General features: G+C 32.5%; 2 protein-coding genes and 1 long non-coding RNA gene across 3 annotated transcripts; 1 reads left to right on the plus strand and 2 right to left on the minus strand.

Moving 5' to 3' along the window:
• Positions 1–10136: 10136 nt before the first annotated feature.
• LOC139512249 (uncharacterized) lies at positions 10137–16069 on the minus strand. The gene is made up of 7 exons (XM_071299738.1): positions 15958–16069; positions 14787–14829; positions 14029–14197; positions 13245–13398; positions 12287–12495; positions 10948–11093; positions 10137–10306 (listed from the first exon to the last, which is right to left on the minus strand). The coding sequence occupies exons 1-7, from the start codon at positions 15998–16000 to the stop codon at positions 10159–10161; spliced, it is 912 nt and encodes a 303-aa protein (XP_071155839.1). The 5' UTR covers positions 16001–16069; the 3' UTR covers positions 10137–10158.
• Positions 16070–16369: 300 nt separating this feature from the next.
• LOC139510865 (craniofacial development protein 2-like) lies at positions 16370–16822 on the minus strand. The gene has a single exon (XM_071297407.1). The coding sequence runs from the start codon at positions 16820–16822 to the stop codon at positions 16370–16372; it is 453 nt and encodes a 150-aa protein (XP_071153508.1).
• A 5116-nt stretch (positions 16823–21938) lies between these two features.
• On the plus strand, positions 21939–37446 carry LOC139512250 (uncharacterized). Its single transcript, XR_011662233.1, has 2 exons — positions 21939–22230; positions 36161–37446. It is a non-coding gene; the product is annotated as an uncharacterized lncRNA (long non-coding RNA).
• Positions 37447–72089: the final 34643 nt, after the last annotated feature.

The following is a 72089-nucleotide window of genomic DNA, read 5'->3' on the forward strand; positions in this document are numbered from 1 at the left end:
AAGCAAGTTCAAACATACATTTTCTCGAGGTAGACATTGAATGTGAAACAATCGAGAAGACTGCAAATACTTGTGAAGAAATGCAGACGACCTTTTCTAAAAATTGTACAAAATAATAAAAATCGTTTAATGGATAACCTACTTTGTAAAAATTAATTTTTTTGATTTTGAATTCGCATTGAAACAACTTTTTAATCGTAATGTTTCATAAAAAGACAATACTTTTATTTTGATAGTTCACGTGACAAGAGCAAACTGGCGCACTCGGAAAATTATGTGAAATATAGGTATTCCTGGGGAAATTGTAAGATGCTAAGAACTATGTCATAAAATCCGAAGATTTGTGTCCAGAGAGATCTTTAGATTCAGACTTTTCAACATGCAGCAAACATTTAAAATCCCAGTTTCACACGCATCTGATGCAATAATCTCGACAATAACTGAGCCCCCAAACAAATTGTGTAATTTGCATTTATATTTCAAATAACGAAGCTGAACAAATAATTTCTTAAGAACGATTGTTCATTTATACAGATGGCAAACAGTACGGGGCGCCGAATGGGACTCTTGTGGTTTTGTACAAAATTCAATTCTGTCATAACAAAATCATTTTTGTCTTACAAAACTATGTGCTACAGACTTGTTTTGTGAGAACTTCAATTTTGTGATGACAAAATTCATTTGTGTAGACAAAATTAATTTTTGTCATGACAAAATTCATTTTTGTAGACAAAATTCATATTTGTCATGACAAAAGTCAATTTTGTCTAAAAGGTATGCAAATATAAACATATTTGCATACAAAATTGACTTTTGTTACCTGATATGGAAATTAAATCACAAAAGTCAATTATGTGAGGTAAGATTCAATTTTGTGAGACAAAATTGACTTTTGTGAGACAAAATTAACTTTTGTGAGACAAAATTGACTTTTGTGAGACAAAATTGATTTTTGTGAGACAAAATTCATTTTTGTGAGACAAAATTCAATTTTGTAAGACTAAATTCAATTTTGTCAATTTTGTTGAGACAAAAGTCAATTTTGCTAATTTTGTTGAGACAAAAGTCAATTTTGTTAATTTTGTTGAGACAAAAGTCAATTTTTGTCAATTTTGTTGAGACAAAAGTCAATTTTGTGACGACAAAATTCATTTTTGTGACGACAAAATTCAATTTTGTAACAACAAAATTGACTTTTATGAGACAAAATTGACTTTCGTGAGACAAAAATCAATTTTGTTGAGACAAAATTCAATTTTGTCAATTTTGTTGAGACAAAAGTCAATTTTGTCAATTTTGTTGAGACAAAAGTCAATTTTGTCAATTTTGTTGAGACAAAAGTCAATTTTGTCTCACAAAAGTCAATTTTGTCAATTTTGTTGAGACAAAAGTCAATATTGCTAATTTTGTTGAGACAAAAGTCAATTTTGTCAATTTTGTTGAGACAAAAGTCAATTTTGTGACGACAAAATTCATTTTTGTGACGACAAAATTCAATTTTGTAACAACAAAATTGACTTTTATGAGACAAAATTGACTTTCGTGAGACAAAAATCAATTTTGTTGAGACAAAAGTCAATTTTGTCTCACAAAAGTCAATTTTGTCAATTTTGTTGAGACAAAAGTCAATTTTGTCAATTTTGTTGAGACAAAAGTCAATTTTGTCTCACAAAAGTCAATTTTGTCAATTTTGTTGAGACAAAAGTCAATTTTGTCAATTTTGTTGAGACAAAAGTCAATTTTGTCTCACAAAAGTCAATTTTGTCAATTTTGTTGAGACAAAAGTCAATTTTGTCAATTTTGTTGAGACAGAATTCAATTTTGTCAATTTTGTTGAGACAAAAGTCAATTTTGTCAATTTTGTTGAGACAAAATTCATTTTTGTCAATTTTGTGTAACAAAAGTCGATTTTGTATGCAAATTAGTTCACAGAAACCAAACTAAACTAATTTGAATACAAAATTGACTTTTGTCGCCCAATTTTCAAATTAGGTAACAAAATTCAAGTCTGTGTAACAAAAATGAATTTTGTCATGACAAAAGTGACTTTTGTCCGCTGATAGATAATTTTGTATGACAAAATTTTAAATTTGTAGTATGATACAAATTTTGTCAAACTGAACTTATTTTTGTTGAACAAAAGTCACTTTTGTCCGTACAAAATTGAATTTTGAGTACAAAACCACAAGAGTCCCATTCGGCGCCCCGTACACAGCACCAGCCGTGTGCAACTTCAAAATGGGGTTTGGGGACCAGTCGTCAGAGGAAATGTTTTCATATTTGATTTTAGTACTTTCATGAACAATGAAGATTCTTTACCAATTTGAAAATTCAGACAAGAAATTTTGAAACCTAATCTATTGTTTTGTTTGTTTGTTTAAACCATCTTTGACATAAAAGACAAAAATCAATCATGCATGCAAGTAATTTTAAAAATTTGATTAAACATATGAAAATGGGTTTCCTATGGATTAAGATAAGATAATAAAGTATGGTGATTATGCATTTATATAATATTGTTAAAATAATATGTCTACTCTTAATTATTATATCACGGTAATGAATTACTTAGATCATCATGGGCGCTTTTTTATTGAAATAAAAATAACTTATCTTGACTGTCCCTCTGGAATCTTTTGCCCCTCTTTTATCACACCTCGAATGAACTATGACGTTATAAGTCGTTTAAAACTGTAACGTGGTGATCCCCTATTGATCCGTATGGGATCAATTTATTTCATATGAGGTCCATGACATAACATTTACTATTAATGGTGACTTCAGCGATTAGTTTTATCATATTTCATTGCTTATTTTCATACATAACTAACCAGAAAAAGTTCCGCATGCGATAAACAAAGGCAACAGTAGTATACTGATGTTCAAAAGTTATAAATCGATTTACAGAAAACAAAACCGGGTTACAAACTATAAACATCAATTTAAGGAGGAAACCAATATAACAACAGAAACACTAAAGTGCAACAGATCCTATTTACCTAGAAACAAACTGTTTGATATCAAACAACTGCCATATTCCAGACTTGGCTCAGAACATTTTAAGAAAAATAATAAACTCGTAAAACAGATCACTACTGACCACGTACGGATCCATAGGGGAGTACAACGCCTTCGGTCTCACCCATATGGATTTAACTAAACCTCTATGGATACGAAGCTGATCTGTAACAATAACATCTTCATGCCTTATATATCATGTACTGCAGTACGCCGCTAGATTAAAACTGACGTGGAAAGGTAACACACGGCCAGCGAAAGCTCTTTTTTTGAGAGCCCAGGTGGTCGTGTGGTCTAGCGGGACGGCTGCAGTGCAGGCGATTTGGTGTCACGATATCATAGTAGCATGGGTTCGAATCCCGGCGAGGGAAGAACCAAAAATTTGCGAAAGCAAATTTACAGATCTAACATTGTTGGGTTGATGTTTAGACGAGTTGTATATACATTATGTACACAGCCATGTATCACCATCATTGATGGCGATCCGATGGATACATCTGTTGTAGGGTTGTCACTGACTCAGACGTACTTATAAATATAATTATTTTCTGTGACTGTATCTTACATTCATTTGTAGGATCCTTTACTATAGATAATTCAGCTGATCTGTAACAATAACATCTTCATGCCTTATATATCATGTACTGCAGTACGCCGCTAGATTAAAACTGACGTGGAAAGGTAACACACGGCCAGCGAAAGCTCTTTTTTGAGAGCCCAGGTGGTCGTGTGGTCTAGCGGGACGGCTGCAGTGCAGGCGATTTGGTGTCACGATATCACAGTAGCATGGGTTCGAATCCCGGCGAGGGAAGAACCAAAAATTTGCGAAAGCAAATTTACAGATCTAACATTGTTGGGTTGATGTTTAGACGAGTTGTATATAAGACCCAAAAATTTGCGAAAGCCGGGATTCGAACCCATGCTACATTATATTAAAATAGTTACATTTTGTTCTCAGAAAGATGTTTTACAACACTGAATCGTTGACAACTTTTGATGAGAAAGTGACTTAGAGACTTTTCATTCAGAATCCACTTGGTAAAAAACCAACATGGCCAATTTCGTCCGGTTTTTTTTATCTAAAAGATTACAGTCCCGTCCCCTTTTCCCGAATTCGACCTTCCAAATTAGACTATGTTCATTTGTACATGAGCAACACGACGGGTGCCACATCTGTAGCAGGATCTGATGACTCTTCCGAAACACATGAGATAACCCCAAGTTCTGGTGGGGTTCGTGTTGCTCAGTCTGTAGTTTTATGTTGTGTTTTGTGTACTGTTTGTCAGTTTGTGTTGTTTTGTTCTAGCTATGACGGTGTCAGTTTATTTTGGACGTCTCAGATTGAATGTCCCTTTGGTATCTTTCGTCTTTCTTACATTATCGCCAATAAACACACATAAGGATTTGTGTCACCTTACATTCAGGGTCAATTTGGTAATAATTATTTACAATATGTGCGTAAAATCTGGCCACACACTACTTCTAGTTATGTGCTTTTCTAGTGTTGTATCTGTTGTTAAAAGAAAGAAATTCGTGTTTCTCGTGACTAACAAGTTTTAAGATTTCGGACACAATCAATATCATCTTGACTGTAGTTGACGGGTGATCGATTAAACCAGGATCTGCGAACCCTTCCGGAGCACCTCAGATCTTCCCCAGTTTTTGGTGGGCTTCGTGTTGCTTAGTCTTTCGTTTCCAATGTTGTTTTTTGTTTACTTTTGTTTGTCTGTTGTCTTGTTTTCTTTTTTGCCAAGGTTTTGTCAGCTTATTTTCAACGTTTGAGTTTTAATGTCACTTTAGTAACTTTCGTTCCTCTTTTAAAGTCAAGAAGGATTTCTTCGATAAAGCAATTATGATGTGTTTATCTTTATCGTTACGTTGCAATTTCAAGCTATATCTTCCATAACCTTGAGCGGCATACTTTCATATAAAAAAATATTATTCACCTTTTTATAAAAATAAAACCTGACTTCATGAATTGTTTTTTGCTAAATCAAACAGAAGTTATCTGAAAAATTTAGGCCAATAGTATTTTACCCCTAATCTAAATCATAACATATACACGTAAATAAAGATATAAAAATTAAACACAGACGCGTGTATAACTAAACACGGGTATATAAAAAAGGTATTCGACGATAAAGTTTACATTTATATTTGAAATTGTGAACATGGCGTTGGTTTATAATAAAAGCTCCGTTGATTTAAAGTCAACAGGGAATTCTGTTACAATTCCGAACCACCCTAAAGCCAGACTTATGTATTATCTAAACTGTATGTGTAGTGTATTAAGCCTCGATCAAACAGAACAAAATATTGGAAGGCTAACGGATTATCAGAATTATGATTCACTCAATATGGAGGAGACAGCAAAATTGATATTACTATGTATTCATCTGGACCCTTTTACACTTACCAACGTTTGCATTTGATGAGAGTGCATGTGGGACAAGTGGAAATGAATTCTATGAAATCATCGCACGCCGAACCACATTAGCTTCAACGCAGTCAGTTATGGTTGGAAACGTTCGAGTAACTGTTAGGAAGGTCATGTGCTACAAACTGTCATGGCTTAAAACGTATTACCTTAATCCGATAAAAGGTTTTGTTGATCAATTGGAGAACAGAAACAGACGATCTCGACAGCAACACATAACCGACAGGAGTTACTTGCTTGCAGGTCACAATGATTCAGCTGAGTGCTCATGCTGTTGCAATATTCTATAGACTTTTTTTAAACGAATTATAGTAATTTAGACAATATCATGTTGATATATTTGAGAAGGTGATTTGATGTTAAAAATGAGATATAAGTGTTATAACATTTTAGTATTAGTATCATAATTAAAATTAATTTTGTGACGATGAATTAATATGCGACAAAACATAGACCACAAATCCATGTGATTTTTAGAGGAGAAAAAGATTTCCGATATAAAACGAATGATAAAAAACTCTTTCGCTTTTTAATATTACTTTAGATTAAAGATTGTTATTATCTTAAAGACAATGTAATCTTTCTGAGTGTTTCCAGTCTTTAACCAGAGTGACTCTAAAGTAATGTTTCATAATATATGCATGGTGGTTTTATATTATAGTAATCGGGGATAGTTTTAACAACACGTTTAGCTTGACACAATACATAAGTCATAATTATTTCTGATTGATTTACATACGCAAAACAATTGTAAAGTAAAACTGCAAAAAATACAATTTTCGCAACGAATCATCATAAAAAATAGATAAGATATGATGACTTAACCTTTGACCTTAACATTATTGCATTATGGTAGTTCATAATTAAGATAAGTCAAAGTTTTACCATATGTCAACATTACAATATAAATGGTTTGTTCAATTAAGTATTGAAATTCACTTGGAAACTCAACATATACCCATACGACACTTACTTTCTGGATAATCATAGGTCTGTTCTGTGTTCCTTTGGACTTTCAAACAAAGACGAAGAACTGGATCTTCCGTCACTGTATTGGATACCTAAACTACATAAGTGTCCTTACAAACAATGGGTCTTCCAAGTGCTCAACAAAACCTCTTTCTAAACTATTAACATCTATTTTAACAGCAATCAAAGACGGCTTCAAAGTTATTGTGAAACTGCCTACTAGTATTCTAGAGGTGGCGTGAATCAGATGTGGATACTTAAAAATCTTAAAAAAAGATCTTTTAGAGTACATACAATCTAACTCTCTTTCATCTTGTAACAGTATTAAAACATTTGATTTTTCTACTATTTACACTAGTATTCAACATTCCAAACTAAGAGAAAAATTGAAAGAGTTGGTATTGCTTTGTTTCATAAAAAAGAATGGTCAACGTAGATACAAGTGTCTTGTCTTAGGAGGGATAAATCCTACTTTATAAAGGACCACTCTGATTCAAACAAACAATTCTCTGAAACTGATATTATCAAGATGCTTGATTTCTTGATTGACAACATATTTGTTACGTTCGAAGGACGTGTTTTTCAACAGACTGTCGGCATTCCAATGGGAACAAACTGTGCCCCTCTACTTGCCGACTTGTTTCTTTATTATTACGAGGCTGACTTCATGCAGGAACGCCTTATGAAGAAAGATAAGAAGTTAACAATATCCTTTAACTCTACTTTCCGCTATATAGATGATGTTCTTTCACTAAATAATTCAAAATTTGGTGACTATGTGGAACGCATCTATCCCATCGAGCTAGAGATAAAAGATACTACAGATACAGTTAAGTCGGCCTCATATCTTTACTTACACATCTAGAAATTGACAATGAGGATCGGTTGAAAACAAAACTTTACGACAAAAGAGTTGACTTCAGCTTTCCAATTGTGAACTTTCCATTTCTAAGTAGCAATATTCCAGTAGCACCTGCATACGGGGTATATATCTCCCAATTGATACGATATTCCCGTGCTTGCATTTCCTATCACGATTTTCTTGATAGAGGGTTGCTGCTCACTAGGAAGCTATTAAACCAAGAGTTCCAAATGGTGAAGTTGAAATCATCCCTTCGTAAATTTTACGGACGCCATCACGAGTTGGTTGACCGTTATGGAATAACCGTTTCACAAATGATATCGGATGTGTTCCTTACGTCGTAACTGCAATCCTCTTCCCTTTCATGAATGTGACCTACCGAATTAGACTATTTACCAGATTTGTTATCACATAAGCAACACAACAGGTGCCACATGTGGAGCAGGATTTGCTTACCCTTCCGGAGCACCTGTGATCACCCTTAGTTTTTTGGTGGGGTTCGTGTTGTTTATTCTTTAGTTTTCTATGTTGTGTCTTGTGTGCTGTTGTTTGTTTGTCTTTTTCATTTTGAGCAATGGCGTTGTCAGTTTGTTTTAGATTTATGAGTTTGACTGTCCCTTTGGTATCTTTCGTCCCTCTTTTGATTATCTAGAACAAAAAAGTAAAAAACAAATATATTGAACTCCAGGGAAATCGGAAAGAACCTTAATGGCTGACTATACGGTATGGGCTTTACTCATTGTTAAAGGCCGTATGGTGACCAATAGCTGTTAATTTCTGTGTCATTTAGTCTATTGTGGAGAGTTGTCTCATTGGTAATCATTCCCCATTTTCTTTTTTTATAATTATCCAATGACAAAATCAAAACCTTAAACGCATCTTATGAATGGAAACCATCTGTCCTCGCTGTTTTTGTATATTTATATAGAAAAGGGTTGGGCACAAATGCAAAATTTCACTCCTGGTATCTATGATGAGTTTATTTAAACCTCGTTTTAAAGCTAGCTAACCCATTAGTTATACATAATTCCATTATATTGACAAAAATATTTTTTTATCAACAAATACCTCTTAATTTTCTTTCTAAATTAAAATGATGGTCATCATCAACAATATTGCTGCTCCACATATAAAAGTACATATTTTTTATCTATATTGTAATATTTATCCGACTGTATATTGCAACTGTGTGCAGTGATACAATATTAACATCTACAAGGTTAATATATCTAAATTTTGACTATTAGGTCTATAAAGGCAATTACATAAACGGTACCAATTTGTCTGCATGAGATGCGCATTTCGAGAACAATGTTTCGTCCATAATGCTCCAGGCCAAAGTCACAAGATGAGATGTTTTTCTATTTGTAACCATATGATGAGTTAATATAAAAAAAAAATAAGATGTGGTATGATTGCCAATGGGACAACTCTCCTCAAGACACCAAAATGACACAGATATTAACGACTGTAGAAGCATTTTTACCTACTTTGTATTGTTCGTTCTTATGGTGTACTGTTACACGTCCAGGTTATGGGGAGGGTTGGGATAATGCTGATATGTTTAACCCTACCAAATTCTGTATATATATGCCTGTCCCAAATCCGGAGCCTGTAATTCAGTGATTGTCGTTTGTCGATATATAACATATTTGTTTTTCGTTCATTTGTGTTGCATAAATTAGAACGTTGGTTTTCTCGTTTGAATTGTTTTACATTTGTATTTTCGGGGTCTTTTATAGCTGGCTATGCGGTATGGACTTTGCTCATTGTTGTAGGCTTTACGGTAACCTATCGTTATTAATTTCTGTGTCATTAGGTCTCTTGTGGAGAGTTGTCTCATTGACAACAATACCTCATCTTTTTTTATATAGTAGAATTAAAAGGTTCAATGAAAAGGAATAAGACTGAGGAGGACTATTGGTGGAAGAGAGAAGATGACATTTAAATTTATTCATATTTACAATTTGTTTAATGGTTCTCATGGTTTAACAATTTAAATAATAAGATATGGTTTGAGTGCCAATGAGACTACTTTCAATCTAGGTCACAATGTATAAAAAGTATACGAACGGAATGCATGGCTCCCATCGAACAGCAAGCGATAAAGGACCACAAAATGACGAAGGGATAACATGTAATTCCAAAACTATAATCTAGACAATCTATAACTATTCTTATTACATTCCTCAATTTCAAGGATTCACATAGATCTTTCATTTCAAAGTTCAAATAAAAAAAAACGGTCGATTAAACCAACTCTTATCGTTGCTAAGGTTGAAACACATTAAAGGTAAAGGCAGACAATTATTGTGTAATTTCACCATGTCATAAAATGACGTGTTTATCAACATTAAAAATTAATTTTTTCTTGCTAGCTTAGATATACACAGTTTGGAAAAGTAAAGTACACTAGGCAAATAAGGTGACCAGTAAACAAAACAAACTTTTTTGTTTTGTGAAGAAGTTATCTGCCTCAAGAGCAATTAACATACATGTGTATACGGGTTATACGACTGCTCCACATAATGATAATACTTTAAATTCAGAAATTATGCGTGCATTTATTATTTTGTTTTTATTTTTGCGATATTGAGAAAAATCCTGTTTAATTCATAATATAATAAATTCAAATGCGAGTTTAAATTATTGCGACTATAACTCTTTCGCATTTTTCGCAATGTTAAAAACATCGCAATAATTTCCGAATTTACAATATCCAGTACTGTTTTATTGTTGTAATTTATCGAAGTTCTTAAATAAGAACTACCAAAAAACATAACTTGCTGATATAAAAGTAACCACTCTGTGCATATACTTGGCTTATTTCTAATAATGATGAATACCACGATGGTTTAATTGTTTTTATTTTTTACATGCACGTTTTGAGACCACTAGGTGTTGATGGGTGGCCGTTGGTATATACTTTTTGTAAAATATCATACAATTCTGGATCCTGATGTTTCAAATGATCACGAGCGACCATTTCATTAACACATACAGATGTCATGTGGTTACATCTGAAATGTCCAAGACAAACATGACACAAGATTAAATGATATTTAATAACTTTTTGAAATATCATTTTTAAAGTGACAATTTTGAAATAAGAATTTTGAATGAGATGAATAACGTATTCATACTTGTAAGGATAAACAATGTTAACAGGATTTATTCTACTAAAGACACTTAACTACACAGAAAGAAAAGAATTGCATTACCGAAGAGACATGTATTGTCGAAATGCGCATATGGTGCAAGAAAATTGGTACCGTTAATTTTATTTTTATTGCAACAAAAACATCATACATTACCAACAAACATATTTACCAATGATAAAAGATTTCAATTGATCAAGTTGTAATCAACACAGGAAGTCATTTAACAAAATTATCACAAGCATGAAATATTCTTGATCCGTTTAAAAGTTTAATAAATAACTCACACCCACGGAAATTTAAGAAGAAAGTGTATTGTTACTTTTTTTTAAATTGTGTTAATTTATTTTAATTTGTTGTTGATTTAATTTCCTTTTTAATTTAATTTCAACGCATTGATAATTCCTTAAAACATGCTGCTGTCTCATTGATATTTATCCAACATGTCTTGTCCTTGTATTTGCATTTACATAAAAAATTATAGGAAACAAAAATAATCTTACAGATCCATTCCCCCAGCATTTTTGGTGCTTGCAGTCGTCATGAAGAATGACGTAGTGCCCTCGGCAAAGTACTCATTTACTGTGGCTGTAGCATATGATGTTGTCCAAGTATGATGCTGTTTGGCATTATTGTAGGCGTATAATATCTGCAGAAACAAGTGAGAGAAATGGTTTTCATTATCAGTTGCTTTATGTGTTTGTTATTAATCGTTTGCCTCTATTTTTGAAATATCTGCCTATTATGTCTGTGAGCTATGTCTACACATCGTTGTCAATATAATAGAATTTTATGCAACTGTCATACAAGTTCGCGATTCAACTAACTATAAAACCAGGTTTAATCCACCATTTTCCACATAAGGAAATGTCTGTAACAAGTCACGAATATGACAGTTTTTATCCATTTATTTGATGTGTTTAAGCTTTTGTTTTAACCACTTACGAATGGACTTTCACTGAAGAATTTCCCTCGGAGTTTGGTATTTTTGTTATTTTACCTTTTACACGAAAATAATTATAAAATAATTAAGCTTCTTCTTATTTTGATGTTTAAGGGTTTAAACAACCCTCTGGTCTTATTTCAATGCAAAAATTAAATTTACAATGAAGATTATAACTCCAATATACAAAGGTGATTTTAAGTCGCTCTTCTTTCAAATGGTTTAACTGGGTAGAACATTAGCAATCTGCATGTCATTAATATATATATTTTTCATGATAGCTTCAAATTGTGTGTGAGATATCCTATTGCCTTTCTCGTAGATGAGGAACTTTCATGATTATACAACAATTGTAACATATCAACATTTCATGGTAAATCCCAATTAACGAACTGTTAAATTTTTGTTCTATACTCTTCGCCAGCTGCACTTAATAGGGTGTCATGGTGTTATACGAGTATTCAATATACGAGTCAACTGACAGTATTATCTTTTGATGACGACATAATATCCAATCTTCCATGCAGATTTATCGGTCCTTGCTCTTTCACAGCAAGGATCGATAACTCTGAATGGGAGCTGGTATAATATCGTATATGATATGAACAATCAAATTTTAGTAAATGATGACATAAGAATATGCTTTTGTTTATTGAGCTCACATCAAGCTTTAGTAATCCATATGCGTGCATGTAGGGAAGACTACTAGTAATTCGAAATAAAAAACAAGTCAGAAGATATTTTACGTCATTGGAAAACTAAGTGGATAGTACACTAATTATTTAAATATATTCCTGTAGTAGATACTTGGTTTCATTTTGTTTCGGTAAAAGATATGTTTACTTGATACGTTTATTTACAAATCCAGTCAGTTGCTAGTGAAAATAGTATAAGCTTACCCTATTTCTGTAGGAGCTGGGCATATATCTGTGTAACAGGTGAGCGAACTCGTGAGAAACAACATTAAGCTTGTGTCTGTAGGGATCATGAGAATTGCATAAAACAGTATCATCCAGTGCTACAGACCTACTGTTGGTTACTCCAGCGATTTCCTGGTATTTACGACCATCGAACGTGCATGTGTGTTTACAAGAACCATCACATTTATCTGATCAAAAAAGTAGAAAACTAGTTTAGTTTATAATTGATTTGGGTGATAGGGAATAATAGCTTAAATCAGTCCTGTCAGAATAGATCGAGAAAATACGTTGGTTCAAAGTAATAAAAAAAAAAACCCGAATTGAATATAAAAAATATACCTTCGAGTACTAAAAGTCACCAAGCAGATGTATCTACCCTAAAATTTCATAATCAATAACATTAACAGTACCAATTGTCGTTCTGCACAAGATACAGATTTTGACTATGAAGTTCTCTTTAGTGATTCATGAGGCCAAAATCTTTGAACATCCAAAACATTGAAAAATATGAGAGGCTTATAAACAAAAGGTAAGTCTAAACCGGACAAGAATCAGAGCCTACTTGAGGGAGATATATTCCTTAATTTAAAATATGTTCTCAAAGTTTGTAATAGGAAATTTAAATAGCGTACTATTCTTATTTTTATGCCAGTAAGGATGTATTGACTTCATAATTAATAGTTCATGAGCAGAAGTATCGATCCAGTGTTCTTAACATTATTATCCGCAAAATTATGTTTTACACCTGAAGTGCAGGTCGACCATAGATGTCTCTTTAGGATGCTTGAAACGATAACATCTTTAAATTAAAATCTTATTAAAAAAGAAGCGCTTATAAACATATAAGTACAAAAAGTCTAATCAAAGCCCGACCAGAAATCAGAACGGGCTCTCTTTCTGATAAAATGGTAATAAATTAATAGTATATTTGACATACTGTGACACGCTGCTGTATCAGCTAGACGATGGTTTTCTGGAAAAACAGTAAGAGATTCTTGCTTAGTAAATATACCAACTCCATGACTGCGTGTTACTCCCATGAACACATCTAACGGTGTATGTCGAACCATATGGGCAACGGTTTGAGCTGCCTGTAGTAACGAAACAAGATGAAAAACGCTGTTGAGATATACGTGTTTTGTCAAATTCCGAATTTAGATAAAGCTATTATTTTATCATTTTATCATTTATAACCAAAGTTATAATACTTTGATGATAATTCGTCGACAATCCAATAATTAATTAAACATAACTGGAAAACCACACCATTCGTTGCTGTAGGATTTTGATTTCTTTTGATTTTTTCAGTGATTAAACCCCACTTTTAAGCACCGCTTTTGGGCTATTTCGATGCGGCGAGTTTTTTGAAAGAGGATGCCGGAGTGCCTGTAGAAAACCACCGTATTTCGATAGGAAAACTTAAAATCCTAGTCAATCAAGATTCGAGTCGAGTGAACCCGGACAATCGGGGTTCAAACTCACAACCTCAGTTTTGACTGGCTAGTGATTATAGTAGAAACAACTCGGCCCCCTCCCCCCCCCCTCCCCGCCGTTCTTGTATGCACAGAGCGAATGCTTATAATGTCATTTATTTGTATGGTATTTCTTGACTAACTCATCTTTTATTTTATTTTAGAACATCACTTGGCTCATGTTGTTTAATTTTATATTCATCAGTTGATTGGAAAAAAATGTATATAAACCAAAGTACACAAAATTACCTTCATCAAAGCTAAATCAGATACATGTGTAGTAGCCTGAACAGTGACTGTCGGACTCGATGGCTTTCTTGTATAAATGTGACCCCTATGATCGACATAACGGCTTTTGAAACTAACTCTATGATGGATGGTCAACGGGAGTTGTATTTTATCATCCTCGTGCAAATAGCTGAAATAATCGAACATCAATGCATTAAACCTTTTGATAAAACATTTATAATTTTGATACTGTATCGAACAACCTAGTAGCTGAAAAAAATCCTTGCCATTACACCGAAAACGCACTAAGTGTTGCAAACATTATATAGTTATTATGTAGACTGCTGTTGTAAATCAAACGCAATTTAAACTTAACACAATACTTATATGCCCTTGTCGCCGTTGTCACATCCAGGATTCCCTTTGAAGAAATCAAAATCACACAAAAAAGGACAAATTGTTTAGTTAGTTCTTTACGTCTGATATAAACAGAAAACAATCCTTACTTTTTTTCAGAAAAATATTTTTTTAAATTATTGTATGATCTCCGTCGTGCATATTTCTGATTCATTGTCAATGCATGGTTGTCTTTGCGTAAGAATAAACTATGACAAAGGCCATTATAATAGCATGCACAGTTAGCAATGCGTGGTTTCCAATGATCTTTTAATTGCTTTTAAATTAATTTATAAACCTAATGGTAATGTCCTCTTACACTGTGGAAAGAATTATATAAAAATACCAAATCAAATTTGCGTAAAATATTATAAAAAACAAACCTCTTTTCTTCATCTGTTAAGGGAGGTGCCAAGCAGGTGATATCTGAATTGTAATTTTAATGTTCTTGTTTAGGTTTGAAAAAATTGCTCAAACCTTTATTCGTTAATAATAATACTTTATTACATAGATCACCCTGACAGGTACAACATGAGGTCAAAATTACACGACGTCAAGTTAATAACTGTATAATATTTATAAAGATACTAGCAATCAGCCGATTTGTACTTCATTCTCGCAAATTTTTAGATTGCTTCATATAGCCCACATTATGAGACAAATTATCATGATTTAGAACTAAAACAGTTTTATGTTTTGAGTTTGAACCAAGCTGGTTTAAAATCATGATGATGGTTTTCAATATCTTATTGCAAAAACAAAAGACTTAAGATTCAATGTTTTTATTCGAGTCGAAGCCGGAGCTTGTATGATACTATTACATCTTTGTTTTGGTTCATTTTAATCAAGTGCTATACTGTGAATACAACAGACTATCCATTACTTTTTTGCCAGTTCTAAAATCTAAAATTCCTCCCAATAGATAAACGTTGGTTACAATAAAACAGTTCAAGTAGTTAGGGCAATAAATCTAACATTAGATGCCATTAAGTAAACATATAATTGTCAAGCATTTGTGGTTACAAGAGCGCAATTATTTGTTTACATTTTACCGGCAAGTTGGTTCTCAGAATAGAATCATGTACGGCTTCTGATTGGATGATACAGATTGGAATTACATTTAATCGAAAGCTTATCCAATTGAGTTTAAAAATTGCAGCACATTTTACGAAGTATAGAAAATATCTTCCATTTCTGCACGTCGGAGCCATTAAAAATATGCCTTAATCATAAGCGAAAAAAAAGACGATCTTTTTCAACTGCATTTTAAGTCAATTTTTGCCGCATGACCCTATATATTTTATTGGGTGTAATGCAACACTGGCATTTCTTGTAACAGGAACTGCTACCCGTTTTCCCCTCGCTTGTGTAGTCTTTGAGAGAGAAAATACTGAACACCAGTGGTACCCCATAGAAATGCATTACGAATAATTGCGCTCTTGTAACCATGTGGATATCGTGTTGTACGGTAACGATTTTGATTTTAATAAAAAGAAAAATGTACTTTTTTAAAACTGTATGATATGTTTATGTCTACAAATCAGTACAACTTACCATTGACGAAAACTACCAAGCCCAGAATTAGTGACACGAACATGTCGTGATGTCTCCTTTACAGATAGTCTTATCATAAAAATTATCAAATAGTCCTGTATAGGTAGCAACATGTTCCAATAGAAATGTAGTCATTCTATTGACATTTCTGTGTATTTGACTATATTCCGAATTGATTTTCCTCTGAGTTCAGTATTTTTGTGATTTTACTTTTCATTCCTTAAGACGTTGTAATTTTGCCTCGTTCAATTTCTTCTTTGTATTTCACCGAATAATAATAATGTCCCATGTTCTAGGTGTGATCCAATCTTAATGTTTCTGTTTTTGTTTAAATTAAATAGAGTCTTCTGCATTTTTAGTACATATTTTAGAACTTTCCCCCCATTTATCATGAATTGTTTCTGTGTCTTGTTCATAATTTATGTTTATCTAAAGGTCTGTATTTATTTCTCATCAAGGTTGTATATTCTTTTCTTACGTTGTTTTCTTTTAACTTTTCAATGTCAAACTGCTTCCAAGATCTTGTGTTCTTTCCATTAGCCATGTGTTTGGATTTAATGTCAGCTGTTATCAAATGCTGATCACTTCCAACATCAGCTCCTGTCTTAACTTTAACATCCAACAGGGATCGTTTCCACATTCTATGTATCATGATGTGATCTATTTGGTTCTTGTCTCGTTGGTTAGGAATGCACCATGTCAATTTGTGAATGTTTCGATGAGGAAAAATTGTCCCTCCTATTACATAGTTGTTAGTGGAACTTAGTTCTGTTAGTCCTTCTCCATTTTCATTCATAGTACCATATCCATGGTTTTCCATTGCTCTTTCAAAGGGGATGTTACTTGATCCAACTTTGGCATTCATATCTCCTATGATGATTTTGATGTCATGTTTTGGAGTTTTGTCTATTGCCTGTTGAAGTTGTTCATAAAATAGGTCAAGAGCCTCTGGCCTTTGTTAGTTTTGTATGATTTTTAATTTTAGTTTCTTGTGTATAATTCGAAGTTTAGTATGACGTCCATTATCACTTAACTAGTATATATATTTGTTTAGGGGCCAACTGAAGGACTGCTCCGGGTGCGGGAGTTTCTCGCTGCATTTAAGACCCATTGGTGGTCTTCGGCTGTTGTCTGCTCTATGGTCGGGTTGTTGTCTCTTTGACACATTCCCCATTTCCATTCTCAATTTCATTTGTTCTCCTCGCTGAAATCATTTGTTAAAGCGTAATATTGCAGTAGAGTCATGTTAACTTGTTTCCCTTTTAGCCTTGCCATAATCAGCCTACTATTTATTGGTTTCCATTCCATTAGACATTTCGACATTCCTTTCTTCAAAAAAATTGCTACCCCTTCAAGATATTGCCCATCAACTCTTCCAGAGTAGAGTGTAGTTTCTTCAGTTCTTGTTGTTATTCTCCAAGAGTCTGTCTGTCCATCTGCTTTCACTTATGCCTAAAATATGTAGTTTGTAACGTCGCATTTCAGATGTAATTTCTGCAAGTTTCCCAGCAGAGTACATTGTACGAAAATTCCAGAACCCAATTATAGTTTTAGTTTTGCCCGTGTTTAGGGCCTCTGGATTCTTGTTGGTAGTTTCCTCTCGACTTTCACTGCCAACAGTCATACTTGCTCCACTGTTGCTTTAAAAATAGATACGAGGATTACATTTTGTATTTACGCCAGACGCGCGTTTCGTCTACAAGAGACTCATCTGTGACGCTTGAATCCAACAAAGTTAAAAAGGCCAAATAAAGTACGAAGTTGAAGAGCATTTGGACCAAAATTCCTGAAGGTTTTGCCAAATCAGCTAAGTTAATCTATTCCTGAGGTAGAAAACCTTATAGTACTGCAACCAGAGTTCATTTTTTTAAACTTAAAAGGTCCGGAAGAACACACACCTAAATTATATATCGATGGAAAGAGGACAACGTGTACAATAAGAAAAGTTGGGTCGTAAAAATCCAGAGTGGTCACAATTTTGTGAAATTGAGGTCAAAGGTCAGACCTAAAGATATCAATATTTCAAACACAAGAACAAAAAGGAGAAATATTCTGATATTTATTCAATAGAATGCTACAAAAACGATTCAATCATAAGCATATGCTACAAACGATGTTAAAACGACAAATTTGACTAATTATATGAAGAGCTGCCATTACAAAATGGCGTTGATTTGGAACCTTCTGATATTTTTCCATTTAAGACATAGCAAAAGAAGAAGTGGCCTTGACCTTTTCACATCCATAAACTTTCATATTGTGTATAGTATTTCACTATAGTATATTACAGAATTATTTTCTAAAGTATAAAACACCAGTTTATCAAATTATTTCAATATTTTTTCTATCTTTGAAAAAAACAAAATTCAAGCGCTGAACCCACTGGCTGAAACAGTGTTTTTAATTTTGCATCTTAAAGGTTGTGTATTTTGTGAAAATTAGTATCTAGTTATAGATAAATACATATTGTGTATTTGCAAAGTGTGGACAGAGCAGTTATTACACAAAATATACTATAGTCACCCGAGGCGAATGCGAGGTTTAAAAAAAAATGGAGTGTAAAACAAAGTCAGTTTGGTGCATGAACATTTTTTTAGTAGGATAATCCTGGTAAAAAAGTTAACTCATTGATTTTTTAAGGGAAGGATGAAAAATTATACAATGCAATGCCAATTTTCTAATGCTGTAATTCAAATTCAGTCATGATCCTTATATAACTTTTAAAAGCGACACACAATAGCTCAAGTATTTATAAAATAGGGATGTGCGGATTCAGTACGCGTATTAGCATTACAAGACACTTCCCTTTTTTATAAGAACAAGTTCGGCGCAGGACAGAGTTTGTTCAAAGCAAACACAGTTTTTTTAGTACAAATGCTATCTGGAGCGTAAATACCGTCATGATTTGGTCAAACTCGTCAGATATAGTCTTCCCTTTGCATAGGAAACACAAAAGAAATGTGAGTACAAAGTTTCGATCAATGTTCGTGACCCATATTCCCATATGCATATGAATGATGTATCTGCACTGCCAGTCCCAAATTTAAAGGGGCGAATGTTGCTACAGAAACGATTGATTTTGTAATAGCCATACATTTACGAATTTTTGTTATCTTTAGGGACAATATACGGTTCAGAAGCGCCTTTGTGTTATTTTTCATCGATTAACTATCAAATGAACTTTTGAGCCTAGGCTCTGTGTTGAAGACCGGACCGTGACCTATAATGGTTTACTTTTATAAATAGTGACTTGGATAGTGTGTTGTATCATTGGCACTCATACCACATCTTCCTATATCTATTAACAAGCTATGCGGGCATCATTTCCATAGAAATACCAAAACGAGGACATAGCTCATAAGACCACTGGTGGCATGATGAAGTTATTGTTCTTCTTTTAATGTATCCTTGATATTTTCAGACACACCTTGAATTCTGAAAATCTTAATATAGACTTCAATTTTCCTGCAGCAGATATGGCATCCCCTAAATTGAGTTCAGAGCTAAACTCTATAATTCATATCCCTTGGCCCCACTGTGCCTGAATTGTAAGGTGTCACAATATCTAGTTAGTTCTGGAGTTTGGCAGTTTGGTAAGCATCAGAGACAATCTTGGGTAAAATTGATCGGTATATATAGAGGATGTGCTACATGAGAAAGGCTTTTTCTTATGGAAAAACAAATCACATCACTAACAATCGTTATTAATGAACTGACAGCAAGTTCAAATTCTATTTTTTCAGTGACTGTTTTACTTAATTGCACAGGTGTTGACTTCAATAAGTACTTGGTTATGCATGGATAAATGATTACTCACATTAATAAGCACAACTTAAAAGACTGTTAACACGTTTAGAGGACTCAGTTTTGCGTAGTTTTCTGTTTTTTTTTTAAAGGTTTTTCTTTTACACAAAAACCCTGTTTTCATATCCAAACTACAAGGAAGAAACTGAGCGCGAGATCGTATAAAAGTGTCAGGTTGTGAAGTTACATGTCGATCAGTTTGATCACATGTATGGATTTCTGTTGTTTCTAATTAAAAGTTCCCCAAGGGTGACTGGGGAAACGAACTATGGTCACTTGGTCTTCCCCCGACCGGCAGTAAAACGAAGTTGGGCGTCCGTTTGGCTGTGCGGGATGTATCAAGTTCGCAGTCACGTCCGGTCAGAATGGGGACGTTAAATCCGCTGCCTCGTGTAAAGGGAGTGTCACGTTACGTTAAAAATCTTTGCATCAACTCTTTAAGGGGTCCGTAGGTGGCATGTTGCAATGGAAAATGTCTGTCCCAATCCAATATCCCATCATTTTCCAGTGGCAGTCTAAATTTTCCCGATCATCATCCCGAATGGCCTCTATTATGACAAAACCTACCTATTGTTTTTATTGTTAGCTTGTTCTCGTCCTGAACATGCATGAAATATTTGCCACTGGACTTTAAGCAACAAACAATCAATCAATCAATTTAATTTAAAGACGCACCAATTTTGCCTTCTGGTGCAAGTCTCATAACATCACTGATGATTCTCCCACGGAAAGCAGAATATCAAGAGAAGTTGGTTTTAGCATTACCTTGTCACACACCAAATCTCTGCGAAAATTCAATAGTACTTTTCCCCCCGACCACTTGCATGCATATTAATTGCTCTGAGGTTAAACATTGACATACAATGTATTTTCACACAATGTCAACTATAATCATTATCCGGAAAAATCTCTTATCCGAAGGATTTGGTTAACTTTTATATAAAGTCAAAATTTTATTAACAAAAATATAACTTATTTACATAAAATACACGAAAGAACTACTATATATATTCAAATCACTCAAAAATAAATTAACTTCTCCTACAAAATCTACATTATCACATCGAAACTATCAAATTGATTGTGAATGAAAAAATAAATGGTGGAGCTGATTGACGGATAGGAAATTTGCGTAATTAAAAAAGGTACAAATGATGTTTTTATCTTTGAGTTTTTGACAAAATTGTTTGGAATTTGCCCAACAAAATTTGCATGCAGTATCGCAATAATATGTTGTGTCCTCTCAAATGTCAAATACTGTTTTTGAATCATATGTTTTCTCGTTTTCAAAGAAAAACGCGTTAAATTTCTATCTAATAAACAGCCAACTTTAAGTTTGAAAGTTTTACTTGGAGATGGTATAATATTAATGTCTTCATCATTCCGATGATCCTTTATGATATGTGCATAGAAAATATTTACGAAAATAGCGGAAAATTTAACCAAAAAATATATTTTTGGATTTTAAGGTAACTACCCAAAACCGTAAATTGAGGGGGTACCCCCATTAAAGGGGATAAAATACAAAAATGTGACAATAGAAACTTTTTACGACCCGACGGAAATTAAAATATAGATATTATTCTATCATTTTAAACAATTTGCAGCCGTGTGTTATTCCGGACCATTAAACTCGTTAACTAAGCGTCTTTTTCGATGTCAGTTGCAGTACTATTAGTATTTCAATATCATATCATTGATAATACATTTCAGGCAGGTGATACCCTCGGGATATGGAACGCCGGAACTCTTATAGACATATTGAATTTATTGATTTGAATTGTAAATAAACAGAAGATAACTCCTCCCTTAAATATTAAATGTTTAACATTCCTTCCTCTTTTTATATTTCTTATCATTAATTTTCATATTGTACTGTTGTTTCAACTTCTGCCTAAAACACAATCTTTTATATTTTTCAAAATTTTGAGAAATTTCTTGCATCACTAAAACTTATCCATAAATGAAATGCCTAAAGAGGAAGTCATGCATTAATTATCAACATTGCACTGACAATGAAACTAATTCTTGAATATAACCAATCAAGAGATCATTTGACCCTTTATCACTTCACAATATTCTAAGTTTGTAAGAGAATGATAATCCCTTTTTTCATAATAAGTATACTCGCTATTTAAAGTTTAAACAATGCTTGGTCATGTTTCATGAAGATTTAAAGCCCAAGGCGATGTTGAGGGATTTAACCTGCATAAAACATGACCAAGTATTGTCCGACATAGTCACACTTCCGAGTGACCTTACAAAACTATCCTTTCGGATTGTAATATTCAAACCATAATAAGAGTCCTTCTTTCATAATGGAGTGATCCTTCTTTCATAATGAAGTGAACGGAAAACAAAGGTACTGGTCATTTTAATGGAGGGAATGAAATAGAACTGACATAGTTCGTGAGGGACCAAAAGGATAAATTGTTCAAACATTTGAGTTTTTAATTTCTTCTGCTTCAGGTAAAATTTAATACTTATATTATCTTACTTTTAAAAAAAAAAAGAAGCTCAAAATGTTATATAAATCCCGCTATTTGAACCTTTTTTATAATTATAAAACTCACTGTATAAATATTTGAATTCAGACCATTAAACATTAGATGCTTACTTTTTTTTTGATAAATGTATAAATATTGTGTTTAATTAAAGAATCAAGTTTTAGGCAAAACATAACAAACACATAATTTATGTGGAAACAACGGCCATATTTTTAATAAAAGTAACCCACTTTAGTACTAAGTGAAGACTGTCTCTGATAAATGGGGTAAGTTGTCACGAATAAATCCATCGTGTATTTTCTGTTTTTTTCATAAGTGGGGCGAGTTGGCAGACCTATATTCAATGGGATTTAACCTTTTTCATAAGTGTGGCGAGTTGGTGCACAAGAGTGGGGCGATTAAGTGTGGGGCAAATTGGCTAGTGGGGCGAGCTGACATGGTTTCGTATTTAAACATCGTGTTCGGGGGTCATAAAGGGTATATATTATATAGTAATATATAAAGTATATTATAATGCTTGTGTGGTGGTCTAAACAAGATTTCATGAATTGTAAATGTTTTTTTTATATAATCTAGAGCAGCTGGGATGTAAAATAGTTATCCCCTCCGGCCATCGGGGTGATCTTACACTGACACACCAAGTCCGAATGGGATAACTATTACTTATATATATACTTGTATATACATTTTTTGATCTAGTCATTTTGAAATATTAACTTGTAAAGATCTATTTTATTTAAATTGTTTGTGAACAGACCATTTAATTGATTTTGATCCAAATTCATGTACAGGTGAAAATCTGCTCCAGGGCAGTTGTTTATATCAATTCTAAAATTTGACCTGTAGATACATGTTTGTAAACAATAGTATAATAGCTATTTATATAGGTAATTTAAATTTTCATTAACTTTTATTCTTCTATTTCATTAGGTGAAAAAAGCAATTCTATTAAATGTATTTTAAATAAAAATAACAACATAATATTCTAAATTAAGTTATTGTAATTCATTAGAAAAATATTTATCAATTCGGACTTATCGTAGTCCCATTAAAAATCGTTCTGCATGTTAAACCACGTCAAAAATATACAAATAATTAATCCTAGTATCTATGATGAGTTCATTTGTATCCGTTTCACCCAGAGTTACAGTTGAGAAAAAGGACCTTTTTTCCCCTGAAAAGCGGTAAGAGTTTTATGATTTTTCTGACTTGTTTCGAAAAAAAAATGCAAATTTTACAGGACGAGAGGGTCTTGTTTATTTATCGATATAGAAACAAGAAGATGCGATATGATGGACAATCTCTCTCTGCCTTGGCATTTTGCCGATTTTAATTTCGACTCGAATTGTCATAAAACGTGCTAGGTAACAGCAACCTTTCGAATTTATCCTTTGAATAAACCAAAATACTAAGAAAATTGACTGTACCTATTCATATAGCATTTTAAAAAAAAGGTTTGTATTTTTATATTTATAAAAAAAAACGGGAGTTCCGATATGTTTTTTTTTTTATCAATTGAACCAATACACCTAATCGCTATTTATTCCATTCCGGATCTTTTTCATCCAGTTGAAGCTATCTGGGACCCTGTTTAAACAATGCACTATGCATGATACTTTTTAATGGGACCTGTTTAATTAAACTACCGTAAATACTTCAAACAAAATATATTTTTACTTCAATTTTAATTTCGAAAAAAGTGGATCATACTATATCAAAGTTTCTTGATGACCACTTTCGTTTTTTCTCCCTCAGCTCACTACTGATGACCTCCATTTTTCGGCCGGTGACCCAAACAGGAAGTTGTATAAATGACTGTTTAGCGATAAGGTGTATTAACTTTTCTGTCTTTACTTTATTTTTATTTTGAAAGGTTTAGATCAAGTTTGAAGGTTAATCTAATATCATGTTTCATTTTTTTTTTGTCGCGGCATTTAACTAGTATTTTAATGGCCCCGCAACGAATTTATAGTTTTACCCTTGTCCGTGTAATTCCTTCATTCCCAAACTCCGTACAGTGATCGTTTCCGTTCAGGAACTATTTTCCTTTACTCCATTAGTGTAGAGTAGTATGCGGACCCATATGCGGATCGGAGCTGGAACTATCGGGGAGTTTGCGTCATTCCGTCATTCTGTCATTCCGTCATTCCGCAACAAACCATTATACGGAGGTTTTTTTCTAAACGCCTTCAGATATTGGGATGATTTTTGGTATGTGAGTTGTTCTTGATGAGTTACAGATCAAGTTTAAGTTTCGTTCCACTCCGCTCCGCTAATTTTTGCCGAAATTATGGGCTTTGGATTTTGATAAATTGTTGAAAATCACAGTTATACGGACTTTTTTCTAAACGCTTTCAGATATTGAGATGATTTTTGGCATGTGAATTAACCAAGATGAGTTACAGATCAAGTTTAATTTTTGTTCCGCTGGGCTAATTTATGCCGAAATTACGGGCTATGGACTTGATAAATTGTTGAAAATCACAGTTATACGGGACCATTCGTGTCGCTTTGACACATCTAGTTATATCTATTTAATTCGACGAACAAGTCTATATGTTCTATTGTTCATTTTTACCTATGTGCTAATTTTTCTGTAATCCTTTGTCACTCATTTAGGGATATTTTCGTCTTGTTGTTTTCAAGTAATTTTTGGTTTGTTAAATAAACTGTTTTATTATTTCGAAATGGCAGATTAGATTTAGTATTATACTGAGCAGTTCCAACTCGGTACAACTGTATTCAATTCTAAACTATAAAAATCATATATGATCAAGCTTACTGTTGCAAAGTTCATTCAAGAGTTGGGGTCGGTGCAGACAAGTCGATTTATTCATTGCGTGTGTGTGTTGTTCTATGTCAACACATAACCCAGTCACAAGATACATTAATTTTTGTATTTGTGACATATTGTCGATACATTTGCGGGTTTTAAATTTCGTGATAACCCCCTCAAAATATAAAAAAAGAAATAAGATTTTGTTTAAGGGCGTATATTTCAAACTAAATATGGTACTATAAAAAAGAAGATGTGGTATGATTGCCAATGAGACAACTCTCCACAAGAGACCAAATGAGACAGAAGTTAACAACTATAGATCATCGTACGGCCTTCAACAGTGAGTAAGACCCCTAACGCATAGTCAGCTATAAAAGGCCCCGAAATGTCAATGTAAAACAATTTAAACGAGAAAACTAACGGCCTTATTTAAGTTCAAAAACTGAACGAAAAACATTTATGTAACACATAAACAAACGATCACCAATGAAGTAGATGCATCTGACTTGGGACAGGCACATACATACATAATGTTGCGGGGTTTAACATGGCAGTGGGATCCCAACCCTCACCTAACCTGGGACAATGGTGTAACAGTACAACATAAGAACGAACTATAAAAATCAGTTGAAAAAGACTTAACTCATTAGATGGATTTTTTTTTTATTACAAATACAAGTTGACGTGGTCGGGTACTTGTACATCCAAACAACAAAAAGACACTAAGTTCAGATCTGATAGTACTCGCAGTTACTAACAGCTAATTAAAAGCCACTAACAACTAATTAAAAAAATCCTGCATCTAAGACTAAAGCCTTCAAGTTGAATGTTATGGAATTAAGTTTTACATAAACCTTCATTTTATACATACACAAGGACTATATATAACATTATACATGATAATTCTTATAAGGTTGAATTGTAACAATCCTTACGTATTTTGGCCTTGCATGATGTTGTTCATATGTGTTGCTCGATTTTCGTTTTTAATGTAGATTTATACCGTTGGTTTTCCTTATGAATGGGTTTACACTTGTCATTTTGGGGGCTCTTTATAGCTTGCTTTTCAATGTAAGCCAAGGCTTCGTGTATACAAGGCCGTTCTTTTACCTATAACAGTTTACTGTTTACAACTTGTGACTTGGATGGAGGGATGTCGCATGGGCACTCAAACCACATCTTCTTATATCTATATACTCTTGATCACGTTATTTCACGTTTGGTGAACGAGGTTTCCTTTTCCTTAAAGGGAAAATTCACGATTTTTTACTTATGGTTTAAATATGTTCATTATGACATAATATATATATTCACAAAGTTTTGTCGCTATATGTGCAGTAATAAAGGAGAAATTCAATAATTAATGAAAAAATATCAACTACTTCCTGTAGGTCGTGACGTTTTCTCCTGATTTTTGCATGCCGGGATTTAAAATACAATCATTAAAAGTCTTGGTTTTTAATCATATTTTAACGTAATCGTAAGCGCGCCGATGACTTATGCTTTATCTAATAACCATCCGATAATAAGAAGATAAAACGCACAGACGTTCAATTGTACTCATTCGTGAGATAAATTATCTATGTTAAACGTATATATTCGAATTATTTTTGTAGACAACACAAAAAGTTATAAATTTATTTTTAATAAATGCATTTTTCGGACTGATAAGGTGAACAAATTAAAGTACAATAATCTGTAAAGACAATATGTTGGTGTACTATTATTGACCTTTTACTATCTCTGCTATGGCTAGGTTTATACGATGTGTGTATTCACGGTTCTGTGGCAATACTCGTAGATGGCTTGTTGAAAGGTAAATTGTTATTTGCACTTCGGTATTTAACCACGCCTCTAGGGCACACCTTGCCAGGTGTGACTGTCTATTCGGATCAGTGGTAGCATTTAATACACACATTAAAAATACATATTCAAGTTGGTGACAAATAAAAATTGGTCGCCGTGGAATTATTTAATTATATTTGGTGCTATTATTTATTTGAATTCAAATAAGTTAATTTACTAAGAAATACACAATTTTCGGTTAAAGACGGGAAACTTAATTCATATGTCAGAATGAAATGATATACAAGTCTTGTCCTTGATTTATGTCTCATAAAAAAGGGGGACTTAGAAATTAGAAATAGCTTTACTAAATCATTTTTATTTGTCTTTATTAGGCGAAAAAATGTACGAGAACACTTACATTTAGACTTTTGAAAGCCATGTATTAATTAATATATGAAACTATCTGAAGATAACTCTACCGAAGCGGAATATAATATGTACGAATAAAGAAAAAAATATTTTTGTAATGGAATCGAAAAATTACGAATAGATATTCTTTTCAAGTGTGATAAACGTCAACCAAATTTATTCATAATCGGGAACGTCCTTATTAAAATCTGAGACAACTATAATAATCGTCGTCTCCCAACGTATATATATACTTAAATAACTATTTGATCAACGATGTTTAAAATTAAAAGACAACGAATTTAATGTTATCTTTCCCTCTTTTTGAATGTTATTATAAGTCTGTTCAACTTGCAAGAATACCCCTAAAGCGGACAAATATCCGACAAGCAGTTTATTCTTTAAATTGCTGTCATTGAATATCAAGAAAGAAAATAAATCCCGAAATTGATACTCAATAGCTTTCCTAGAAAATATTCACATTCCTTGGGGATTATTAGTGTACGTCCAGTTGCATATATTTTACATGAATGTTGGAACAATTGTGATGATGACGAATTTCGTCCTTTATTCGAGAACAATTTAATTGATATATAAATCTGTGAGTTTACTATGTTCTTAACTTCGATGAACCAAAGCAAGTTATAAATTGACCTGTATTTAAATCAAATTGTTTCTTTTTTTTCTTCTTCTTCTTTTGGTATACAATAGTCTATCGAATTCGTTGATTACATACTGTTGGCATACGTGGACTAGTCTATTTACAAAACTTTTACCACAATTTACACAAAATGTATGTTTCTTTCTTATGTTCAATGTATACATGTATACATATTTTAAATAGCGCTACTGACTAGTTCCGTAACTTTCTACCAGGCGTATGTATACACGAATCGTCGACAAGTGCGCACATTTTTTTAGATCAATAATTCTGGTATGTTCCAATCTGTCCTAAACTATTGACAACGAGTATATATTACATTTTCCCAAATTAACCCTTGGAAAAATATGTAAATAGATTTGTATTTCTTCAATTATTTTTTTTTGTATTATTTTTTTTTTATAAATAATATTCTTTACACCAGAAATGTTATTTATAAACAAGCGTATGAGTTCAGTAATGACTTGTATATTATATCACTTTCGGACACGCAAGACAAAAATGTATATTATACATGCACCTGATAGTTCAAAATGGAAAGTTATAAGTAACGGTCGTGTACACTGATCAATACCTACAGAAGTGAAACGATGCATGAACTTGTAAGCCCGCCGGACAGGAAATCGATTGAATACCTGGACGTGTCACCTTACACCCCTTCCAATACCTTTGGGAGTAATACCTTTAGCCATGCTGGTGATCAGATGAGGGAAGATCCGAATTTATTTAAATAAAGTTTATTACTTGAAAGAATTATGAACGAATTAGATTTTCGAAAACAATTTCCACGGAACACTTATTTATCATTTTATGATTTGAACTTTGACTTTTTAACTAATTACAATATTATCAGTTTAAAAATAACAGACTATATGGTTATTTAAAAATATAAGACCATTTTCCGTATCAAGTTAGTCAGTCAGATAAAACAACCGTACGATTGACAAGATATCGACACGCAATTACGACTACATCGTTTACTGTAGTTTTGTTCCTTTGTGGTTTATTGACATATCGTGATTTTTCATCGGAGAAGGTGACAAGATGGCGGAGAGTAGAGAACTGATACTCAAAATTTAAAATCGATGGTGATCTCTTATTTAGCGGAATAAAACTTTAATATCTATAAATTTGAGCATTTTTATACAGAATGGACATAATATCAATTTTTGATTTTTTTGCGAAGTTTCCCTTTAAATAATAAATAGTATTTAAGGATGAAATTTAGATGCAAGAATTTTACAGCTAACAGACAGTTTAACAATCAAAAGAAACAAAGACTGAGATGGATATATAAGGTTTCACCACAGTCTGCATGAGGCACATGTAGTACATCTTAAAATGAATTTTTTTAAAGCGCTGTTTATATAAGTTTTATATGTCAAAATCAAAGTACTGAAGTACTGAACATCGAACGACCGCAGGTTCTTGTGGATGGTACGACAAGAACTTGTCTTTGAAAAAAATCACATCTCTATACCTGAAAGTGAGGTACAGCCCGTAACAGAGTAGTGATAGAATTCGCGTTTCTTTACCGTCAGAATAAGTTACGTTATCGACAAACTTATTTCAGAAGTGCCATAATTTAATTTTCTTCATCGACAAAATATTTCATGTCCAACGTGTAAGTTTTCATTGTTTAAGTCGAAGTTTTTTTTAACACAGTAAAATTTTTTTTATAATCAACCTCTGTCATTGGCATTTTCATTTTAACAGTAAAGGATCAAATACGGGATCTCCGAAATTTCTATCATTTGTTACGAGGAAATCATCGTTGAATCGAACATATGTCATTGTTCATGACACATGTTATGAAATACAAAGGAATTGGAATGATCAAATACTTTCGAACTGACGGAAACAAAAATACATAATCTAGAATGTGTGTTCTGTCATAAACAATGGATTCGTCGTGCGAATCGACGAGATCATGTTACATGTAACTGATCTTAGCTGTAGAAACAGTTGGTGCGACCTCGATAAAATCTTTATCAATTTAATATAAGCGATAAATATTCATGACTACAATGATAATGAATTTATTGGAGTCACATCCACTGTTTCTAACATGAATTCGTCGGTTAGTGCAATGAAGACACTTTTAAAGATTGAGATTGTTGGTTTATTCTTTACAACTTCGAGGTATTAAAATTATTTCAGTGTTTATTAGGTCTTTCCACTTTTCCGTGGAAAGACCTATTGGTCTTCTTCTGATTATTATTTTTTTTCTTCTGCCAACTTTTTGTTCCTTCGCTGTTTTTTTGTTTCTCAAGATGTCGCTTAGACATATGGTATATGATATCGAACAGTTATTACGCTTTTGTAACTGACACCGCGTAACCAAAATCTTTTCAGTGTAAGAGTTATCTCCCCGAACACTGTTTTTCTTGTTATCGCTTAATATTCACAACCGTATAAGAAACCGACAAATTTATTTTACCAAATTGCTCGTTATATCCTCAGGATGATTTGATTTATTTTGTCTGAAGCTATCCGGAGACTCCATATGAGAGTTATTTCCCCTTTTATATTTGATATAAGTGATATGCATTTTTAACTTGAAAACCACAAGTGTTAGAGGCCTAAGGTCTTTTGATTTGAGGTCCTTGGTCCAAAAAAATGAAAATGAGGTCAAGGTCAAAGGTCAAGGTCATGATTAAATTTTTGATTTTGGCTTGTTATCTGTTATTTTCAGAAATCTGATTAGATATCGACAAAATATTTTCACATAATTGTTAGTCGCCACATGTAGTTACACATAAATTTTAGTCGAAAGGGTACGTAAACATTTGCTGCGAGTTTTTCCCCCTTTTATATCTAATATCAGTCGTATGGTAATATAACTCATTAACAATATAAAGTAAAGACCTAGAGTCTTTTGATTTGAGGTCCTTGGTTCATGACCTTGAAATTGAGCTCAAGGTCATATGTTAATTTAACGTTCTGGATTTTGACCTTTGCTTTTACCTCATATGTATTCATGTTAAAGCTATTAGACTTTTTGCATTAGGTTGCAATTGAAAAAGCTAACCGGAAGTAGCTAATTTTTGTAATAAATTATTGTAAAAGTATGTAAAACCATATGTTTTTGGAATCAGCGTCAAGTAAACTATAAGACAGTACCGGAAGAAACATATTTTGAACCGGAAGTAAACAATTATCTCCCTTATTTATATCTTATTGTATAGAAACCTTATATTTTTGGAATCAGCGTACAATAAGTTGTCATTTGACGCTGAAACTGACATTTAAAACCAAATTTTAATATTTTCATATAAAAAAATCATTACTGGTGGAAAGACCATCAATGGTTCTCTGAACAATTGGTTTTTAATTTAAAGTTAAATTTATTTTCAAATCTCTTCTGTTAAGTTTAAAATTGTCGAAACTTCCGTTTAAGATTTCTGTGATAAACTATTTATTCTCTAGTTAGGACCATTTTATAATAAATACCCTTTTGTACAAGAATACTTTCTTTATAGAAGTATAGATCTGCTGGTTATAGATTTTTTTTTATAACCTTCATTATTGTGAAGACGCGCTATGAGATTCAGATTAATTTATAAATGAAGTTGTATATACATTTTTGGTCATAAACACACATCTTTTAAACAGTTCGACGAGTGCGTCAATGTTACAGTAGTCTGTTTACTGTAAGTTACTAAGCTTGGCCCGATTCATCTGTCATTTATGGAAACTAATTCACCACTTTCTGAGACATTAATTTTTATTTCACCATCAGACATGGAGCTACATTTGTAACTAAAGAAAAACTATCAAATTAAAGAAATTTGACATGATATACTGAAACTTATAAAAAATATAAAAAAAAAAATATTATGAAAATGAAAAGATATGACTTAAGTATTAGCATGTTCAGGGAGACGGCACTCAATTTGCCAAAAAAATAATTGATGTGTTAAGGAACTGTAGAGGTCTCCACAGGTTTTCAACAAGGGTAGAATTCAAAACCTTGAATATGAAAGCCTCGAAATCCATGATACTTTTTCTGTGCGGTAGTTATATCTACAAAATCCAATCATGTACACGACATATAATACATATATATTCATACATGTATATTTATATATTGGGAATTTATTTTTGTTTCCCGGTAACACAATAATATGAACCCTTGCAGAAAGAAAGAAAGAAAGAAACAAACAAACACACACACACACACACATTAAGCAATCAATCATGTTTCTTATGGGGGGGGGGGAGAGACCGTTTTACAATTGCTTTTTTTTAAGCAATTGATTCATATTGTAAAACGGCGTTTTTAACCATTTGTATGCACCGTTTTTATTTAAAAAAAAAATCCTTTTGCCCCCCCCCCCCATTTGTTTTTACCCTCCATTTACAACTGTTGAATGAAGCTGTGTGCTATCTATCCTTTCAACGGAGAAGAACGACAACTCCGTTTTTTTTTTCTCTTTAATATTGTATTTACATAGATCTCTTCTGAAAAAAATCCACATGCTTGCAAGTTATCTGATATACTCTGAAACTACAAGTCCAATCGACCTAAATATTTGTAGTCAGCATATTGGGCATACATGTATTAAAACTTCACAAAACAACGTGGTGTAGCTACCTCCCAAGAATTTCCGTAGAGAAAAGAAATTGCAATGCCATAAAAATCGCTCTCTAGGTCCATTAATCTCAATGAAATCCTACAATAAAATGTCTGCTCCTATATTATATTAAAATTTGTGTTACAAGCTGCTATGAGAAATGTACATTGTAAGAAGATAATCAATGATCGTAAAGTTACACAGGATAAATTAAATCCAAAACATTCACTGCTCGTGAACTGTGATCGAAACGTCAATTTCCTACAATGACATAAGAAATATACATCGTGTGTATTCCCTCGTTATATACATGTTGTCTGTCTAACGTCTCCACCTAAAAAGAAAGAAATAAGTTTTCGCTATTATAAAGCCTCGCCACGTGACGCCACAACCTAGCGCGCGGGACCTGAAATAAAATGAAAACTTTCCTAACTAAATATAAAACTTAACCATGCCAAGAAATTGCCTCCGTTGAAATTCTGCAAATATCCCATAGAGCAAATTACATGGATGATTAATATTGACCATTTGGTATATGGTCGTGTTCTTAGCGAGACGTACACAGTCAGGATCCTACTTCGTCAAAATTATCTCCCCATTACGCTAGTTCATTTTCACAATCGTAGAAACGGAAGCCATTGTAGGGATGACGCGCTACAAATTTTGCTTTTGGAAAACGATAAATTTATCCATATTGCACCATTACGATCCTTATATGTCAGTTGTATTTTTAAAGACAAATGTATCAACTAGCTAAGGAGCATCAGTTAATAATCTTGTCTGCATTGATTCAACTTAAAACTAACGTCTGATCGGTTGGCAGGTGGAATTTTCGAAAATTCATAAACATTTAAAAAAATTCTATAAATAAATATTTCGTGGAAGGGCAGACTAGATTTTTTTAGTGTATGAAGACTATAAACTCTAGTTGTCACACACACAAAATTGGAATTTTTCGAAGATATGCATTTTCATCATCCAACTTTAAAGACTGTCGTCAAGTACTTTCAGTAAAAAAAATAGCTATTCGAACACACCTTCTCTGTTTTTGTGACTCATTAGATAGGTATTTCACTTGACCTATATATTTCATCTTTAAGTACTGTGATTTTTTTGTGTTATAACGTCAACCTGTAGCTTTAATGTATAAAAATGATAGAATTTGAAGCGAGACGATGTATGAAATATTCTTGCTTTGTACGATATCAAGACAAAATACTCAACTCAAACACGCCCTAACATTAAACGGTGCACTCGATTTTCTCTTTTCGATACAATTGTTACCCATTTTTGGAATTTTTTCTTCAGTCACATAATGGAAGGGCAGACACGAAAATGACTGAAGTAATAGATTGATATGATTTCCGTCTGTGGTAATTTTTCCAAAAAAATCGGAGGTTATGCAGTTTTGTCATCCAACTTGAAAGATACCCATGTCGTCGACTTGATATCTAATTGTTCTGCTTAACTATGAACTAGATAAATTGAAAACTTATGCAAATGGTGTTTTTAAAATAAAACACCTCGTAGTTGAGAAGAAAATTGCAATTTTGTTTGTTTCTATTAACTTTTAAAAATTTTGTCACTATTATAATAGTAAACAATACAGTAAACATTTATCGCCTTCTCTAACAAAGAGCTTCGATTCTTTTGTTCTATTTCAACCTGGTTTCCGACTGCATAAAGGTCATAAATTAATTTGTTGAATGAAATTAAATCTGTATCTACTAATGGGTGCCGTAGGAGGTCCTTCGGAATTTTTAGCTAGGATTTCTTGGCATGCAAACAGAATTATAAGGTTATGTATAAGTGCCTCCGTTCACTGCACAATTGTAAATTGTCTTCCTAAAGACCAGCAAAAATAAATTGCACAAGTTCACGTAGTCATAAAAAAAAGTCGTATAATTTACGTTATCGAACAAAAAATCATAAATACGGAATATTATATGTGAATGGTTAGGAAATCCGTTTCCCCTACATGTTTTAAAAGTCAAAGAAAAATGTTTTCCCTAATACAAACGTTTAAGAACCAGCTTTGTGTAACCTATAGACAAATTCGACTGGATATAAGGAAGTTAATATGTTTACTCTGATTTGAATTTATCTTTTAGAACTTTTTTTTTAGTAATTGAGAACCTATGTTGTTTATGGGTAATAGGTGAAATGTTGCATGATCCCTCAAAATGACAGCAAGCGCAGTTTTCCGGACGATTTTCATTTGTACACTGCTAAAAACTGTCAGGTCCTGGCCATGGTATATTTTGGAGAAATTTTTTTTTACTGATTTTTACTAAAAAAATATTCTCTGTGTGTGCCATTGCAAGAAATAGTTTTGCTCGTTATTTTGTCATATTAAAAAAAATTCTCAACAAAATTTTCCCGTTTAAACTGTACTAGAAAAAAATTTGGCATGTGAAACGGACGAAGACATATTCTAACAGAAGTACAAATACCAGTCCTTCATTTTGTGTATACATATGAGAAAACTTTTCAAAGTTATTGATTGAATTCAAATCCATCACACATACGGTACACATTGTAGACCGAAAAAATAAAGGACTTCATTCCTATCAAACACCTTTCTAATTGTTTACCAGTATATTTCTTTTAGTTTTGGGTAAAATTGTAAAGGAAATAATACTATCAAGACGTCCTTCCATAAATCTTTTTTTCTGTTCTGACTTTGAAGAAATGACTACTTTTCGCCCAATCGAAATGTTGCATGGACATATTTTGTTTCATATTATTAGAATTATTTTCAATATTATCGGTATTACACTTGATTATCGACACATGAAAGTTTGTCAGCATTGTCAATCTTTTTAACGTTAAAGTACCAATAGTTCGGTTACTACTCAATTTAGTTTGTCGATAACGTAGCTAATTTTGACGGTAAAGAAACATCAATTCGATCACTTCTCTGTTACGGGCTGTAAATGTACAGTATAATTTTTTTCTGGGACAAATTCGTGCGTGGATGATAAATTAATGACAGGGAATTCATCCTCATCGTAATGAGTATTATATTGTAGTGATACAAATCAGTATACTCTGGTTTATTGTTATATATTATATTAATATACTACAGTTTTATGTATTTATAAATTTCATGCATTTGAATATCATTCTATTCTACTAAATTAATAATAATAAGTGTATGGTGGCCACGTCACTGTGTAATAATTTGATTTTTCTAATAGAATGGATTTGAGTAGACATTCGTATTTTCCCGCAAACAATGTTTAATCATCCATGCAGAGTTATCGTTCCTTAAGATTGCGAAACGTTCTTAAGATATTCTTCCGCATGCGTGTGCATAGATGTTAATGATTTTGCACTTATTTGTATATACATAATTTATAACAAAACATTTTAATATTATTAAATTATCTTCTTTAAAAAGTATTTGATGAGTATTTATTGAATAAATTAGGAACATATATATTGTTAGGTATACCTTCCCAGAAATAATGAATTTTTAACAAGCGATAAGGAATGTTAGTTTGCACTGGATGATGTCTACGTATTCATCATGTTTATAGATCGGTTAAAAACCCAAAACGAATATTACGAAATGGAAATCTAGGCGATAGCGAAAACACCGGAATGCCCTCACGGTTATCCGCTGTAAAAATAATGTTTGTTATAAGTATATGATTATTTCCATTTATATTTACAGCAAATCGACAGGATTATCTTAAAGCTGGTATTTATCAATACCTTTCTAACGCATTATTGGAAGACGCCAATGAACGATCTTAGATAAGGGACAGTGTATCAAGAATCAGTTTTCGGAAAAGACTTAGATGATGGGTAACTGTGATCTCACCACTGATTCAAATAGGTTTGCAAAGTTGGTGTTGATGAGCGTCACTATAGCGATGTGTTTTTTCTTTCTACTAACAAAAGTAGTTCTACAGAAACAAAACAACGTGAAATTATTTCCATGGTCACAGCTTTCATCAACACAACCAGACACAAAAATTCGATCAAAAAAACAAAAAGAAGAAATGCTGCTAAAACAAAGAGAAGACAACTGTCGCGATTATAGAATTAGCAAACAAGCGATATATCGATTGAAAGAGTATTGGAGCTCTCCAATTGTGGTTCCAAAATACAAATTAATCTTCTTTTGGAACGAAAAGTCCGCATGTACTTATTGGAAAAAGTTATTTCAATTCATTCAAGGTATAAATAATACGGAAGTACATAACCATAGAAACGGATTGAGAACTTTAAAAAGCTTTGATACTTGTGAAATTATAAAAATGATGTACAATGAATCATGGGTAAAAGCTGTATTTGTCAGAGAACCAAGAGAACGGTTATTATCTTCATATTTAGATAAGGCCCATCATCAACATATAATGTATCAATTGTGTAGAGTTAATCGCACAGTGACATTTTACGAGTTCCTAGAAATTATAAAACACTGTAAAAATGGGCACTGGGATAAGCAAGTTCGACTTCCGGAATATCTGTACGAGCAGATGATGGTAGGAAAACTTTCAGAGATTTCGTCATTCACAGAACGACTTTTCAAAAAGATAGGAGCATGGAACGAAAAAGTTGTAGCATGGCTTCAATCAAGCGAAAAGCTTACACGAGATCACAAAAAGGACGCAAAAACTAAACTATTACAATATTACAATGATACCAAGACAGAGGATTTGATTTTTGATTTATTTCCGGAAGACTACAGAGTGTTTGGTTTTAACATGACTTATTATAACAAAATAAATGATACAACAAAATGAAACAATCCATTAGGATCCTTCATAATAAAAATAAATACTTTGATCAATTAATCTATCATATCTGATTCAGGTATTATAAAAATTGATAACTGAGTGTTCAGTCTGTGTGATTCTATCAAATAAGGATTCGGGGATTCTTGCATGTATTTAAAGTTCCTATGTGTGACTGCTGAATTGTGGGTCATTAAATTCTGATTTCTTTAATTTATGAATTAGTCTTTCATTTTTGCCCCAATTTTTACCATTGTTCTTTATTTTTTATATTTGAGCACACCATTATTCATCATTTTTATTTTTTTTTTCTCTGTTTTATTGACTTATTATTCTATATTCTGTAAATCCCATACAGACCTTTAATGTGACATGGTTCTGACTACCCGTGCATCAAATATCTTCCGATGAATGTTAAGCATCTGGACTGATAAATTAGTTAAGAAACTTTGTTACGAATTGACGGCGAAGTAAAAGGAGATCTAAAAAATAAAACAACACGTAAAAAAAGTTCATGCGTCCGAAACGCTTTTCTAGATTTACCGTTATCAAATAATTATGTTCATAATCGAATATGTGAAAGCAAAAGATTGATAAGAACCGAAACAGTTGAAGAGCTATACCACGGTCCATAAAAACACTTTATTTGACAGTTTATATAAGAAAACAGATGGCACTGCAATACAACTCATTTACAATAATTGGTATTGACGAACTTCGAATATAATTCTTCTCTATTTCTATTCCTGTTATTGAAATAATATTTTATGCGATTCATGAATTTTTCGTTGATAAATTAAGAAAATAGGATTAAAAAAAAAATAAGGTAACAGCTTCATAAGGTATAGTCAGTTGACCGCAGAAAGATTTTTAGCTTTCTTTTAAGGTCCATTTTGGTCACATAGCTCCTCACGTGCTCTCGAACTGATAAATCATTGGCTTTTAAGTTTTTACTTATGTTCTTTAAGAAGGTATTCGGATGTTTTTCCTGTCGAAGGTTAAGTTTAAACAATATTTTATTTGCAAAAGTGCACAAAATATTATACAATAGAAATACATTTGTACTGGGATTCGGAAACAAGAAGAACCTATATAAATTCGTCTCCCTTGCCGACCGCCATAAAATGGCCAAAAAGCTCAAATGCTCAAAGAGGCATAAAACACCAATAAATCGATTAATCAAAATGTGATTTACAAAAGAATTGAGAACTGAAAACGGTGAATTGTCAAAGAGACGACGATCTGATCACAGAGGAAAATAAAAAGCCAAACTAAACTCTGAATAAAATTGAGAATGGAAATGGGGAATGTTTCAAAGAGACAAAAACCCGACCTTAGAACAGACAACAGCAGAACGTCACCAACAGGTCTTCAATACAGCGAGAAATTCCCGCACCCGGAGGTGTCCTTCAGCTAACCCCTAAACAAATATATATACTAGTTCAGTGATAATGAACGCCATACTAAACTCCATCTTGTACACAAGAAACTAAAATTACAAATAATACAAGACTAACAAAGGCCAGAGGCTCCTGACTTGGGACAAGCGCAAAAATGCGGCGGGGTTAAACGTGTTTATGAGTGTGTGTCCGAGCGAGAACTGCTTTAGTTCATTACTTTAGGAATATTTATCAAAAAGCAGTATTTCAATATTCAGCCCCATTCAACTATTTAGTCAGCCATCAGTCCTACCCTGATATACACTATCTTTTTCGGGTAATTTATACTGATAGCGTTTGACATTTTCAGCTAACAAATTTATCAATTTTACATAACTTAAATTATTGTATGCAGGTTCATATTCTGGACGCCAATCTTTGCTCCTTTATTATGTAATTCACTAACAAAACAATTATGAAGCTTAGAAATGGAAAAATACTAAATACTAAACTTGTTCAAAGGGTATCTACACGTCTCAATCTTCAAAATCGGTTATCTAAAAATACTACCATCGCTAACATTTTTAACAATAAAAATCGTGGCTACCCTTCTATCGATAAGTGTCATGCCAAAAAATGACTTACATGTCCCCGTCTTTCCACCAACAATACGGTAAGGTCCACGTTTAATGGTCGCACATTTTCTTTAAATTTTGAAACTGATATAACTTGAAAAACAAACAGTATTATTTATTTACTCACATGAAACAAACCGGGGTGTGGTATTCAGTACGTAGGAGAAACTGGACGATATTTATCTAAACGCACTCAAGAACATCTGTATCGTTTTAAAAGACCAAATAAATTCAAAAGTATCATTTATCAACACCTTAAGAAGCACAACCATCCTTTTAAATATTTAGCAGTTCAACCTTTAGAAGTAGTAAATAAGCAGCCTGGTGAATCGCATTCAAAGTTTGTACGATCACGGAAAATAATTGAATTAAATTGGATTAAAAAATTACAGACAGTTTACCCTCTCGGTCTAAATGATAATATCATGGGAATTGGTAATATATCTAGAACCAATTCCGTTAACATTTTGGATATAGTTTCTAAAACTGTTCGTAAAAACCGTTCTCACGGTCGTAGAACAAATCGCAATCAAAGAAAATTTCGGGCCAATCATACCAATATTTCGGACCTAATTTCTATTTCAAAAAACAACGGCAGACATTATCTGTTAACAAAACTCTGTTCGTTACCGGTTAATAAGTTAAATAAAATTTTGGAGGATTGCAAAACAATTTCATATAGCAGTCCTAAGTATGAAATTGTTCAAATTATTATGGCATATTGTTATTCTAAATTATTTTCCAAAATTGATCGCCCTGAAGATCATAAAAAGCATTTTATTAAAATTAAGTATGTCAATAAAGGCTTTGATTTTGTAAATATTGCCGGTATATTTAACGATCATTCTGTTAAAGAACAAATTCCTGGATATTTTGACAATACTGAGCTACCTCTTATTTGTTATATTTACAAGAAATCTACCCGGAAATTTGTGTTTAATTATAGTCAATTGTGTAAAGATGTTAATATCAGTGAAAATACACCTACTTCATGTAATTGCAGTAATTCCGAATATATTTATGGACCCATTTCCCATGTTATAACAGGAGATCTTAACATCGTTCAAGACCGAGAGTTAAAATCATTCCTCAGTAAAGGACCTAAATATCGTCCCCCGTCAATTATTAATTGGAATGAGTGTCGTAATATCATCCACGACTCACTCCATACTTACTGTATAAAATGGATAAAACGGGAAAAAGCTGACAAAAAATCTTTGGACTCTTTTTTTAATTCAGTAATGAAGATAGTTGATATACGTATTCAACATTTTAAAGAACATTTTACTATTAACAATAACCAAAATAAACCTATTTCTCGTATCAAACATAAACTAAAAGAATTAGCCAAGGAATTTGTTTTTGTCCCGGCCGATAAAGCTGCTAATAATATTATTATTGTTTGACGTAAATTTTACATTGAGGTTCTGAAAAAGGAAATCACCAATTCACCAACATTCCAACTGACTCCATTTTCAGAAAACGAAATCTGTAACAAACATAAACTTTTAGCCACCGCTTTACAAGCAGAGCCAAATACAATGAAAGTCCCAACAATGTATTGGCTTCCGAAGCTACACAAAACCCCTTACAAATATAGATTTATTTCGTCTTCAAGCCATTGTTCAACTACTAAATTGTCTATTCTTCTTACCAGCACACTTGGTACTATTAAAAACCTTATAATAAATTGTTCAAATAAGGCCTTCGAAAATAGTGGAATAAATTACTTTTGGAGTGTCAAGAACTCGTTGGAAGTACTTGATAAATTGCATGCTTATATTGGTGATTTTGAATCTATTCAAAGTTTTGATTTTTCTACCCTGTTTACCACATTGCCTCACATTCTCATTAAGAAAAAATTCACACACCTAATTAAATGGGCATTCAAAAAATCAGAATGTGAATATATATGTTCAAACTCTTTTAGGTCATTTTTTAGTAGCAATAAACAAAAAAACTATGTTAATTGGACATGCTTTGATACTATATATGCCCTTGAATTTTTACTAGATAACATTTTTGTTCGCTTTGGGGATTCCGTATATCGTCAGATTATCGGAATCCCAATGGGGACTAACTGTGCACCACTTATTGCGGACCTCTTTTTGTATTGTTATGAGTTACAATTTATGACAAAAATAAGCAAAGACCCATCAAAACAACATCTGATAAACAAATTTAATAATACTTTTAGATATTTGGATGATATTTTGGCTCTCAATAATGACGACTTCAGTATGTATATTAATGAAATTTATCCTGCTGAACTTACTTTCAATAAAGCTAATACTAACAATGACCACTGCCCTTTCCTCGATCTTGATATCTATATCACTAACGGAAAGCTGAATACTAAAATTTATGATAAAAGGGATGATTTTTCATTTCCTATCGTTAATTATCCATTTTTAGATGGTAACGTTCCCTTGTCACCATCTTACAGTGTTTATATATCTCAACTTGTACGATTCGCTCGTGTATGTAACAATGTTTTAGATTTTAACGAGAGAAATTTATGTATTACTGAAAAATTATTACACCAGGGTTTTCGATATCACAAACTAGTCAAAACATTTACTAAATTTTATCATCGGTATAAAGACATCATTCGTAAATATAGCTCAACATGCAGACTTCTTATACGTTCAGGTATTTCACATCCAATTTTTTATGGAAATATTCTTTATAAAGCACAAAGGTGTCAGTATTCACCTCAGAAACTTAAAAAACCTTTGAATAGACTTATTAAGAAGGGATATAATTACGATACTGTTGTCAAGTCATTAAAGATTGCATATTTTGGCGTTAATATTGAGTCACTGATAAGGTCTTTGCGTCGGAACTAAACACATTTATTCTAAAAACAGTTGTTGGCATGACACGGGTTATGTTCTTCTCATATATGTTATGATGGTTTGATACTAAACCCCTAACGGGAAGGATTGTGCCTGATGTACATATGATGAAATCATAATCTTTCAGTCAGTTTAATTGAAGTCTGGAGCTGGCATGTCAGTTAACTGCTAGTAGTCTGTTGTTATTTATGTATTATTGTCATTTTGTTTATTTTCTTTGGTTACATCTTCTGAAATCAGACTCGGACTTCTCTTGAACTGAATTTTAATGTACGTATTGTTATGCGTTTACTTTTCTACATTGGTTAGAGGTATAGGGGGAGGGTTGAGATCTCACAAACATGTTTAACCCCGCCGCATTTTTGCGCCTGTCCCAAGTCAGGAGCCTCTGGCCTTTGTTAGTCTTGTATTATTTTAATTTTAGTTTCTTGTGTACAATTTGGAAATTAGTATGGCGTTCATTATCACTGAACTAGTATATATTTGTTTAGGGGCCAGCTGAAGGACGCCTCCGGGTGCGGGAATTTCTCGCTACATTGAAGACCTGTTGGTGACCTTCTGCTGTTGTTTTTTATTTGGTCGGGTTGTTGTCTCTTTGACACATTCCCCATTTCCATTCTCAATTTTATTATGAGATCTCAACCCTTCCCCTATACCTCTGGCCAATGTAGAAAAGTAAACGTATAACAATACGCACATTAAATTCAGTTCAAGAGAAGTCCGAGTCTGATGTCAGAAGATGTAACCAAAGAAAATAAACAAAATGACAATAATACATAAATAACTACTAGCAGTTAACTGACATGCCAGCTCCAGACTTCAATTAAACTGATTGAAAGATTATTTCTTCATCATATGAATATCAGGCACAATCCTTCCCGTTAGGGGTTTAGTATCATAACATCATAACATATATGAGAAGAACATAGCCCGTGTCATGCCAACAACTGGTTTTTAAATAAATGTGTTTAAGTCCGATGCAAAGACCCTTTAAGTGAATCAATATTAACGCCAAAATATGCAATATTTAATGACCTGACAACAGTATCGTAACTATATCCCTTCTTAATAAGTCTATTTAAAGGTTTTGATAGCTTCTGAGGTGAATACTGACATTTTTGTGCTTTATAAAGAATATTTCCATAAAAAAAAAATTGGATGTGAATTACCTGAACGTATAAGAAGTCTGAATGTTGAGCTATAATTACGAATGATGTCCTTATACCGATGATAAAATTGAGTAAATGTTTTGACTAGTTTGTGATATCGAAAACCCTGGTGTAATAATTTTTCAGAAACATATAAATGAACCGAAAATTATAAAAACACACTAGATTAACAAATGCTGACTTGTACAGGCGCAAATAACTTGACATGTTTTTGAGATATCTGTCCCAACCATTTAATTCTAGTAAATGTGGAATAAACAAACCCACAACAACACACCCAGTTGAAAAGAAGTCCGAGTCCCATGTTAAAATAGGTACAAAAAGAAACAAACCAAAATGACAAAAAGAATCATCAGATTAATACAGGACTCTAATTAGTTCCTCGGCTCCAGACTTAAATCGAAAGATTATTTTTTTATTATGTGAAAATCAAGCACAATTCCTCCTGTTAGGAGTTTAGAATAAATGTGTTTATTCCAGATGCAAAGACCTTATGAGTGAATTAATATTAATTCTTAAAACTGCCATCAATTGACTTCTAGTATATATAGACAATAACTGTTTAGTGTCTTTAAAGTACAAATACAGTTATTGTCTTTATCCTGCAATTAATTCTGTATATTGTTTGTGTTTTCAAAGACACAAAAACTTACATTTTTTGCATTTATTATCGATTTGAAATCCATTGCGGCCCGCGTAGTAATAGTTAAATCACACATTCAGCTGAAGACGGGTTCGCCAAAAAAGAATCTCGAATGGTCAACAATAATACATCGCTCAAAGTGAATAATTATCTATTTTAACATAACAACTAATTTCAATAGTAAAAACAAATAACAAAACATTGTCCAATTTGAAACAGAAGTGTAAGAGTTGTCATACGCTTCAGACTTGACATTCACTAAACATGCATGCTGAAATTAACATTTTGTTACACAATTTGATTGAGATTTGATGGTTTACCAGGCGTTTTATAGGAAGCTTTAAAAGTGTCCCTTTAAAATCAGAAAATTGGTTTCCCCCTCTGATTTTTTTTCTCACATTTTATCATAAATTGACCTTTTTAAAGCTTTTCTGGAACAAAATATCAAAAATGTAGATAGGTCAAACACTCAAAGTTGACCAGTTGAGGGAGTTTACAGGCTTATTTACATTTATCCTGCAATTGGGTGTCCTACTATACAGATACAGCCCTACAGATATCGCTATTCTGTATCTGTATACTTTACAGATATCGCTTTTAAAAAAGCTCCGCCCACTGCCGGACTGAGTATTGTATGAACCTGCGTGACCTCAGAATGTGTATTTCAGTCGCATTCCAATGACCTTATGCGAATTACTTTTATACGTTCTGTTTGTTTTCAAACATTTCTTTAGAGCAATAAGAATTACACAAATTTTCTAATAACATACACATATGAACAGCAGACTTTTCTACGATGACAATTGCGGATTTCAAAACTTGAACGTGTAATAAATCATGAACTCTCGTGACTGGTCCATCCATGGAGATATTATAGATACTCCCGATGAAGCCGTTCACCAAGGCTGAAGCTGTAGGTATTCAACTAAAAGATAAAGTTTCTTGCCGCATACAACTATTTTGCCAGTCTGTCTATTTACCTATGAGTGCTGGGTTGTATGATCATATAATGAAGTCAACCCTAAGCGGCGTTTTGCATTTGCGCCGATTTTTTTTTTTCATTTGCGCCGATTTTTTTGTCATTTGCCCCCATTTGCGGCGTTTTGCATTTGCGCCGATTTGCACTTCATTTGCGCCGATTTTTTCTTTCATTTGCACCGATTTTTTTTTTTCATTCGTCTAATCCGCTGTTATGTCATCCCAAGAATGTTATATGAAATTGAAGTCATACAGATTTCTAAAACGAGAAGGGATGTGGAAAGTTTTGTTCCGCCGGCAAACGACAATGCAGTTGAAGGCAACATTTCACCTGTTGTGTGTGACCTTTCTTCTAACAACGAAACTCGGCATGAATTTGTGCCTTAAGGTGGTACCCAACACTTTTGCTAAAATTAATTTGGCTCGTTTAATTTTGATAAAATTTTGACAAAGTATATATACTAGTCAACAAAAGAAACGATACAAGATCTTTTTTTCAAATTTAAGATAAAGTTTTCCGTTTATAGGACCAATATAGAAGGTAGTAATACTTAATCATTATGGAAATATAAATCCGTTTAAAAAAAATATTTTTTTGCTTTCGTGATGTTTTTTGACGATTTTTTTTGTTTTTTACAAAATTTACATAAAACGACAATCTGAAAAACAAAAGTTTCAACTAATGATGCCAACCTCTCATTTAAAGTTAAAGACAATGTTTGCCATCAATTTGTTTTTAAAAATCATACAGTTTCTTCGTTTATTTGTTTACCAAAGTTCGGCCCACGAGAAATCGTTAAAATGTATACATTATCAACTGATTTACCATAGACAGTATGTGTAAAGTGATATTCAAAAAGCGGTCACAATCTTAAAACTAATCCGAAATGTTCCAAATTTACTGTGTGTTGTTTTCATATCCAAAGCATTGATTTGAGACAAAAATAAAAAATAAAATTCTTTGCTTTTTTTGAGATTTCAAAAAAACACTTTTTTTCCCAAAAATTTGAAAAAACAATATTTCAACCCATTAGTTACAACATGAAACACAACTTGATTAGCATATTGAATATTTTTAAACAAAGTTGAAATTTTATTTAGTACTTAGAAAATTACGTGTCGATTTTTTATTCAACTTTCCGCAAAACTTATTTGCACCCTATAGTCGTTTACAGGGAATTTAGATACTTTTCGACAAGTTTTGATTTTCATTATCACATGTGCATACATTGCAAATGAAAGCTTTTTAAAATAGTGTATTTCATTTTGTTTTATATTTAATACTTTTTGATAAATTTTATTTCAAAGTCGTGTATCGTTTCTTTTGTTGACTAGTATACTTTCATCCTTTGACAAAGGTATACAAATTTCAAAAAATTTGAACCAACAGTTTTATCAGAAAAATTACACTGGTTATATAGCAGTTTGACAAACACTTATTTTGATCATTGAGAAGCTTAATATTACCTTAACAGCACAACGTAATTAAAACGTTTAGCTGATTTTACAGAGTTATCTCCCTGTAGTGTTAGGTACCACCTTAATTTAGAAATCTTTGTTAATGCTCGAAACAGTTTGAAGGGTCGCGAATTGACGTTGACTAAAACGCTCTCCCGTGCTTTTTAATTTTCTAATGCTTAAAACAACAAAAAACGGTGCGGGAAATAGACACGATTGCTTTTCCAGATGCGGAAAGCGGTAATATTATTTTTCGGGCGGGTCCGTCGAACAAGGAATTAAATTGGTGTGACCTAAGAAACATTATTATTGATAATAAATGAGTTGGCCTTCCGCCAACCAGCGATGTAAACAGAGTCATCAAATAGCTGGTTTCGTAAAGTTGTACTTATTACAGAATTGTATGGTCTACCTTGAATGGGGTTCACAGAATAGAGAATTATCGTGAAAAATACAAAGAAAAAATGCCTAAAAAATAAAATTAAAAAATGAATCCACACTCTCACATATGATCTACGATATTCCACCTTCAAAAGCAAGATGAATAACTTGTTATCGTACTTCTGTCGATTACTAGATTACTAAAATGGCAAGAAGTATGAAATATAGAGAAAAATAGCCTAAAACAATTAAAGAAAACAGAAATGAAGGACCCCTATCCAAGTTTCAAGTTTCAAGTTTTTATTTCTCAAGACCCTTAACCAGGGTATGTGAACAAATACAATTGAATACAATTTAACACAATATAACAAAATAGGTTGATTAAATGAACAAGTTAACATATATACATGATATACATTTCCAAATATATGGAAGACGAACATATTATATAAACAGTAACTTCAATCATTTTACTAAAGAAAGTATGATTTTACAAAATTTTGCAGCTTTGAATATTACATTATAATTGTCTGAGTTAAACAAAGCATGAAATTTATCAACATTTGGATTTGTAGTGAATTCTTTTGGCAATAACATTTTCCTCTCGTTTTTGAAATAAGAACATTGGAATAAATAATGAAATTCATCACCTAATGAGTTACAGTCACAAATATCACAAATTCTATCATCTCTTGCTATTCCCCAAAACCTGCCCTTTTCAACTGGCAGTTTATTATTAACACATCTAAAATTACATAAAGATTTCCTTAAATCTGTAGGAAGTTCTATTAAATATTTTTCAAAACAATGCTTTCTTTTAAAAATTCTATAATTGAGACATTTAGGTGATTCATACACAGTAGCACACCATTTCTGCTTAAATTGGTCACATAACCTTTGCTTTACAATCTTAGCTAGATTGACAGATTTAGACACATTTTGAGTTAACCAATATTCAGAACAACCACATTCATTTAGAGTATTTTCAACACAACGTATCCATTCTGAATGGTACATATTTCTGTTATGCATGGTGTATAACAATTTATACAAAATAGATGAAATCTTATCTTGCTTACTACACATGAATCTTTTCCATAGACCAATCATCCTACTTTTAATAAATACATCAATAGGATATCTACCTAGTTCTCCATATATAATACAATTTGGAGTTGACTTCTTAACATTTAAAATAATCTTATAAAATTGTAAGAATAAAGATTCAACAGTATTATTGTTACTATAACCCCACACTTCACACCCATATAACAATATAGGTGCTACCATTGTGTCAAACATTTGTAATTGCAAATCAATAGGCAATCCTAGACTTCTACATTTTCTTAACATACTGTACATGGCTTTTCTACCTTGTTCTAACAATTTATTCTGGTTATTTTTAAAGGAACCGTTATACATAAATATAATACCTAAATAAGCAAAATCATCAACAATATTCAAAACCTCCCCATTCAGTGTAAATACAGGTTTATCAGGGGATTTACGTTTCCTAAATACAACAACTTTTGTTTTTGTAGCATTAATTTCAAGTTTCCAAGTCTTACAATATAAATACATGGAATTAAGTGCAGCTTGTAACTCAGCCTTAGATTCAGCAAGTATAACAGTGTCATCAGCATATAATAATAGATACAATCTTAAATAGACAGAAATTTCATCAGTATCAAGAGCAGTATGAACAGCATTACACACATCTGACAACCCATCATATGCATTAGATACAAACTGGACTAAATCATTAAGAAACAGCGAAAAAAGTACAGGCGACAGGTTTTCTCCCTGTCTAACACCAACATTACTTTGAAAATAATCTGACATTTGACTACCCTGTCGTACACAAGATTTAGCATTTTCATACATAGCATGTACAATATTAAACATTTTACCATCAATACAGTTTTGCAGTAACTTATTCCATAAAGCTGTTCTATTAATGGAGTCAAAAGCCTTGCGATAATCAATAAAGGCACAATATAGTGGTTTATTCTTGTGTAAGTACAAATCAATTAAACATTTAAGATTGAATATATGATCATAAGTTCCATAATTCTTTCTAAAACCTGCCTGTTCTTCACAGAGAACATTCATATTTTCAAGATAAACATTAAGTCTGTTATTTAGTACAGCTGTAAAAAGTTTACCATAACAACTAAGTATTGTAATCCCCCTGTAATTGTCAGGGTTAGTGACATCACCTTTGTTTTTATAAATTGGACATATAACACCAATCGACCATAAGTCTGGCACAATACCAGCTTCAAAAATAATATTAAACAGCTTCACAAATATAGGAAGCATTTTATGGCTTGAATACTTTAAAAATTCATTCAAAATTAAATCTGTACCACATGATTTGTTATTTTTCAAATTCTTAATTGCATTTTCAACCTCTTTTTCGGTGATAACAGCATTTACATTAATATTCAGATTAGTAACAGTATTTCTATCAACATCTACAAAATCACAATCATTGTCCTCTTGTGCATTGCTTAACTTCTTAAAATGCTCAAAAAAACATTCATTCGACACTTTTTCAAGTACCTTATTTTTACCATTACAATTTCCTGACCTATTTAACAATGTCCAGTAAGACTTTGGATCATTCAGACTAAGATTTCGGAGTTTCTTGACAAAGTTTCGTCTATACTCATTATATTGACAATTCAATACCTTTTTATAATTTTTACTACATCTGACTAAGTTATTCATGCTATCAACACATCCAGACCCTCACGTATGATCTACGATAGTCAACCTTCAAAAGCAAGATGGAAAAACTGGTTTACACTTTTGTCAATTACTATTAGATTTATACTAAAATAACATCTGAGGCATCACCAAAAATGCAGAATTTGGTAGCATTTATCTTATTTTGAATGCAAAAAACTTGTTCAAATTTTATTAAAAGCTGTCCTTCATAAAATTCAAAAGTTAATTTGATTTTCTACTGCTTAATCTCGTTCCAATCACAAATCAATCAATACTATTTAAGGCATGTTGGGTAATCGATCCTAACTATAACATCCGGCAATCGGGGTGATCTTACACGGACACACCAAGTCCGAATGAGATAACTATTACATATCTCAAGTTTATAAAAGCTCTTTTTTATATTTCTTTTAATCTAGTCATTTATTTGTAAAGAAACCTATTTATTTTTCTCGTTTGTTTTAAATAACAGTTCAACATTTAATTGATTTCAATCCAAATTCATGTACAGGTAAAAATCGGCCCCAGGCAGTTGTTTACTATAGCATTTCTAAAATTTTGTCATGTAGGTTTACAAAAGAATATATATATACTTGTGTAATTTTATACATTCAATTCAATTCAATTCAATTGTCATCAAAATATAAACTTTTTTGTACTCGGCGCAAATCCGGGGAAGGAACCTCGCCCTTCCCCAGTTTCTTAGCCTCATACAAACCAGTTTATATTTTCCTGAAATTGATCTAATATTGTACATTTATTTACTGGTTCAAGTTGACGATGGATGCAAAATGTAATAACGCTAAAATAAGTCTGAAATAAAACGTTTACTTAGAGATATATAATACTGATAGGTATTGTATTATATAGGCCGGTGACCAAAGTCGGAATTATGAAATTTTAATCGTCAAAAATGGTACACGGCTATATCATATATCAGTGGATTCGAAAATATATGTACTTTGAGATTCTTCTGGTCGTCAAAAAAAAATATGGTGCAGTTTTTTCAGAAATCTTGATCAAAGGTCACATGTCGTTTTCAAGAAAAAACAAAATCGAATATCTAACTCAAATTTAAATACCCTTTTAACAGTAGAATCGTTGAAAACTTTAATATATTTTCTTCCTTATTCAATTTTTCATCAAAAAAGTGGAAACCCGTCACGTATGCGACTTTACAAAAACGGGGGTAGTTTTCAGTTTTAAGTGATGTATTTTTTTCAAGTAATAAGAACAACGTCTGTCAAAACTTAACAAAATTTATATAAAAGTATGAACAAATATGTATTTATTAATAATACCATATAGTATACCTCAATGAAAGTGAAATCTTAAGTTTTGGCCATTTACGTTGAATTCGATACATGCAAAACAAACGACAGAAATTATTTCATAAAAATACTTATAATTGAGTTTTTACAATGTCATGATGATTTCTTTGAAATACATTTGTATTTATAGAAATATAAATCATTTTAAGATTTACTAACAACTTTAAAAAGATATATTTTATGAGAGAACAGCCTTTTATTCGTTTGAAAATGGAGAAAGTTTCGGTTATTCAATCCCAAACTTAGTAAATTTTTTTTTTCTATGCAGGATAGTTTAACATAGCACTAAATATACGTAACTTTAATCAGAAATTCTTACCACCAATAAATATTGTAATGTGGGAACGTTATTACGATGGCTGGAATACATATGTTCGTGAGTGGAAGGTTTTGAAAATCTCAAATGTCAGTGTTTGTCAATAGTGTTTAAAGAACTTATCATATAATAATGCGAATAAGAATGTTAAACTTCGGACATTTAACATGCTGTGCATTGCAACAGAGTGGTGGTCAAATGTTTGTGTACCACATATAGTGAGCATTTATCAAGCATTATTGGACATCAATTTCAAAACATTTTGTGATTGCAAAAAAAAAACCCACTTTGGCCATATCAATCTATAAATGGGGACATAAAAAAACTGATACATCAATGCCCTTGTCAAAAATCAAGAAAAAACATCTCTGATCGACAGTATTAACTAGCCATGATTACATGACCGTAGTCTGCGAAACGTTCCTGATTGTCGTGGTCGTTATGACCTACAGTCTGGTCTGTATAATTGAGTTGATATCTAAAACCAGGATTAGCATTTATATCGCACTGCTGATGGTAAAAACTTTTTTCTGTGAATGTTCTTGTAATTCAGAATTCAATTTGACTCCCAGTAAAGGTTTACATATATATATATATATATCGTAAATATAATATTTCAGTCCTGGTATCTATTATGAGTTTATTTATAGTGGCTGCATGACAAATTATCATTAAACAGATTTTATACTGTTAAAAATGTTCTGTTTTAGAGAATGAAATTCCTCGTATGGCTTGTAGTTTTATTTACAATAGATGCAACCATATAAAAGAGAATCGAAAGATGCCAGAGGGACAACATATAAGTCGAAAATAAACTGACAACGGCATTTGCCAAAAAAAAAAAGGAAAACACCCACAGACAAACAATAGTACACAAAGCAGACAAACAATAGTACACAAAACACAACTTTTATAGTCGTGACTTCGATTTCTTGACTTGAGACGGCTGCTATTATATTTGTATGATTAAAAGAAACATTAGAAGCAACAGTAGTTTACCGATGTTTATGTTTTAAACAAAAGTTTGGTAGATTCCAAAAATGTCAAAAAGAGTTCATTTCGGTTGTGTCAACAACATGTAACCCGTGTCATGCGAACCAAGTGTATCAATATGTTACAAACAGAAATGGAACAAAACAATTAATTGCACATTTTCAAATTTGATCTGATACTTAGTATCTTAAAATCTTAAACCGCAAAAAAATGTTGCTATTGAATTGGGTCACGACAGAGCTAAAAGGTAACATTATTTCTATTTCAGTCGCCAGTTCTTCCTCATTATTAGGTACATATCACCAAATTTAAATTTCCACGTTCGACACTCAGATGTCACAATTGAAACAGAAGTTGTTTCGTGTTGATCTTTGGTGGTATATAAAGAGTTTTGTAGAATTGTATTTGTCATTTACGTCGTTCTTCGACTTTTACCATGCCGTTTTGATATTATCTTCGACTTTTACCATGCCGTTTTGATATTATCTTCGACTTTTACCATGCCGTTTTGATATTATCTTCGACTTTTACCATGCCGTTTTGATATTATCTTCGACTTTTACCATGCCGTTTTGATATTATCTTCGACTAATATGTTTGAATATCCTTTTGCAACAAATGGAAGTTTTTAACGACCTTGACTGGCTATATATCCCTTTGAAATCTGCAGCCTGCTTTTTTAAGTAGTCAGGGGTACAACCCTGTTCATGAAGTTTGTTTTGACTCAACTTGCACGCACGTTAGGTATCATTTGAGATATGTGCTCATTATACGATGGTGCAGCGGAGTGTAGAAAATTGTGACATGCGAAAATTGACAATTAAAAAGTTAAAATCGCCCTCATAGATTTTTATACGCCAGTCAAAATTTTGACGGGACGTATTATGTTATACAAATGTCCAGTGTCCGTCCGTCTATCTGTCTGTCCGGCGTAAACATGTCGCACCGTAACTTGAGAACGACTTATTCAAGTTTCATGACACTTATTTTAGTTGTTTCTCATGATGGTCGAATGATCTGTATACTTTTTGGTGAAAATAAAATTAAATCTTTTTGAGTTACGGCACTTTGTAACTAAAACAGGGGTGTTTTTTTCACATGTCACGCCGTATCTCAAAAACGATTTATGATTATTGCTTTACACACTTCTTTTTTATATTAATCTAAACATCTGTATACTTTTTGGTGATGATTCAAAATTTTATTTTTCAGATTTTTAGTATTTTGTAAAAAAAGGGGGAGGTTTTTTTTACATGTCGCGCCGTATCTCAAAAACAATTTATGATTATTGCTTAAAACTTTACACACTTCTTTGTTATATTAATCTAAAGATCTGTATACTTTTTTTTTGAAGAAAACAATAGGGGGGGGTCATATGTCCCTCCGTATCTCAAAAACAATATATGGTTATTGCTTAAAACTTTCTCAGAAACTATTTATGATTCTTGCATAAAACTTTCACACAAGACAACGGGCGTATCATGCGCTCATGGCGCAGCTATTTATTGTTTGTAGTCTTCATTCTGTCTCGATATCAAAGATAAGGTCAATATATATGAACCAAACATTCTAGTTTCTGTAGTATCCTGTATCACAAGCTAACGGGAAAATGTAAGTACTAACTGATTGATGTGTGGGTAAAAGAGAGACACGAAATCTTCAATATATCTGAATTTGAAATCATAGAACTAAGCAAAATGTTTTTCTTTACCGAGGTCTTTGAAAAGGTACTGCATTTCAAATTGCAGTGCGAACTGTAAATACCACTATGTTATGTAGACTTATTCATCATTCGTATTCAATTTTATTATAAACAATTTTCAACCGAATAGAATGAACCATAGATGTACATCCATGAATAAACTTAAGTCACAATCATCCTCGGAATTTCGGGTAAATTTCATAATTACACCAATCAACAGTGTCAAAACAACTCGATTTACTGTAAGTGGTAAAAAAGAAATCAATTATTCAACTTCCACTTTTAAGAAAATAACACTATTTAAGGGATTAAACTATATGGTTGATTCTTTGAAATGTTAAAGCAAAGTTTCAAAGGACTTTCTAGTTTTGTTATCTGTTTGGGATTTTGTCAAACCTCTAGTTCTTAAATAAACAACTGAAAAACTTATTTTGTCTCTTATATGAATAAAATCATATTAACATAACCTTAAAATGGATTACGGACACCCAAATAATTCAACGAAACGATAAAACATCAACAAAAACATGTAATATCAAGTCAAAATATTACAGGAAAACTAAGTATTCAGCCCAATCATGGATGGGACACAACTATCCGGAATGTTTTAAAGTTAATAATTGATAGCAGAGATTTTTGAAAGTTTAAAACAAATCGTTTTATACAATCTTATACCGCAGTCCCACTAGGGCACGATCGCACTACTATCTGTGAAAAAAAATGCATAGATCTCACAGCGACGTTATCACGACCTTACTACGACCACCACGTTCTCTTCGCGACCAAACTACGCTTCCACTATACCACGATGTTTACGACCATAGTACGATTCTAGCACGCCCTTGCCGTCCTCATCACGCTCTTCTAACGACCTGACTACGTTCGCACTACGATCGTCATTCTCATTGTCATTTTCACATGAAATATATAAAAAAGCTCCATAGATTTTGTTTATCTGAATGTAATTATCCATTTGCTCTAACGGCTCAACCATGCTTCTTGTTTTTATAGATTAGACCGTTGGTTTTCCGGTTTAAATGGTTTTACACGTCTAGTAATTTTTTGGGGCCTTTATAGCGTGCTGTTCGGTGTGAGCCAAGGCTCCGTGTTGAAGGCCATATGATACCTTGGCCTATAATGGTTTACTTTTATAAATTGTTACCTGGATGTAGAGTTGTCTCTTTGGCACTCATACCACACCTTCCTATATATATTGACACATCTGTGTCATCTCTGCTATCGTTTACAAAAATGTCGTCATTTAAGCTTTATGGACCAGCAATAGGTTGTAATGTAAGTTGTATTGGTCGGTCCGACATCTCTGCTTGATCAGGATTCGTTACTTTGGTCCCTCTACCTCTACATCAACCCCTACCACCACGCCCATGTGTTCTAGTAGATTTTGGTGGCATGACTGTATTGTTTCCGAGAAATCTACGTATTAATCAGAAATAGAAGGAATGGAACTCTATTGATATGGAACACGATGTTGACGCTATTGCTGAGAACGTAGTAAGATCGCGGTATAAACGTAATATAATCGTGGTAAGAACGTGCTATAATCGCAGTAAGATTGTGAACTGCAATCGGATAACTCGTGGTATGGTCGAAGTGAGAACGTGAAGTGCGTAGAAAGATCTTGATCATGCGGGGTTCACACATTGCCGATTATTGCTCGCGTTTGAGATCAGACAGCGATACGACACGAAAAGTGAAAAAGTCGGATAAGTATCCTCAAATGTCCTATTATTGTCTGAACGCAGTCGTTTTAGTTCGTAACAGATTCCTACTGGTCGGGAAGGGTCCGAATAGTTCGGCAAAGCACCCCGACAGTTAGGTGCGTCCCTTACAATTCGGGGAAACTCAATATGATAATTTAATGAATTGTGCTAATCATACACTACAGCAGTATTTAATTGTATAATCTTATCCATATAAAATTTTAATAATTAGACATTTGTTTACACATATACATGAGTACTTTAAACCGTATGCTATGAACTACTAAATATGCATGATTATGCTGTTCTCAGTCCCAATGTATCTATACTAGTCATTACAATTTTAATGCCCCTTTCGCTAAGCCATTGGTGGCATTCAATGTAACAGGTACCCTTGTTTGTCTGTATGTCAGTTTCTGTTAATTACGAAATTGATTTCAGTTCTATAACATTAATGTCACGGTATTATGGCCACTTGGTCTTTATAAATAGGGCGTTGAATATTGTGACGAAATAACATGTTGCAAACCATTTATTTCACACTGAAAGTACATAATAATAATAAACATTTATTTCAAATGTTAACTTGAAGTTTCCTTATAAATTGGACTATGAATTGGATATAAGTACATGCATGATAAGGCCTAAAAGAAAATGTGCTTACCTGAAAGGAAGAAAAGGTTAGGTGTCCCTTATGTAGCATGCATTCTAAAGTGTGTGAAACTCGCATTAGTACGAGTTAACCGTATATATAGTGCTAGAAAAAGTGGGGGGGGGGGGGGGGGGGGGGGGTTGCATGCATAATAACTTCGTGCAGAGTAGTATATAGCTTAATTAAAAGTCTTTTTCTAACTGTCCGTCAATGAATGAATGAATGTATGAATGAACGCAGTAAATATATAGTACACACAACATATAGTGTAGTACTAGTATATAACTGTACTCTAATAAATAGCTACGGTGACATTAAGATGGCTCGACTGAATGTTATTATATACACATGATATATATAATGTAATATATTATTATATACATGTACAGTGCTTTTTATCACCAAAAAAAAACAGATAATTTTAAAATTTGGATTGTGTCACTCTTATCATTATAGTCAAAAATGTATGTCCATTTAAATGTGCAAATATTTTTATCTTTTTAATAATATTTCTAACTCTTATTTGCCAAAGACAAATGTAATACTTAAAACTATTCAACAGTGCTCATACCCACAAAAAAAAAACCAAGCTCAAAATTTGGTGGAAAAACAAGATTTTTCCACAGGGATGGATGCGCATATACATTGGTGAAGGATTACGTTAGAGAGAAGAGATATTGGATGTTCTGCTGCAGTGCATATGACTGCAAGAGATATTTGAAAAGTTTTTCGGAACCCCAGATTAAAAGTTGAACTGCAACATTGGCTTGCAAAGGGTTAGTGTATTATCTTATTTTACATACCTGTCAACTGACCCGTATTCTGCGGGTGTGACCCGAGATTTTCACAATTCTGAGGGATCACCCGGAACTCCCGCCGGGTCATTGAAATAACCCGGAAATTCCGAAAATGACCCGATTTCACCCGTATTTCTTAGCCTTGAGATTGATTTCATAAGTGATATTCCTTTGAAATGACGGCAAATTCGTAATTCTTCCATGAACAGGAAGTTCTATGTAAACTGTCAAATTAAGTGACCCATTAAGTGCATGGCTTCACTTGGTGTGTTCCCATTTCGCCTTAGTTGTGAATTCCAGGTAAAAAAGGTAAAAAAAATACTAAGGCGATATGGGAATTGTACTAAGGCGAAATGTGAATTAGATGAAAAATTAAATAAACAAGTTAAACCTCTGTGTTTTTATAACAATATAAACAACATGTAATTAGGGATTTTTTTCTCTTGGATTACCATTTAATATTTATTTATAAAAATACACTTTTTATGATTTAAAAAATTGTGAAATCAAAACAAATTCTACAATAAAACATTAGTCAGTAGGAAAGTTTTTTTTCCCTTCATTTCATAAAAGTTTCAGTTGTATGAATTTTATGCAATTAGAAAATTCTTAATAATTCAATTATCCTTCCCATCGTGCAACACAAAAAGTTAAAAAAAAAATGTATTCCCATCAAGCCATCTGATATGCAATGGCTACACACACCACCAGAACAACAAAAGAGATACTTGGATCTCTTGGAAGTCCATAGACAGAAATTGCAGGGCTACAATATGCACAAGAAATGACATACCTTCAAAGATTGGCCAACCACACAATCACCTACCAGACCATGCATCTGATTCAGTCAATAGTAGAAAGATATTAGAATCAATTAGATCTAGATGCAGATCAGAAACTACACGGTACCTATACCATCAATTTATGATGAATAAATAACAAAACTCAGAGATGCATCATGGGATGCCCAGACCCTTGAGACTGCCCCAAAACTGCCTACATTCGAAAGTAAGGATGCCCAGACCCTGGAGACTGCCCCAAAACTGCCTACATTCGAAAGTAAGGGTGCCCAGACCCTAGAGACTGCCCCAAAACTGCCTACATTCGAAAGTAAGAGATCAGCACTCTTTCATGTATTTGTTGGCACAGCCATGATTCCATTGGTGTATTCTTTGCTTCGACAGCGAGATGCTTACACTTATATAAGATTCTTCAATCTCCTGAAAAACATCACCAACCAACATAACCTCAACTTTCAGCCAGACAGAGTTAGCCTCGACTTTGAATGTGCATCAATAAATGCAGTATCTCATGTCTTTCCAAACGCAGAACTCAAAGGTTGTTTGTTCCACTACGCCATAGCAATTTTGAAATAATTCTTAAGTTTTATGTTTTAGTGCTTATTCTCATGGTATTATTTATAACTTGTGCTTTGAATTCAGTGCTGATTCAGAAATAAAATATTTGTTATGATAGTTTGATATTTGTCTTTATTTATTTATTAAAATATGAAATATCCATAGCCAATTTATCATCTCTAAAAAGACTTTATTTACAAAATATAACACATGAGTAAAAACAAAATACAATTTCAGAAAAAGAAGAGCAACAAACTGAACTAGAGTTACTTCCCCTTATTTGTCACCATTCAAAATTATTCCTTTTATTTACGTTTTATGGGTGAAAAAGATTAAATCATAAAAATATAAAATTCAAATACATATTGAAAAATAACTTTTCATTATTTTTAAACAATTTTTTTTTAAAAGTTGAAAATTATTTTTTACATTTATACTTGAATTCCTTTAACTGTATTACTATATTTTATCTTAGTCTAATTTCCTTGTCAAATGAAATTGTGGTTAAAGGCTACATATTCAATAGTCTCAAACATTTAAGAATTACATTAAATTCTAGTGTTTGATGATTGTAGTATTTTTATCTCAAAAAGTAAAGCACATAAGACTGAGTTCCACAATTTATAAAAATCTTTAAAAGTTAATGAAATAATATTTTATTAGATTTAAAATGACTTAACAAAGTGAACATGCATTGATGTTTTGGTATCTTTGATATACATTATAAGAAAATAAATACTGAAATTCAGCTCGAAAAAAGTTCGTACGCGTTATGACCTGAGATTTGATTCTTTAATGCAGGTCATGACCTGCATTTTTATCGTCACAGGTTGACAGGTATGATTTTATCATAATGTTAAATGTTCAAAATGTTTAAATTTTTATTGTTAATTTATTATTCTGTGGAAATTCAAATCTCAAGAATCTTTCTGTGAGTTTGGATGAATAATTCCATGTTTTTATTTGTACCATAAGCCCAAGTCACACATTAGTTAACAGTGACTTAAAATGTCCACAATTAAAATCACATGTACCTGTATATTCTAGATAATTTAAACAAAATGGTTAGCTACGTTTAAAGGAACCTATCTAATTTTAATTCCCAAACATAATTGTCATTACTTAAGCAACCTTGTTAACAGTTTAGATTTATATCAAATCGGATGAGAATCCAGGAGTTTTAAAGGGGGAGGGGTCTAGCAAGTCAACATTTTGGGTAAAACTATATAAAAAAAAGGACTACGCATTTACCATACTTGAAGCTCCTTGAAAAGGGTGTGCCTTCAGCTCCCTCCTCCTCCGAAAAATCTGCCTCAGCAATTTTAAACCCTTTTACTCTGTACATGTATATTCATGTACATGTAGCTGTACAGTGGAGCCTATGGGACTACAATCTAAGTAGACATAAGAATCACCGGAAATCAACCTATATATTTTCATGTATAATTTGATAATTAAATTTTAACACATTTATACATTTTTTTAAATTTGTTCTTGACAGTTTTTTGTTCCTTTAAAAATATAGGGACAACAGAGTTGGTGTATGTGGGTTCGATTCCCACCCTAGGCATTCATTTATATTGGCTGGTGCAAAGCGGGCAGTTTAGCTTAGTGGCCCCACACTGGCTCTGTTGTTAAAATGTCACTTAAAAAAATCAGGCGGCGTCGTTCAGGTCTTGCCATCTTTATTTTTCTTTTCGAAATCATACACAACAAAACCATCGAATAATTGTGAAAACTATACCACAGATAACTATGGTAAAACTTTAATTGTTTTTGGCATAAATAACCTTGGCTGCCATTCAAGATCCATTTTTTTTTATATTGATGAATTATATGTATCAGATTTGGATTCTTTTGGTTACAAAACATGTTGGATGGTAAGTGGCGGCCAAATCTTTATTCCTTTTAAAAGGCTTAAAGCTTTCAGGTCTAAAAATTGCCCAAAATCATCACATTTTGACAAATTTGGAACATAAAATGTACTTTTATAAAAAGAACTGATTTATTGAGCATTAGTCTTTTGAAATAGATCCATTTACAAACCAAATTGTGAATTTTTTGGAGTTCTAGGGTCATTTTGGGCAATATGTGAAACTTGTCCTTTGAATCAGTGGTTTACCAATAACCATAATACTAAGTATCTGTTAGAAGATAGCTCTTTCACAGTACATTGTTAAACTTAAAATAAATATATACCAACAATGAACAATATTAATGATGGAATGAGATTATACATGAATATATACTGTTTTATATTGTTACATGTACATACATAAATGAAAATTAAAAACTGTTGTCATTATTCATAAAAAGAAACGAAAAGAGAGCTATGATTGGTAATCAGACACCAGCTCTAGACAAAATGATGAAAAAGAAATAAAGCTTACCATACAACATATTTACAATCAGAAAAAAACTATACATAAATCAGTTAGAAATAGCCATGAAATGACAAATGTTAAACAATATAAACAAGAAAACTAATGACCACATCAATGTACAAACGGAAAATCAAGATATACACCTAAAAATTACAAGCCCTGTTTTACAGGCTTCTTATTAAGGACCGACACATTCATATGGTAGTTGTGAACTTCTATATGTATGGTGCAAAATTTTCTCATTGCTAAAACCAGTGGTATCCAAAGTATTAAATCCAGAACAAAGTAAAAAAAAAAGACTAGCAGTTGAAAAACTATCCAATTGTTGTGAAATTCAATTAACAAAAATACCATCATTAGCGAAAGGCTATCTACATATAAAACATTGTAATATTTACAATGAACCATTTAATAATTAGAAAACAGAACCTACAATGTACATGTATAGCTGCTGATTTTTTTGATTTAAAAAAAAATATAATGGATACATGATTGACTGTGTTAAAATAAAACCAAGATAACTCACTGTGAAGGTATTTATGAACATTTAAAAAGTTTGTGTTGACTGCAACAAAAATCTAGAATAAGGGATAGTAATCTTGCTGTGTTAACATCCATTTAATTAGCAATTGATCCAAAAGCTAAATGTTTCAGAAAATAGAAGACCTGGATACTAAATGTACAAACGTTGTTAATTAATGCTATTTGTAGAGCAGGATCTGCTAACCCATCCAGAGCACCTGAGATCACCCCCAAGTTTTGGTGGGGTTCGTTTTGCTCAGTCTTAAGTTTTCTATGTTGTTTCTAGTGTACTTTTATTGGTCTGCATGTCTTTTTTCAGTTTTAGTCATGGAATGTAAGTTTATTTTCGATTTATGAGTTTGCTGTTCATCTGGTATCTTTAGCCCCAATATTTCAATTTATCTGTTTTAATGTGATTGTCTTGAACCTCTTTTTCATAGTTCAGTGAGTGACTATATAGCTACTCGAAGAAATTTTTGCTATGTTGATTCTCTATTATAAGTTATAAGCTAACGATTTTTGTATGTGTGCAACTATATGGTCATTATGCCAATCTAACAGTTCTCATTTGACCACGTAATCATTGATAATTCACAAAGTTAAGTTTCCTAGTTCAAGTCAGTATCTCAGATATGATAGCAAATTATATTATTTGTACTATATTGTAAGGTGAACATATCTGTCATTTATCAATATTTCAACATAACTTGAGGTCCTCTGATGTTCAGTACTTCAGTACTTTGATTTTTCTTCTTTGACAGTTAATATATAATAATAGTGTAACTTCGTTCAATAACAGGCACTATCAAACAAATTTTCAGTATTAAAGTGAAACAGATATATATTTATTTCGATATAAACCATGACAAACTTGACCAAAACCATGACGAATTTCTAGACTCTGTCAATCTCTTAACCAAACCATAGCAATTCCGATATGTTGCTTATTCTGCATTAATTTCGTGAGACAACAATTCCAATGAAGATCTTTTGACCTCCAATACAGATATAAACATCTTATTTGCTTTTCATCTGCTCGTGTGAATAGAACTGAGGAAAAAGTTTAGAAAAGTAACATACATTAACCATGTCAAACTTATCCAAAGTATGACAAAATCACTGTACTAAACGGTCCTCGATATGACGACCTTACCACCCGTGATCAATTATTTCTTAAATGATGTCCTTGTACCGATGATAAAATTTAGTAAATGTTTTGACTAGTTTGTGATATCGAAAACCCTGGTGTAGTAATATTTCAGTAATACAGAGATTTCTTTCGTCGTTGAAATCAAATACGAGCGACTCGAACAAGTTGAGATATATAAACACCATCAGATGGCGAGAAGGGATGGTGCGTATGACATTTGAGCCATTTTTTTAAATTTTCATTCTTTCATTTGCGCCGATTTTAAATTGTCTTCTTATTCCACCTTCAGTTTAACACAAGTGAGTAAATACTGACCACACACATTGGAAGGTCAGTGTAAATGATCGCGAGAACGGTATACTTATTTTGTCTTCACACCTCAAACTTGAATGTCTTTGCAATGATATGTCTGCAATATTTATAGATGGAACTTTTAAGTACTGTCCGAAATACTTTTATCAGTTATATACTTTACATGGATGTAAAAATGGAAACTAAGTACCTCTAATTTACACCCTCGTACCAGCGAAAGATTAGTAGTGTTATGAAGTACTGTAAATTCAGAAATTATTGCGAGGTTTTTATTATTGCGAATAATGCGACTGAGTTGTAAACGCAATAATTAAAACTCGCATTTTGTAATATTTGAACTGACTTAAGCATGACTTTTCTCAAAATCGTAAAAATTAAAATCGCATTCAAGTGTAAAATGACAAAATCGCAATAATAAATGCACGCAATAATTTCTGAATTTACAGTAATATGGAAAATAATATGCGATTTCTGCCGTCAAATATGATAAACAAAAAACAAAAAAGCAAAAAACAAATTCCTTTTGTAGCCGAGGTGATGTTTATTGACTTTGAACAAGCAATGCATGATAACGCAATTATGAATGCTCTTCCACAATGTAGAATAAATTGTTGTCGTTTTCATCTGGCTTTGAACTGTCGGAGGAAAATATAGTCGGTTAGACTAAGCACAGAGTATAAAAAACAAATTAAGTGACATTGGTAATTGATTGTTTGTACAAGTGGCTAACGGAAGAAGTCTATGATTATAAATGAAAAATAACATTGATTCACCTGTAATTTATCTGTAATTTACCTGTTAAAAAATCGGCGCAAATGAAAAAAACAATGGCGCAAATGAAATGCAGATCGGCGCAAAAGCAAAACGCCGAAGGGAACGACACCATCTAAAAATGGATAATTAACAATAAGAAATGAAAAAAAATCTATTTCAAGCAGAAGAAGATAAAGTATTTCCAATTATGGACCCCGCATTACAATATCAATCAGTTCCATTATACAACATAATACGAAACAAACAATGAGATAAAAAAAAATAATGATAACAAAATAAGTTCTTAAAGAATATGTAGACAAAAAGAATCTATAATATTTTTAAATATCTAATGCATTATTTTTCTATCACAGTCCCTATACGTACCGATTATCAGATTGTTTGCATATGATCGCATATTGATATAATTGTAAAATATTGTAAAATATCAATATGCAAATAACCAGATAATCTATCATTAATTTAATCGGTTTATTCCCGATTTTCTCACTTTTTAAGAGTTCTGCTTGTCCCACATTATTTCATGAAGTAAAATGTTCTTAGATAAACAAGGTAACTGTTGTTTGTTTTGCTAAATAAACAATAATTAGTTATGGCACATTAAATATCAATTTTTATATCAGTATTTGATTAAAAAAAGTATAATATTTCTGATTTTTGAAATATATCTATAATGTTATTTATAAAACATAAGAAAAGAGCACTAAATACCGAAATTCGAATTACTTTTTTTTGTAAAGTTTTTAAATAGATATAGAAATAATGCATGCAATTTAAAAATAGAAAGTATAAATTCATTTGCATTCTACACTCTACACGAACTGGCTGATGGAGAAATGTTTCTTTGCAATTGTATGAGGGAAGTCCAAGTACATTTTTTACAATATTCTCTGTCCTATTGAATACTGCTAACACCCAACGTCAGATTAACCTGAACCCGACAACTATCTTCTTTAATCTTTTGTGATAACGAAGCTGCTGTCTAGAATTTTGACAGATCACTTTTTTAAGAATCACTATAAAAGGTTGTTTTCTCCAAAATTGCCGGCAACAGGACTCTTCATCCACTATAGAGACACACCAGACTTCCTTCAAACTTCTTACTTCTTGGCCTTTTTAACTTATGTTATTTACGTTAGTTGCACGCAAATCGTTAAACGCGCGTTGCATAAGTTTGAAGTACGTCGAAAAACACAGGTATACGCTTGGTGAACGCTACAACTCGAGGAAAGAGGTATGGCCAATTTCCCGTGATTTTTTTTCATTCGATATGATAGGTAAATCATGTTTTAAATAGCCCGATAGATGCTAATTATAGTACATTAAAATACGTCACATCATCTATTTTCATACCTTGAACAGGTATTCATAAACAAAACCAAGGCCAAGACTATTGATTCTTGTATATTGATGTTATCTAATTGTTAACACCCTTTATGCGCATAAGGTACCATACCACGTAACTTAAGAAGCCTAATAATATCGAACAAATTCAAATGGGATGCTGTTTTTCTCATTCTAAATTTATGTATATCTGTATTAGTCCTGGTCTTTAAGGTTTTATCGTCTATAAGATAAGATCATATATACTTAAACCTGACATCAGTTGGTCATAGAACATCTTGTGTTACAACCACACAACACATGTAATATGGCCTTTTCTGGCATTTTAACAAATACAACAACATCTTGATGTTTTACATACAATCACGATTTGTAGTGTAATTGATTTGTTCTGTGGTGTTGTTTTATTTTCTGATGACTTATATGTTCCGGTGCAGGGACAGTGGTAAAAATTTCAGTACTAGTATCTACACAGTTGGTGAATTTGCGACAACATTGCTGTTGACCATGTTGACTGCATTTGTTACATGTAATACCATGTTCAAAAAAGGTTTCCAAAAATTGTTTGTGTTGTTTTGAAACTTATATACAATGGCCTTATTTTAAGTTATGTGTATATTACACATGCAACATTTGAGCTTCATTGCTATATAATCAATTCTCGTGTTATTGGTTATGTACAGGCATCTACTTCAGTTTGACGGCAGTTGCTCCTTGCAAATATGTAATAAATGTGAACACATGAATAGAAAGTAAGTCAAGAGTATGTACAGTCATAGGAATGCACACAATAAGCGATACATTATTTTTTTCTTTAATAAAATGATATATAGTCAAAATGATCGAGAATGACTCTATGAATTAAGCAAACATCCGAAAAATATGATAAAAACATTAATATCTAATATTTCAACACAAAACAATCAAAGTATGTATGTGAGATTCGAACTCATTCTTCATAAAAAAAATTCCTTCCAGGTTCTAGGCTCTATCGATTGAGCCACGACGGTACAAATAATTGTTACTGGTATTAATCAACTATATCGGTACAATTTAGCGATGTTCCACTTTTTCATTAAAAAGTTGTTTCTAAGGTATTAAGGGCACACAAAACCAGTTTCATTTTTGAGGGGAAAAGTTGTATAAATTACAACAATCACAAAAAACATATTTTTTTTTTGGTTTGAAATGTCCTTTGGGGATTCCCTGTTTTTCCAACCTGAAAACACCCAAAATTCCGCAAATTTGACTTTCGTCCTTTTTGAGGGTTGAATTAACTATCTTTCACACATATCATGATATATAAATAAACTCATCATAAATACCAGGACTAAATTTAGTATATACGCCAGACGCGCGTTTCGTCTACAAAAGACTCATCAGTGACGCTCGAATCAAAAAAAGTTAAAAAGGCCAAATAAAGTACGAAGTTGAAGAGCATTGAGAACCAAAATTCCTAAAAATTTTGCCAAATACAGCTAAGGTAATCTATGCCTGAGGTAGAAAAGCCTTAGTATTTCAAAAAATTCAAAAATTTGTAAAAATTGAGATATTGATCAAAAAGCATGTTTATTTTTTGTTTTTAAAGTAAATTTTATTCTTTCAGCACTTTTTGAAATTGACCCTTCTGTGAAAAAAAATATGGGGAAATTGGCCCTACCTCTTTTTATGCAGCATAAAAATTTTCATCGAGCTCAAGCGTGTGTCTAGCGTATACCTGTACGCTACACGCACGTAATACATACGCTACAAGCGCGTTTAACGCGCTACTGATAAGTTTGAGACACGTTTAGGGCACGTTGTATACGTTTCAAGGTCGTTCGACTTTAACTTAAAAGTATGCGGGTGTGTTTGTAACAAACACCCCATATTAGAACGTCCAAGATACGACCGAGACGCGTCTCAAATACGTTCAAGAAACTTTTTTCCTTCGTAGCGTGCATTCCATCTACGTTAGACAAGCGCCAGGTATACGCCAACATACGTTTCTTGAACGTCCGATAAACGTTTAGGTATACGCTTCTCGTACTCCCAATAGAGCATTTGCATTAATCAAGTATTTGCTGGCGTATCCGTATCGACGTATCGTATAACACGTATATGAGGAAAGGAGAAATAAAGTCAAGTTGGTCCCGATGAAAATATTATATAATGCATTTTATTTTAATTGAGATCGGGGTAAAATCATTATTGTAAACAGATCTGTTCGATACGTATAGGTCGATCCGTGCACGTATCCTGATACGTGAATAATGCAAATGCTCTAGTAGAGCATTTGCATTAATCAAGTATTTGCTGTCGTATCCGTATCGACGTATCGTATAACACGTATATGAGGAAAGGATAAATTAAGTCAAGTTGGTCCCGATGGAAATATTGTATAATGCATTTTATTTTAGAATGAAATTCAAAACAGTGTGGCTGTGGCCATTGGTTGACACATTAAATTCATCTATTGACTGGGACAATTTAGGTGAACGTTTGTATGTAACGACCACTGATCACTGTGTACTTTTTAAAGACACTTAAACTATGGGGTCACCAAAGGTTCTCAACACCTTAATAAAGTAATTCGAAAAAATTAATCAGAAATAACACGATGTTTTGATTTATATCAATTATATAAATCAAAACATAAAGGTTATTCCTGATTAATTTTTCGAATTATTTTATAATTAAAGGCGTTAAGAAACCTTTGGTGACCCCACAGTTTAAATGTCTATCGTAGGTACGTCGTGAACAGTGGTCGTTATAGACAAACGTTCACGTAAATTGTCCCAGTCAATGGATGAATTTAATGTGTCAATCAATGGCCACAGCCACACTGTTTTGAATTTCATTCTAATTGAGATCGTGGTAAATTCATTATTGTAAACAAATCTGGTCGATACGTATACGTCGATCCGTGCACGTATCCTGATACGTGAATAATGCAAATGCTCTATTAGAGGTTTCTCAACATCTTACGAATGGATAAAACTCTACGAACGTATCGTTATGGAGCAGTAATTTTGTTATAATAAAATCCATAATAAATGTCTTCCGATACTGCAGTGTGTTTAAAAGACAACAGTAAACAACTCAATATCCTTTTTTGCAACCTTGCATTTTATTGTTATCATCAAACATCCGTGTTCCAATTTATTTTCTGTTGTTGACTGATTCGTTTTCTTACGTCGAGTTCCGTTTGTTGACATGTCGTATATATGCGTTCGATTTATCTCCCTTATTTATTAAAAAAGAACATTTTTTTATAATGTCCTTGATTAAAAAAATCAAAACATCTAGTTTGCAATTGGTTGATTGATTGTTTGGTGTTTAACGTTCATTGGCAAATATTCCATTCACTTCATTGCGAATTTAGCATTTGACAAAGGATTGATAAGTGATTGAGTAACACAACTTTAATATATTTCATATATCCACACGTCCCTGCTATGGGTCCAATTAGTTTGAGTTACTATGAGTTTCATTTTTTCGTGTCGGAGAGTATCTTGGATAGATACGTCGTAACATAGCTTTTTTATTTCTGATATTTATTGGGAATCAGTTTAAGAAATTTAAAGGTGCACTCTATCTATCGTTAGAAATAGAGTTTTGTGTGTTTTTGTTGAAATTATGAGTGCTACAGACCTAACAAAACTGGTAGTCGCATAGTTATCAAAATATATATATTTATATATTACACCCCTAACTAAAAAGAAAAATGAGAAATATGAAAAAACAGAGGAAATATGCACAGTATGCCATAGAAGCTTAACGGAAACAATGAACAAGAAAAAAAATATGTATATACTTATAATTATAAAGGAAACTTACACACATATAATAAGAAAGGCCATGATAACAAACAAAAAAAGACACAATATATAAGTTTAAATATGTATTTCAATATTTTCCTTTATTTTTCTTGTTAAGTCTACCAATTTATAACACTATATCAATAAGAAGAGATCATTTGGATTTTAGTGGTTGGGGCAAAGAAGTTATTCCGGAACTTATTGGGATGTTTCCTTTTCAAATTTAAATCGAAAGGCGTTCACTTCTAGATTTATTTTACCTCATGTCCACGAAAGAAATTTTACCGTTAATCAACTTCTATCTAAGATTCAAAAAGATTCTTATCCCTTTCCATCCATAGATCTATATTTACCTTTTTCACATATAATACTAAATAGTGATGTTGTCATCATGTTTATTAAAATTTCTTGTACGATTACTGTCCTTTGATTAAATATTATATATTCTTCGTTTAAATTTATAGATCAGTAAGACTTTCAACTGTGTTGATTGAACAGTAACTTATATATTATATATTAATATATAATATCAAATAAATATAATATGTATTTGATTCAAAATGTTTTTAAAAAATCAAGCATGCATATTTTACATATAAAAGACATTTCAAAGGGAAGAAGAGCACAGCCGATAATCCAATATTTTAAGATAAATTACTGCTCCCTCTTTTCTCGTTACGGCAAGTTACGTCAAGTTAGGGCGATTTTCGTTCGTTCGATGTTGAGAAACCTCTATCAATAGAGCATTTGCATTAATCAAGTATTTGCTTGCGTATCCGTATCGACGTATCGTTTAACACGTATATGAGGAAAGGATAAATTAAGTCAAGTTGGTCCCGATGAAAATATTATATAGTGCATTTTATTTTAATTGAGATCGGGGTAAAGTCATTATTGTAAACAAATCTGTTCGATGCGTATACGTCGATCCGTGCACGTATCCTGATACGTGAATAATGCAAATGCTCTAATAAACGCTTAAAGCTCGTTGTTTAAAGCTCGTTGTTCACACGTTACAGATATGATTGACAGGTTAGATGCATCCAAAATTGTTTGCTTATTGGCAAAGGTATATGATTTTTTAACACGCCGGGGCGTACGTCGGAGCTATACACTGATGTGTGACGCCGGTATAAGTCTTTTGTAGACGAAACGCGCGTCTGACGTACAACATTTTAAATATAGTACGCCTCCGGGTGCGGGAATTTCTCGCTACATTGAAGACCTGTTGGTGACCCTCTGCTGTTGTTTTTTATTTGGTCGGGTTGTTGTCTCTTTGACACATTCCCCATTTCCATTCTCAATTTTATCTATATGATAGATATAGGAAGATGTGGTGTGAGTGCCAATGAGACAACTCTCCATACAAATAACAATTTAAAAAGTAAACCATTATAGGTTAAAGTACGGCCTTCAACACGGAGCCTTAGCTCACACCGAACAACAAGCTATAAAGGGCCCCAAAATTACTAGTGTAAAACCATTCAAACGGGAAAACCAACGGTCTAATTTTATATTTATAACTATATATGAGCATGTCGAATTTCCTTTCAGAATACAAAACGAATTCATATTACCTTTTAAATTCATATTTCCTTGAAAGTAATATCTTAATTTAGTTTTTTTTTTACAGCATTTTGCGTCTAACTTTGTTTCTCTTGTGACATAGTTAATATGTTCTATACGGCTAAAGGACTTAAGGTTCATGTGAAGCCTTTGGCTAAAATGTCCGTATTTTCACCTCAAAATTTACTCCGAGTACAGACAAACCTGTGCATCTGGAAACGTTTTAAGACATAGCATGCCATAGATAAATAAAATCCAAATATGTTTTATGTTTAAGAAAAATAAAAACTGAACAGGATTTTGCAGTGCACTTTTTTCATTCCTCCAGAAGGTGCCAAAATAAACTAAGTTGGGAAAGAGGTTTGAGAACTTCCCCGCAGGTAATAATTGAAGTGAGTTGTATTGATTGACATGGACAATAGATGGAAAATAGATAACTGACAATAATTGGTGATTTAAACTGTGGACCATATCAAGCGAAATTCAACTGTTTGTTAATTTTATCTTCTTCTGCTGGGACGAAAAAAAGTGCACTGCACAATATAGTTAAGGTTTATGTACCCTTCTGTAGCCATTTTTGTACGAATTTTTCAAACCTCAATTGTATCAAAACTAAAGATATAATAAATAATAGAGATGGGCCATTTAGTACATGTTCCAAGGGGAAACTTGATGCAAAGCATTATTTTTTACTGTTTCATTGCATTTGATAGAAAAGGAGGACTTTGCGGCAAATAAATCAAGATTTTTATAGAAAATCCACAGCCTTTAATACAGAGATTTTTGTTATAAAATTTGAAACATAAATTACTCACTTGATTTTCTATGATGTGCTAGTGTTTATTTTTTAAAAAAAGTTCTAAGTAACCTGTAAATTCCAAAACACCTCGTGCTGAGTCACTAAAGTCGAGCGCACCCTAAAAGGTGTACTTGATTTTTGCCATATTTATACTTGTCTTAACCAATAACTACATTTATAAACTTGTTTTAAGGAAATCAATGCTAGCACTGCATGCAATAATCCTATATCTATCAGTCATCAAATTGCCAAATATGAGAGTACAAGGATAAAGGCTGTGGATTTTCTATAAAAATCTTGATTTATTTGCCACAAAGTCCTCTTTTTCTATTAAATACAATGGAACAGTAAAAAAATAATGCTTTGCATCAAGTTTCCCCTTGGAATATGTACAAAATGGCCTATCTCTATTATTCATTATATCTGTAGTTTTGATACAATTGAAGTTTGAAAAGTTCGTACAAAAATGGCTACAGAAGGGTACATAAACCTTAAGGATTATGTACCTTTGTGTAGTTTCAAAGCTAAACATATGTCATGGAAATTTTATAGAAAATCCACAGCATTTCCCCTTGTACTCTCATATTTGGCAATTTGATGCTTGATACATATAGGATTATTGCATGCAGTGCTAGCGATGATTTCCTTAAAACAAGTTTATGAATTTAGATATTAGCTTAAACAAATATAAATATCGACCTATTCAAGTACACCTCCTAGGGTGCGCTCGACTTTAAGGACTCAGCACAAGGTTTTTTGAAATTTAAAGGTTGTTTTAGGACTTTTTGTCAAAAATAAACACTAGCACATCATAGAAAACAAGTGAGTAATCTATGTTTAAAATTTTATAACAAAAATCTCTGTTTTAAAGTCTGTGGATTTTCTACAAAAATCTTGGTTTTATTTTTACCAAATTCTCTTTTTCTATTAAATGCAATTAAACTATAAATAATAATGCTTTGCATGAAGTTACCCCTTGGTATATGTACAAAATGACTCATCTCTTTTATTCATTATGTTTGCTGTTTTGATACTATTGCAGTTTAAAATTTTCATAATTCACAGAAGGGGTCATAAACCTTAAGTAATGAATTTGCTAAATCAT

The sequence above is a fragment of the Mytilus edulis genome, chromosome 2, assembly GCF_963676685.1.
Source record: "Mytilus edulis chromosome 2, xbMytEdul2.2, whole genome shotgun sequence".
Classification (NCBI taxonomy): domain Eukaryota; kingdom Metazoa; phylum Mollusca; class Bivalvia; order Mytilida; family Mytilidae; genus Mytilus; species Mytilus edulis.

What these genes read in the sequence shown, in the direction of transcription:
- LOC139512249 (XM_071299738.1), bottom strand. Translation starts at nt 16,000, where the DNA reads ATGTTCGTGTCACTAATTCTGGGCTTGGTAGTTTTCGTCAATG. An exon ending in TTAACAGATGAAGAAAAGAG is followed by an intron (nt 14,198 to 14,786) that starts GTTTGTTTTTTA and finishes CGATTATTTCAG; the next exon opens with CTATTTGCACGAGGATGATA. An exon ending in CCAGCTCCTACAGAAATAGG is followed by an intron (nt 11,094 to 12,286) that starts GTAAGCTTATAC and finishes TTGTTTCTGCAG; the next exon opens with ATATTATACGCCTACAATAA.
- LOC139510865 (XM_071297407.1), bottom strand. Translation starts at nt 16,822, where the DNA reads ATGAATGCCAAAGTTGGATCAAGTAACATCCCCTTTGAAAGAGCAATG.